A 71,426-nucleotide genomic window follows, 5' to 3' on the forward strand; every position below is an offset into this window, starting at 1 on the left:
GAGAGCCAGAAATCAGCTTCTGCCTCGGGAAGGCAGAGCAGCACTAGCTGGGGCTGGTGGGCCTGTCAGGAGATGCTCAGGAATAATATTGGTGCCATGGCAGCAGCACCCTTTGGGGTGGTGTCAGGCCAGGGAAGCACGAGTAGAGAAAGGGACACATCCTCCAGAATGCATATAAGGCAGGGAAAGTACCGGCTGCTTATGCCCAGCTGTGTGATTTTTGAAGGGATGCTCAGAGATGGAAGCCCATTGAATGTGGGGATGTGCCTGCAGCTGCGAGGTTCCATGGCTCTCGGGTCAGCGTGGGAACCGAGCTACCCTTGAGGACATGGTCCCTCCAATCCTCCTCCATTCTGCAGGAAAATCTGTGCCCAGAAGCAACAGGGCACTGCAGGAAGGTGTCCTACAAGGGTTGCTGGGGACTGGGAGCCCTGCTTACGTGGCAGCTAACAAAATGACCCTAAAAGTTGCAGCTGGAGCAAGTGAACATTTCTTTCCTCCTGTTTTGCTGCTGGCTGCACATGAAAAGCCCCTGACTTCTCTGTAGCCTCTGCTATTTGCCAGGTAGCATGATAGCTAGCCAGATGTGGAGTTTTTTATTAACCTGTTTACATCTGCAAGTTATGAGGCATCTCATCTGCTGCAAGAGGTGATGGTGCCAGAGCCTCAAATGAACAAACAGGTCAGAAAAAAAGGAGCAAAGAGTGAATCTGCTGCTTGGTGCGGGTGGAAAGGAGTCGTCTGATTCCTGGAAGGATTAAAATGACTCGTAAAATAGCCCCATTCAGACAGCAGCATTTGCGAGCGCTGACATCTTAGCTTAACAAGGTTCTTTACCAGCCGTCTGAGAAAGCAATTTTACATGCTGCTCTCAAGAGGTTATGTTGCCATAATTCATGTTCATACCTCTAACCATGAAAGGATGAAGAAAAGGTTTACTGCAGTTATGTGCTGCAATAATCTCCTCACAGCTCTTTTCTCCAGATTGCTTTAAAGCTTTAGGAACTTTAGAAAGATACTTGGACACATCCTGGGATGTCTGGAGGCAGTGAGGTTGTGTGTACTCTTGGCAAATAAGGCTCACAGTTTATCCAGTCCCAAAACCCAGGGCTGACCCCAGAGCTCAGTAAATCCAGATACAAAGTCTGGGAGATGGAAAAAAAATCCATCCTGTTAGCTTGCTGGAGGCCTGCAAAGGTTAGACAAGCCTCTTTAATGTGGATGGGTAGGTGCTTGGGTCTGCATGTAGCTGGCACACAAGTGTCTGAGCTATAAATGGCTTTGGAAATGTCCTTAGAAAGTGGTGATGAGAGATGCTGAGTTTTTGTGGTTCATGGTCACACTAAAAAGTGGAGGTATGGCACTGTGGAAACCTGCATACAGTTATGCAGCAGTTCAAGGCTGTCTCTATTCCTTGGTAAAAGAGATATCAAATTCCCCTGATATCTCCGCATGCAGGTCCCACCAGAGGACCGGTCCCCAGGCTGTGAGGACCTGCAGCATGGATGCTGCCTAAAGCCCCGTGCTCACTGGCAGCCAGAGAACAGGCTGCTGACAGACGCAGAGCACAACCACTGCCTTGAACATCTTTATGTATTAGGGCACTCCAGGCCCTCCAATGTTTTAAATTGGGATGATTAATTGTCTAATCATGAATTCTGTTGGAAATGTGTCATTTTGATTCTTTCGTTGTTTGGAGACCAAATTCTTCCCCTGACAATTGCTTCTGAAAAGCTGTAACGTTGTCACTGCCACCCTGCCCCAAGTCACCGGGGAGAACAGCTGGGGACTGAGAGGAGGAATTAAGGAGCTTCTGATCTGAAGTTTGGGCAAAGAACCAGCCCTCGAGACCACGCACTGCCACATAGGAGACTCCAGATTCCTCTGTTGTCATCCTGTGAAACACTTGGGAGGCTCAGCACCCTCTTTCATCTGTCTTTTTTTCTCCTCCTTGGTTTCTTTGACCTGTCCTCCTCCTGCTCTGCTCCACAAGACCTGCAGGATTGGTACGTACAGAGACTGCCTTGCTGTTGCCCAGCTCCTCTCTAGCCTTGTCCCACAGCCCCATTCCCACCGAGCCTGGAGATATTGCAACCCATTACCCATCTGCATCAGCAAGCTTCGTGGAGAGGCCCTGCAACCTGCTCTGATGCACTTCATGTTTTGATTTCCCCTGGTTATTCTGCCTGCATTCGACCTCTCCCCCAGGTAGCCCCAGCACGTCCCCACGAGCTGACATCCACAAGAGCACGGCAACTTTCTGCTCTCACCATCCAGGTGCAGTCCCTTGCTCTGGCACCACTTGATGAATAGCATAAAAAAGAAGAGTGGGAAGAGGAGTACTTTTCATTCTTTATTTGTAGGAACAATTTGTTCGGTGAGAAGAACAGAGCTCTTACAACCACAATGGTGCTCCAGCCGAGTGCTGTACACAAAGACTCCCCAAGCAAGCGCTCCACGTGTGCTGAGCCTGCTGAGCCCCCGTGCTGCTCGCGGGGCGCGGGGCTCCCTCCGTGCGGAGCTGCGGCTCTGGCTCATGGATACGATTTCCAGGCAGGACAGACCACAGCTCCCTGCCACAGTACAGACCTCTGCCCCCCACCAATCCCCGGTACGGCTGCAGGGGCAATACTGGAGCATCACCCACCTCCGTTGCTCAGCTTGGGCTTTGCTGAGATGGAGACTTTGTTGTGTAACGTGCCTAGCAGGCATTCACTCCCCGCAGGGTATGAGTGCTCACTGCCAACGCCGGTCCGCTTTCAGACAAATGTCTGTGTCTGCCCCTTTCCTGCACCCCATGTGCTTTGCAATGAGGGAGAGAGCAGCTCCACAGCCGCCGGGGAGAGCAGGCATTGCCAGAGGTCCTGGCTACTCTGCTGGTGGGTACGGATCCCTGACAAACTCTGCACGGCTGAATTAACAAACAGGCTCATTCTGTGCTGAACTACGGGAAGGACGGGGAATGGCAGTGATCAGGGAGCCAGAGAGGTTCTTGGAGGAGGGAAGAGGAGCACAGGTCAAGTGGTAGAGCCTGACCAGGACATAATGAGCAGCAGGTATTTGAAGAACATCACTAGGAATAATGGAATGAAGTTTTCAGGAGGAAATGCAGGTGGAATACTAATAGCAGCTCCTGACTTGGACTACAGAGCAATCTCCCAAAGGACAGCACAATAACCCTGGTGTCAGGGCATTTAAAAATAGACCCAGCACACCACTGGTAAATGTAACACATGGAACAAGCCTGAAGGGTCATAGGCAGATGGATTTGTAATACATTGCTTCTATCTCCAACTCTTACAACTCTGCAAGGAAGCAATCAGCAGTAAGCAGGTCACTGCTTTTGGGCCATGCTGGCACATTATCAGAGCAAGTGTATCCATTTCACTTACTGCAACCTGCTCTTGCACATGAGAGGATTTGTGAGAAAAAGAACTACAATGATCCCATGCTTGTCTCTAACCTGAAAACTAATCCCAAGGGCAGTGTTTCCAGTACATAATAAGTGACTAGAGCCAGCCAGGAATCTTCTGAGGAACAGGTTTTGGTTGGGAAATATTTCCATTCAGCAGCCACACAGGTTTGGACAAAGCCTTGGTGGGGCATCTCAGAGGGAAGGGTATGGGAGAAGCCAGGCTCCCCTGGAGCAGCCAGGAGCCCTGCCAAGAGATGCCTGGGTGCCCCGGATCCCTCCTGAGTGTGGGAGCTGTGGGAGAGCGGCAGGGCACAGGAGAGCCGTTCTCTAAACGGTTCCCCTCTGCACTGGAACACACAGGCTTTCCATAAAATGGGATACCTGACCATGAGCGGATGCTGCTGGTGTGCCAGGTTTTTTAGCAAAATGGGTAGGAACAGCCAAGGCTGAGCATGAACCATTACAGCACAGCTACAGCATTGTCTAGAGAGGCTCATGTCTGCCAGTCTCCAACTGGCTGTGTTAAATAGGTCTGTACATGGTTATCTCTTCTGGACCGAGCAGAAAAGACTGCCGGGTATTAAACCTCTGTGAGCACGCTGGTGGAAACCTGCCCTGGCTGGGTGTACGGCCCCCTGCCAGTGTCCAAAGCCAGGATGTACGCATAGTAAGTTTGCTTCATTGCAGCTGAGAGCGCTGGCAGGACAGGGTCTGGGCAAGCAACTTGCAGAGAGATACATACCCTGGGCAAGCACAGCTGCACAGAGAAAATCTGTCTAGAGGGGCTCTGCAGAGCTTATGCAGCCTACAGCTGTCCTGCTCCCCTTCCCAACAAGGGTTTGCCCAGCCTGTTCTTAATTCTCAAAAGATCAAAATTGCATGCTCACCCCAGGGAAAGTATTTCTGGGTTAACTGCAGCCTTTTCTTCCTGCCTCATAGGCACACCCCATGTGCGTGCCCAGATCCGGCCGGCTCAAGGCATTCACCTGCCCCTTCACCTGCTCCCATCACGCAGACACAGCACGCGCTCCCTCTCTCCGTCCTCTCTCGGCTGCGGATGTTTGTGGGGAGGGTGCTCTGTTAGCAGCTTTGCATCAAGCAGCAAGAAAATAAATAAATAAATACAATTGCACATGAGGGAAGGATTTTTGTAGCTGGAAGCCCGAGAGAGAAGTTCTGAGATGGGGCTCCCGGCACAGTTCGGTACCGGCACGTTTCGCCCAGGCCTCCGGGAGCAGCTCGGTGAAGAGGGAGCTGCAGCCCCCCAGCTGGGCATGACAGTCTGCAGCTGGGACACCACCTGCAATTAAAAGGTGCACATTTTCCTCTAGTTTTGAATGAGTTTTTCCTACAATTTCCTGTCTAAGCCTCCGTCACTCCCTCCATCTCCGTCTCTTTCTCTGCTGAATGAGATTTTTAAAATCCATGATGCAGGAGCTGAGCGTGCAGCCTGCCAGCATGCTCATTTCCACAGCTACAGGAGAGGAACGGATGCTCTATAATGTTTTGGGGCTCGGGTGTTAAAACTCAGCTCCCAAGTGTGGCTTGTTGAGCTAGCATGTGACTGCTTGCAAGTAAAAGAATTGCCAGGCTCAAGCCTTTCTGCCATCTGAAATCCAGGCATTGCAGTTGCAGATTTGTTGGCATAAGGAGCAAACGAAGGCCACATTTACATCTGCACTGTGCAAAGTCAGCCCCGTCTAGCAACAGCACTGCACTGGGCAGCATAGCCGTGGACTGGGCAGGGTTTGCCCTGTACTAATACTTCTGGTTGTTTGTGAGGGTCTGTGCCCCACACGCAGTACCCATAGGCCTAGAGAGAAAAAGAGGTAGACAGAGAAGACACCAGAAGGAGAAACAAGCACAGAATAAATCAAAGCAATCTTCCACACTCCTTCTCTCTCAGTCTTGGTCAGATTCCTGTTTCATCTGGAGCCCCGGCCAGCACGTGGACAGGCAGCTGTGGGCACGTCCTGCCGGTCTTCTGACCCGACCGTAAGGCAGTGACCTTGCTGTGCCTCTTCCAGACCAGCCACTGGAGACGGCCACGTGGTCCTGATACCCCCTTCCCTTTTTCAAAGTGCTTTCCAAGGATGCTGTGCCAGGGAAACCCCTCAGCACCTTTTGTGGTGGTTTGGATGTTCACCTCCTTCAGTTCACAGGGCTCCTGTAGCTTCTTTCCAGAGCCAGTTTCCTATGCAGTGACTCCTGCAAAGTGCCTCTCTTAGTGCCGGTCCCCCATCTGTGTCCTCCAATGCTTGAAGTGCTAGTAGAGCCTTTCCTGGTCCTCTGGTTATGCTTCATCAGCTTCTCCTTCATGCAATACATGATGGGCTATGGGTTGGGATGAAGACGTTTGCCAAGGCAATCACTTCCCACAGCATCCCCAGGCTCAGAGAAGCAATGCCATGTTCCCACTCAATCTCTTCAGAGCCCTCATGAGCTCAGGATGGTGAGGAAGAGAGGTCAGCCCATTCAGCTCTCAACCATTCCTGGACACCCAGGGATCTCTGTGGGACAGAGTAAGAAAGAAAAGAAAAAAAAAAAGCATCAGTTTAGCACGGTAGAGGTTGGGGTACAGGAGGGATTCAGACGCTGAAGCCAGGAGAGAGATTACATTTCCCCAGGACTCGTTGGTCCTGCCTGGTGTACACCGTGTCCACTGGCTCTATTTTCGCCTTCAGGCACCCTCCCCAGCTGCTGTTGAACACCCCCTCGAAGGCATCAGTGGATGAATGAGCACCAGGAGCAGCCCACTCTCTCCATGCCGGGTGGGCAGAGCTGGGCTCTGGCTCTTCCCTGCCCATAACTGCCACCGTGCGCTGATGCTGCACCTCCTGGAGGTGGGTAGCTTCAGCCCCCATGGTTTGCAGTAATGTTTCTACAGTGCTGTTGCACTCCTGAGCTGTGTGAGATGATCGACCAAGCCATTTGGCAGGGGTTGCACCTGGGTGCTTTAGTAGCAGTAGCTACAAAAAAGGAAAGCTTCTTTGCATGAAATAATCTAAATAAACAGATGCATCTCTACATATACACTCAGGTCAGCTGCCCAGGAGATGAGAACACATTTTCTTCTGGTTTTAATGTCTGAATCTACAAAAGGGAAGAAACAGGGCTTTTTCTTGATTGTGGAGATACTCAAATGACAGACATGTTAGATGGAAAAATGGGAAATTAATCTTGAGATAGAGAAAGGAACAAGTACTGGATATGATTGTACTTCTATTTATTTGAAAGTGATATTTTAAGAAGTACATGTCAAAGATTATGGTTTGTGCATGTGTGGGGAGAAAGCAGCATTTAAAACCAGAATGGATCTGCAGAAAGGAAAAAGCCGTATCTGTTCTTTGGGAACACAATGCCTCTCAGAAGAATTCTGGGTATCCAAAATGAAGTTGTATTTCTTGTGCAAATCAAAGATGAAGTTCCAACATGAGAGAGATGATTTGCAACAGTGTCAGTTGCCAGCATCTCTTTAAAAACACTACTCACACTCCATCTGCCCTGCAAAGTGTGTCTGTCCCTCCACCCTCCCTCCCTCCCTCCCTCCCTTCCTTCCTTCCTCCCTCTTTCCCTCTTTCCTTTCCTTCCTTCCTTCTTTCCTTCCTCCCTCCTTCCTTTCCTTCCTTCCTTCCTTCCTTCCTTTGGAAACACACACAGCCCAAGTCTGTACCACACCTTATTGCCAAGAAGGATTCTACTTTGCACAAAAGAAGGAAGAAAAGTCTTTCACCTTTTGTGTTTCCTCCTCCTAAAAAAAAAAACCCCTGCGGACTGCAGTTACTTCTGCTGGTGCAGCCTGTGCAGTGAAGTGTGGGCTGGGGCTGGCAATCATTAAACACCAAGCTAAGGAGAAACTGATTTGCTAAATCAGCTGGATTTAGATGATTTGGACATGTTAATCACTACTGTTTAGTTTTCTACATGGGGCAGTGTGGGCTATCAGAACCTAAAGGCACCACAACTGTAGCCCAGAAATCTTGTAGATCAGGAGCTCTTTAGAAAATCCCTGAGATTTCCCATGTGGAATAATAGCAGCTCCATAACTCCAGCAGTTTCCACAGGCAAGAGCCCCACAGTCATGCAGCATGGGACGGAAGACTGACAGTTTAAACAGGGAGGAAAACTATACCCAAATATGAAGTAACGACAATGAAATCAGTGACTTTCTGCAATGCGGTATGCTAAGCATGCTGGAGTTGTTCCAGAACAAAACTGGAATCTCTGAGTGAAGCTTCTCTGCCCTTTTTCATCAGCTTGAAGCCAAAGGGCTCTTCTTCGGCTATCCTATAGATGGAGCTTGTAAGCTTACAAGGAAACTTGAACCGTGCTGTAAGCTCCTAGAGCAAAGCCACTGTCACAGAGAGTTCAAATGGGAAGGAGGAGGGAATTCTCTAAACAAATTGCACGTATGCATTCAGGAAAGAGAGCCATGAAGCAGAGCAAGGTTATGTTTCTGACTCTGCATCCCTCAGCCACTGTGATTTAATTGCCTTCTTTCCTAATTGGAAAAAGCTTTGCTCTTTGCAGTGGTGCTAACCACCCTCATCCCTCACAGGCCAGTCCCCGAGGTCCTGACTTAGTTCTTCCTAGGAACCCAAAAGAAGTCAATGTTTCTTGATATCTGGATATTTTATGACATGGTTATTATAATAGTGACTTTCTGGTATTCCAAATCCAAGCCACACACATGAGTTTTGATAGGAGACAGCAGTCCAATGTCCTCTTCCTGCTGCCCCATTGGATGAGCTTCACATTCAAGCTCCAGTTTCTATGGCAATAATCACAGTTTTGTTTCATGACTGGTAAACTCTGCTGCTCCCTGCCAGCGAACGCACCAGCTGAGTTATTCATCACTAGTGAGAACAAAACGGGTGGGAAAACTTGGGACCATGCTTCCTTAGCTCTCATTTCATCTCCACGGGGCCACCTTCCAGCTGAGCGTGTGGAGAAGGTGATGAGTGTGAGCGAGGTACCTCCAAGCTGCTGTGGGTCACAGGTTCAGCCTGGGCTGCCAAAACCCACGTCTGGGGCTTGGAGCAGCCATCCGTCCCCATGGCTGTACAGCATGGATGTGGGAACCATTTTGTACACCCAGCTGGGGTACCTTGGGGCCGGAACATGGAGAACGGTTTTATTTCTCCTGTCTGTCAATGATAGTTGTGGCTGGACCCTTGGATAAGGAGTGGAAAAGGAAGGACTGCAGTTCTCCTCTGATTTCTGAGGTTCTCCTGCTGCCTCCCACCTCTGCCAGCATGGGGGAGGCTGAGATAGGTAAAGCATGGCCTCAGCTTTTTTAAAAAAAGAAAGAAGGTGAGGGCTTAGTTCCCTGGGACACCCATGGCCTCGTTTTTCTCCGTGGCACCTCCAGGCTACCTGGTGGTTCACAGGGACCCCGTTTCAACTCACTGGCTTTAAAGCAATTATGCTACACATGGCTGCATTTCATTGTCTGCAAACCGAGCCACTCAGAGCAAACGTGTGCTATTAAAAAAGAAAGTCACTTAGGAACAATTAAGAGATTGGCCAGACGCCAACAGAAGAGGAGTGTCAATCAGCTTGTCTACACTGGCTTTAATGGAGCAAGGCTGATGGACTCTGAGGCAATCACTGGGCTCTCTAACTTCCTAAAGAGCGGCCACCAGAAGTCCAGGCCCTCCTTGCCATAGTCTCTTTAAACAGCAAGGTTGTTTGGGAAGCCTTACAGCTTCAAGAAGAAATACCCACTTCTCATCTCCTTCTGCTTAAATCCACAGTCTGGAGGCTGAAGCCACAGCAGAGCAGAGAGAGGGGCCAGCACCCCTTTTACAGCCAAGCTTTCACTTCTAGCCCTTTAGAGACAAGGTGGGAAAATCTAGAGAAACAAGTGAGTAAGGATTAACACCCTGAATGCTGCCAGCACAGAATGCCTACAACAACTGCTTGTGTCCTCTCAGAGGAGAAAAGTGCAGCCAGCATTCCCACTCCTCCAGACTAGCTCAGCACCAGTTACAAGGGCAGTTCCCCCATGTGCCCCTCTGTCTTCAGCTAGGACCACCAGTTCGTCCACGGACCCCTGCCTGGTGTTCCTCAGGGTATGAGGGTACCACTGCCTTGCTCTCCATCATCATCATCATCACAACACAAACCAAATGGTCAGATTCATCCCTATATGACTCTCCTGGAATAGTGATAGGCAATGGGACTAATCACTTTACACACGACCATTGGTTTATCCTTCCTTTTCATTAATGACCTACCACATGGAGCTCTTTGAGACCCAAACTGTGGTGAAGGTACAACTCATTTCCGTCAACTTAATGCCAGCAAAATCCATGGAGTTGCTCTCCATCATCACCACTGTATCCCAGAGCAAACCCTGGCCTGCTGTTCAGTAACACAGTGCTAGGACATGCTGAGCCCAACTACTTTTGCTCTTGTTCTGGTGTAAATCAGCAGCGATGTTCTGAAGTTAAGGGAGTCTAACTGTCCTTTACACTGCTGTTACGGCGCTGACGTCAGTGGAGCGATTTCAGATTTATGCTAGTGTTATTGAGAAAGGAATTAGACCTAATTGATTTACACCACTGTAAAACTGATGTGCATGGGGAACTGGGTTTGCAGCACACAGCCTTGTCCAGGCACTGATAGAAGACAGGGCTAGCTACCCAAATAACGGCATAATCTGAAGAATTCTTCTTTATGGTCTCCGAATGTGTGTGCGCACGTAGGAAGGAGGTTTGGAAGATGGCAATTAAAATAAACAGCAGATCACTTATCCTAAACATCTGCCTCGTAAAAGCAGAAAATCAGATGTTGTCCTGGAACGCATGCTATTTGCTGCTCCGAGTAACTCAGAGGGAGCACAGCTCGCCTGACCTCTTCCAACATTTCCTCTGCCCTGAGATCTGAATTCCTCAGGGTTCACAAGTCAAAATATAATATTCAAAACAGAAGTCGGCTGAAGAAACCTTGCAGCCTCTCTTCTTGACCATGCCTGTTCACCTGTGGGAAGCTTGGATTTGCTCAGCAGACAAACACGATGAAAGGGATGGACCACCCACATCCCACAAAGCAAGAGATGTGTGGAGACAGGCCACATGCATCCATCTTGCTAACTACGTAGCCAGCTGGATATTACTAATTTACATTCCCTTATTTTGTTTCAGTACAGCCCTAGAAGAGGTGGAAGACTAATGATGAACTCACTTTTGGTCATTAGTCATAATACATCCCAGGCTCAAGGGCAGCCATTCTGCAGGGTGAAGATCTGATGAGAAAGTAAAAATGCCCTTTTCAATCAATGGGAATCAGCTATTGCCCAAACAGTCACAGTCGGACTTTGAAATGCCCCTCAAGGGACATTTCCCAAGGGCTCAAGGAAAGGATGAAGAGGGAAAAAATTCCCTCCCTGGCCCTCAGCTGTAGATTGGCAGTAGATTGTCTTAGAGGTTTGCTAAATTGTTTTGCAAATCTTAGAAGATTTGCTTCACTTAATTTGAGACATGTACACTGTGGAAATCTCCGTCTGAGCTAGTCGTCCAGAGAAATGGGCTCCTAGAGGAGCCTCAGACTAATGTAGCTGTCTCTAAGGCAGCTGAGCAGCTCTTCCCCTAAGCACCAGCTGGATTCAGGGTGAAGTGAGGGCAGAGCAAAACAGGGTTTCACTCTATAGCCTTCCTGCACTCCAGGCGAACAAGACAGTCTGTCAGCCTTGCATTACACAGTCTCTGCATCTAAATGGGGGTCTTCCAACCTAGTAAAGATTGGCACAGATTGTCTACAAATTCTCCCGTCTTTCCTTTCCTGCCTCTTCAATCTCTCATTGGAAACTCTTGCTATTTTATCATGTTTCAACAACCTGTCATCTACCATTTGCCAACAATTCTTCCTATAACCTTTAAATAGCATATGTTAAAAGTGCAGGGTGTAAAAAGAATCCTAGGGTACAACAACATGAAATGAACCATCAGTTGCTTCTTTACAGACCAAGGTAAAAGAAGAACCAGTTAATGCATGATAAGAAGCCAAGATGTAACATAAGGGCACAAGGAACACCAGAGCGTACCAATCCCAGAATTAGGCTACTTTATGACCATAGTTACTTAAGAAAGGAAAAAATTACATCTCAGTCCTTTTAGTTTGCTGTAACCCAAACCTGTGCTTGAGGGCATGTCCATACTTGGCTGTACGAGGTGATGTTCTGGGTGACACGTGGTGGTGCTACTTGTTTTGTTGTAGGGCTCTGACACAGCATCTTTACTCCAGAGAGTTCATCCATGACTCCTAGGTACAAGTCACAGCTTCAGGAATGCCTGGCAGTGCCTCTGAACACTTTATAATGCATCCATCAGCTCAGGGGTAGTATTTCTTCCCCGTCATTCTCCCCTGCACCAGTCTGTGCTTATTTTACACTCCTTCCCCATGAGCTCTCCTATTGGACAGGGATCCAGCAGCCAATGCAACAAAGCCAAACTTTGACACTACTTCCCAGTTAATATCAGTTCTTAGCACATGTCCAGCTTGCTCCCCACTAGCCAGGCACCGATTTAACTTCACATCTCCACTTGTTGGTTGTGGTATCAAACTTCTCAGAAGACCTAAGTCCTCTGTCCTTTATCACCAGTTGAAGAACACAGATCTCCCACCACCAGGATATCACTCGAATCTGCCAGGGTCTTGGTGAAGATCACCACCTCTTAAATGGATGGCAGTCCCATCACTAAATCCCAAACCTGGATCTTCATTTACTTTGCTGAGAAATAATGTCCTCATCAAATTCTAGGTTTGAAGGACTTCTTTTTTTCCTGGCAGAGGATCATCAAAGTAACACTGGAAAGTAGCCAGAATGTGAACAGCTGCAAAGCAACAGGCTTTTAAAAGCTGTGTTATCTTATTTCTCTCTCGTTTGCTTGCCCCAGCTTTTCTGAGGGGGTTGTTTGTTTCTTTTTTTGAATTTTGGGGAAGTGGGAAGGACATTGTTTGCTTTGCTTTTTTTTAGTCATTGAACAGATTGAAGGTGCCTCCCAACCGAGCAACAATTCTCTTTGAAACTATTAAATCAAACTGTAAAATCCTGCAATCCCCCAGCAGGAGCTCTTGACTGTCGGAGAGTTGGGAGCCTTGTGTAATGCTTTTCTGCAGTTTTATGTTTTTTCACAAATAATGATTTTCCTCCCTGTGTGCGGTGGAGGGAGTCTTTGCTACTTGCGGGATTGTCGAAACTAATCACAACAGCGAGGACCCTTCAGTTAAGTGTCACTGGCATTTGAGTGGCAAGGTATTGGCGACGTGAGCACTACCAGCTCAAGTAGACACCCACCACTGACTCATTTACAACTGTGTTTTTCCCCATTAATTCAGAAGTTCTCCATTTTCCTGCTACACTGTGATTTGTTGCTGTGTAGGCTACTTGCAAATAAACAGTCAAAAGAAGCAACCTTTGATGGAAGCTGCTAAGCTGAAGAAAGCTGATGCTCTGATGAGAGAGCACAGCAGGGCTGTTTCTCAGGTTTGATGAGGTGGGATCCCACTTAGGGTCAAGTTGCTCCTCAAGGCTCTGCCGGTTTCCTTCTGGCCCAGGAGAATTTGAAGTGACAGGCTGCCAGCCTGAGGAGACAGAGGTGGACCACCATGGAAAGAACCAAATTCAAGGGCCATTATGACACAGATTAAGCCCAGGTGCCTTCCCGCCCTGCTTTTAGATGCAAATCCATATATAAGAATAGCAAATGATGGTCCGCTGGATGAGAAAGGGCCAGGGATCTGACAAACATGACAGAAGTGGCATATCAGCAGGTCATTCAGTGCTTGCCTCTGAATGCCTGGAGGGGCTTCACACTAAAAATGTTTTAAGAAACATTTGTGGACATTTGGCTTCAAGCAATGAAAATCCTTCTCCAGATTTAGCGTCATCGCTTGTGGAATTCAGGTCTGAACTCATTTCCTCCAACTGCTTCAAATGCTCCAAGGATTTCTGGGAAACCTTGTAAATGGATTTTGGGTGGTCTGTTTATTGTTTTATGCAAAATAACCTGGGGTCAGGGGAAAATGCAAAATAATTATTTTAGAAAGTCCAATAGTGTCACGGGGCAGCTCTCTGGTAATGCACCAAGCACTCAGCCACAGTTTTGTTTTCTACCAGAAAAAGCAGGGATATCCTCTCCATACTGCCTTGTGACATGGGGAGACACTTACACGAGAGGATCCTTCTCAGCTCTGTTGAGGGACTCCATGAGTTGGCAGCAGCCACCACAATGCTCCAGTGCTAGATCGTTCTTAAAGGTCTGATTTGAAAGAGCAAACACATGGAATTAGGAGTAAAGGTGTCACGGCCAGGTGGCTTAACAGAAGCCATCACAAAGCCATCACCGTGTCCCTCAAGGCTACCTCCATGCTCTATTCGTGCAAAGGTCCAACAGATAACAAGCAGAAGCAAATCTGCTCCTTTTCACTGTAAAAGGCTTCCTTTTTACTGAATAAAGTGGGAAGAGTGAGCTTTTTCCATGCCTAGTATGTCATTGCTAGTAAAGAGTGACTGAGCCAGATTGAGACCCAATCCACAACCGGCGAGCTAGCTGGAGATAAGGGAATGGGGAAGAAGGTCCAGATCTCTGCTTCCGATTCATTGGTAAACATCCAAACCAGCTGTCCTGTGGCTGGTCAGAGCAAGAATCTCTCTTTTTAGAGAAATTTGGTGCATTTCCTACATGCATACACCCATAACTGATGGTCACAGCTACCCAGATTGTTCTAACCTAAATTCTGCCTCCTTGAACAGGGCATTTCCAGGATGGCTGTCAGCCTTGAACAAGGGACGGGGACATAGGTGGAATTCAGGCCAGGTGAAATTGGGCATTAACATCTCCCCCTTCAGAAACACAGAGAGTTAACATCCCCATTTGTGCTTTGCTGTGAGCTTTTGTGATGCAGCTGTGGGTCCCTCGAGACTCCTCCTGGGGGAAGAGGCAGCAAGAGAGTGCGAGACGCAGAGAACGTCCTTCCTCCGTCTCTCACGGGCAGCTCTGCGGCTGTCTCTCTCGCAGGCGCCGTTCCCATGCAAGGCTCCAGTGCGGATGATCTCTGATCCCAAGGGCATGAGTGGAACGGCCTCAGATGTGGGAAATGGTTTACAACCAAGTCCCTTATCCTCAGGCAGCCTACGAACCCCACGCTAGCCCCAGGGGCTAGGCAGGGTGCAGGAAGGCTGAACGAGCCACTTCCACCACACTTGCTAATTGCCGTGCCCTGCTGAGCCGCCAGCCCACTCCGTACGCCCACTCCGTACGCCGGGAGCTGATGGCTGCTGGGGTTTCCTTTCCTGCTGGGGAGGAGCGGACCCTGACGGAGCCTCGCTGAGAAGGACACGGGTGGTTCGTGTCTGTCCACCTCCAGTGCTCCTGCCGCTCAGCCCGCCTCCGCACCGCTGTCCTCCTTCCTCGACTAAAGCCAGAGTGTGACGTGCATCAGGTGCTGACCCCATGTGATGCCAGAAAGGGTCTGAAGCAAGGCCAGACAGAGGATATAGCTCTTGTAACCCTCCCCGCGAAGGAAGAAGGTGCTCCTGCCTGCAGCCTGCGATGCCGTGGTGTGCGACCAGCAGCTGGCGTTGGAATGTGGTCCCACCAGCAGCCGGGAGGAAGGAGGAAGGGAAGGCATTTGTCTGTTTACATCAACACAAAAGTATTTCCCTCGTTTTCAAAATGGTGCATTTCATCTGCTAATCTTGAAGCAGTTGGGAAAGAAGCGTTATCTCTCCCACCCAGCAGATAAGGGGTTAGGATCTGACCAAGGATCGCTTAGCAAACCAGAGCCACTAGTGATATAAGTCTGGTTTCCAAATCTCCAATCTTCAGCTAACTGTCTGTGTAGCTCTGACATCCCCTGATGAATGTGTGAGCTAACACTAATGCTAGCTTATGACTAACATAACTAATGAGGTAATGCGGATACGAGTTTAGACTCAGAGACACAGCAGATGCCATTTCACCCACAAATAAAATTCTTTCTTCAAATAAATCCCTTCGTTTCCCTTAGAAGAACTTATTCTCCAAAACTGTGTATTATCCACCTGCTTGACTTCTTGGGATTGGGACGTGGCAAAGAGGACAAGGGACAGGGCAGCAGCTGCCCGCGAGAGGTGATTATGGGAGAAACTCACCTCTTGCGATTTGAAATCACTCCATGATGTTACACAAATTTGTATTTGGCGAGAGGATCCAGGCCATGGGACAGCTCAAAAGCAGCTGTTCCTAAATATGACTCTAGTGATGTATTTTTAAGCATCACCACTTGGGAAGGAAGGAGGAAGAAGTCACCACTGTCGGTTCTGCTCCCGTGCTGCTGGAGGGGGACCGCACACAGAGATGTGGAAATATTTCAGGGGCTGCCCAGGACAGATCAGGTTTGTTCAGGGGCTCAGGCTGCCTTTTAGCCAGGCTGTGGCAGATGCACAGGGTGAAAGGGAAGCTTATCTGATGAATGGGAATCAAAGTAGAAAGAGAAACTGGTGAAATGTTAATGCTGCAGCAGGGCAGGAAGAGCTCTCTCTTCTCAGGAGTGGTTACAGGGCTCGTAAAGGTCAGGGTTTCTTTTTTAGAGCCTTAAATTTTGACAACATTTGACCTGGCAAGGTATTGCTGCTGCACTGGGAAGTAAGAGATATGCTGGTGCCCCTTGGGATAGTCGATGGCAGCTCGAAAACTTGTCACTGGCATGAATGTTAACGGCTCAGAAGGGAGCAGGCAAAGAGAACAGGCAAAAGCAAACAAAAGAGGGAGAAGAAAGAAAAGCCACAGGTTTTTGAAGTTTTCTTAAGGCAGACTTTGGGGGCCTGTACAGTTTGCTATCACTTGAGGAAAGGCAGTTACGTAAGTGTAAGTGATTCAGCACAAAGAAACCATCTGGAGACGGCGAGTCCTTCCCCTCCAGTGGCAGCAGCGACTCTGACTAACAGAGTACGTAAGTAACACAAAAGGAGTATAAACAGCACGGCCATCCCCGTCACAGCCCTTTCTCCACAGCCATGCTGCGCAGTGACTGTCCCGCAGGACACTGGTGGCTCCGGAGAAGGTGGAGGTGGCATTAACCCTCTCTTGGCTGGCAGCCTCCCTGTGCACATCCCTAACCCGCATGGGGCACAGCATAAAGCATCTCTCGCGCGTGCTGGGGGCTCTCAGCCTGTTTTCTCCACAACAGCAGTTTCTCACCTCTGTTTCCTAAAGCTCAAGAAAGGCTGAAGACTCCTGAGCAGCAATGCAAGTGGCCTGCTCTCGTCCAGCCAGGGAGCAGTCAGGCATCAGAAAAGGATGCTGAATGCGGCAGAGCTGTGCAGAACTGCAGAGCACAGCGCTGAAACCATACCTGAGGCAGGTGGGTCCCTGCATGATGCTGTCTCCCACCTAAGAACAAGCAGAAAGTCTTATCTCAAAGACTGAGCAGCATGTTAAGTCCCTCAGACATTCTCCCCACAGGCTATTTCTGAACTGCCTACATGCATAGCTTCAGTGTACAGCACGTATTGGCACTCCTTCCCATCCCATCCTCAGAGTACTTAATCTAATAAAGAACAAACCTATTTTTCACCTCACACGAGCAACCTAAGAGCAAACACTTTCATTTCACCCTGTGTATGCGGGAGTCACACAAACAACTTGAAGGAGAGTCTAAGTGGCAATTATCTGCAATCATGGTTATATCATTAGTGTTTGGAGGACACTGCTCTTGGGAAGTCCCACGGCTCTATCATCCCATTAAATTGGTGACAACCATATTAGAAATACATAACTGTATGGGCAGGGAAAGAGATGGAGCCCTGGCAATCCTTTATTTCTACCTTGTGCAACAGATTTGCAGTAACTTTTTCTAAAGCAGCTCTGGAGCTTAAGTCCCATTTTCAAAATTGCCTTGGGTAATCATTCACTCGTAGATGAGTAGATGTTACTTGATGAGAGTAAGTCTGATTCTTTTTCCCTTACCCTGCTCACCCACATCAAAGGGTGGAGCACAGAGGTTTGTGCCAGGGCTGATAAACGCTCCCAGGGTTTACAGGGCTGAACCTGTGCAGAAAATGCTCAGCCTCACCACGGCCCAGTTCACACTACGCCTTGGTTTCCTTCAAAAAAGCAAAGCGACAGCCACCTGAGCAGTGGCTCACCAAGAAGCTGCACACAGCTGATGGTATCGCAGGTAGACACAACACAGCCCTGCAGCGGGCAGCGACCCAGTTCTGCAGCGCAAACAGCATGAAGGCAACGGCTAGGAATCCATGGGTGGAGTGGGCATCGCACCTGGGTAAATACAACCACAGCAAGAAGGCCTGTTTTCCCAGAGCCCGGCTTCGAGCTGCTGATTGCACCACAGCAGCCCTCAGGGGCTTTTCTGCTTCGCTCTCTGGCAAGCACCTTCTTCAGTGAGTGAGCAACTGGTTGGCATCTGCCGCGGAGATATAAAAAGACTTCCCTGCGAGGTGGAGCTCGGCTTGATGATCTCATGGTTTCAGTCATGGTGACCTGCTGCACTTGATGGATGCACCCCTTTCTCCACTGCCCCTGCCCTTGCCATCCTTCAGCAGCAGCTACTTCTGTCTTCAGCTGAATTTTCAGCCAGGGAGGCTGGGATCGCCTAAGCCATCCTTTCCAGTGCAAATCTCAGTTGCACACAACACAACAGTGAGACCTGTCCTCCTGGCCCCCGGAAAGGGAGCTGGAAGTGAGACAACCCTTGCAGAAGTTAACCAAGGGAGAGGAAAAGCCCAGCAAAACCTCTCCAGGAACATGCAGGAATGGCAGGGGCAGAATGTTAAAGGGACACAGGGTTCTCATTTCAGCGATTTATTTACTGTAATTTCCCTGCATTTTAGGAAGGGCCAAATCTTACCTCGCAGCATCATGACCCTGCAGCAATCGCAGGCTGTGCTGTGAAGCCCAGCTGTAACCTGAAACCCCATTTAAAAATGGATGGTCCATCTGCAGGAATGACAGCCCTGGTATTTACGAGGGGTTCAAGCAGCTCATCTACAGCCCTCTGATGGTCTGATATGGAAGGGCTTTCAAGTTTATTATATTTTAAACCAGTTGCATAGTTATGATGGCATTGAAATCTGAAGGCCTCCAACTTCTTATTGAGAGTGACCAGCAGCTACGTAACGTCGTCTGATTCCTCCACATTTGACCCTGCGATGCAAGGGCTCACTGCGATGGCAAGAGGACAGAGCAGTGTTCAGGATCACACAAGTTTCCAACAGTGTGATAAAATGGCCAAAAAAGAACCCGTGATGTGCAATGAAAGAGTGGTTTCTGTAGTATGGAAATCCATCCTGAGGGAGTCTGTGTGGAAACTGTAACTGAGCTTTTCATAAATTACTGGAAGTCAAATGTTAACAACTTCCATGTAAGGAAGATATAAGCCGGAGCGGGTGAGATGCACACGTATATTCCGCTCTATTATCCTCGCCTCGAAAACCAGTCCAGCCAGCCCTTTAATCACTCAGCAGCTCATCTCTAAATTGTCTCTATTATTAACAACAAAGTACTTGTTATTTGCATCACCATCCTTTGTAGGAGCTGTGGATGGGGATGAGGATGCCTGCGGTGAGAGGCGAGGCACAGCACGGCACAGGCACAGGACAAGCAGTGCAGGCAGGGCCCTGGCATGCCTCTGCTGCCCTCCTTGAACAGAGAGCTCAGGAGGAAGGATCAAAACAGAATAACTGTAAGCAAAGGGGTAAAACAGAGGGGACAGAGGCATAGCAAATGGTGTGCCTCTGGGGTGTCCCAGACTCTTCTGTCCAGGGAAGCGGTGGGCACCCCATCACTCTGCACAGGGCAAACACAGCACAAAAAACTTTCGGGTGACTTCTAGGCACAATATACCCATCCTATGTTTACACTATAGCGGAGGAATCCTCCAGAAATGCACAAGATAACCTAACGGGTCTAGTTTCTATTAGTCATTTACTTGTAACAAACAGTAATTGGGACTCCTGGCTAAAATCACTGGGGATTTCTTCAGGCAAAGCCATAGCTTGGACCTGGCTTTGCTGATGCTATAATTAGCATGTGTACAGAAAAGCAGCCATTAGCATCCTCCGACTTCTCTGGCCCGATTTGCATTGATGTTCATTATGCAATTGCCTCCTTAGCCTGGCTTCTTGTATGACTGGACAGAGGAATGCGGCATCCCTGAATGAATCATGCAAGAAGCAGGGGGGAAGGAAGAAAGTTCTCTGCAAACACAACCGTTTTTGTCATCAGCTGAAGGAAGGAAATTTAACGCGTGCTTAGGGTTAATGAAAACAGGAAGCTTTTGTGGGGGATGCAGTCACTTTTAGATTAGACAGGCTGACTCAAGACTAATAACACAGAATGGCTTTCTACTTCTACTAGGCAAGGGTTGAGCCTTATCCTTTGGTGATCTAGCCCGTCTTTCACCTTCTTCATCTAGCCCCAGTCTTTCACCTTCTTCGTGGTGAAGCGTAATGTCCTAGCGGCAGTTGTCTCACAGACAACCTCACAGTACTCTGGGTAAGCTCTGGCAAAGTAACAAAAGGGTTTAATTGTTAAGTGAAACTGGACCAGGCTGAGGTTCAGATTCCTGCTGTGGAAGCCAAGAAATTACAATATCTGGCAATTGTGAAGCATCTTCTCTCCAAATCCCAGACACCACTTGCAGAGACACTGCCCTTCCAGGCACTGCACGCCAGGCAGGCTCCATTTTGCAGGCAAACGTGAGGCACGAGGATGTGAGATGAGTCACCGCAGCAGAGCGCAGACCTCAGCGCTCTAGATTTCTAATCTGGGTCCTGCATTGTAGATGTTTGTCACTGTGGAACAGGGTGATATTTTCATGCTGTATTTCTTCCTGCAACTCAACAAGTCCCTCACATAAAAGCTTTTGTGCTTCAGAGAGGATTGAGGTCTTGAGGAATTAGGTACAAAGCCTGAACCAACATTTTGGCACTACCGAATCACATGTGTTTCAGTAACAGCATAATCTCTACCCAGTGGCAATATAACCCAGACTGCTTTTCAGGGACGGCTGTGGACACTGGAGACTGGGGGTATCTCCATGTTGCTCTGAGGGTGCCTTGCACAGTGGGACAACTCCAGTCCAGATCTGGACCGTGGATAGGTTTACACCCCTAATACAGCCAGGGTGCTGCCCAGGTCCCGGTCCTCCTGGGCTCCCACCTCCCCGCAGGAGGGCTGACCTTCCCTGAGGCATGGTGCAGCTGCGAGCCCCTCCGCACGTCCTCCGGAGCTGCTCATGGCAAAACCATCTCAGCAAAGCGGCGCTGACGCTAGCCACACGGCATGCACTCGTGTTACCACAGGCACTGGAAATAGCATGGCCACAGCCAGGCAGGCCCATTTTGCCACGCTGAGAAGCGTGCACGATGGACTTACCAGGAGAGATGAGCTACGCTGACCTGACCTTCCCAAACCACGGCTGCTGGTTGGCACATCTTGCATTGTGAAGACACCCCAAGATAATAAATAAAAAGCAAACTAAGAGCAGCAGAACTTCTGGGAGCGATGCTGATGCCAAAGCCCAAGCAGCATCCCTGGTGCCACTCAGATACCCAACCCCTTCCCACGGCTCTCCTCCCGGGAAAATCCCATCTCCCCACTTGCACCTTGCAGCTGCATCTCCTGCTTATCACCAAGGCCATCACCGCGCTGGGGCAGGGAGACGGCTGTCCTGATTTGTCTCCATACCTGTCAGACACCCTCACTGCAAAGGCACGTGTGCCTGCAGAATGACAGAAATGCCTGCCCAACACCCTCCCTAATCGTGCCTTGGCAGGCAGCAAAGCAGCCTCCGACAATGAAGCGAGCTTGCTGTTCATTTTAGAGGAAATCATCGCTCTACACAAAGCTTCAACAACTCGGGAAGGAACCTGGGGGCTGAGAGGAAATCATGAATTATTACTTTATATAATCCTGCCCTGCGCCAAGGATTTGGAGGGGACTTCCCAAATGCATGGGCTCGTCTTGGTGTCTTCTACAAGGAAGAGGAAGAAAAAGATGCTTCAGAAAAGAACCTGGTTGCAGAATGCAAATGCCCCAGCTCTAGAAGGGGAGGGATGGAAAATAAGGGAAATAAAGATGTACGTTAAGGGATGGACATCAGGCAGTTTTCATCTGTTGTTGTCCATCCTGGTTTTCTCTGGGCACCTCTATCTACAGGTGGAGGCTCCTAACAGAAAACACATTAAAATATGCTTTTTTTAAGTCACCTTCTAATTCTTTCATCAGTCATGGACATCGGAAGTTAAAAACATCCAGAGAACAAGCAGGCACTACCCAAGCATGTCTGCCCCAATTTCCAAATCAAGATGCTTCTCTCCCCAGCTATGGCTTTTATTCAAAGTGCAATGCATTTGGCAGGGACTCTTTTCATGGCCGTTTGATATGTGGTGCTTTGGGGGATACTCACAAGCATTTAATCCCATCCATAGGAGCTCTTTCTTAAAAAAATGCAAGGAGAGATTGCCACATTTTTCATGTGACTCCAGCAGAAGTCTGCTGGGAAATTCTAATTTCACCATGAAATAACTCAGCCCTGGGCTCCTAGGTGCCGGATGAAACTCTATGAGCTTCGCTTCATTGCTACACAGCCTACAGGGTTGTGTGGGTGCCGTGGTGCCTGACTGAAACCTCCAGAGGCTTTTTGTCCCTGCAACCCTGAGCAGAGCTAAAGAGCTGCAGCAGGCTGCTGGAGACAGCTCTTTGCCCTGCCTGCATGGCTAAAACTGAGTCTGTCCCCTTTCCACCATCAGAGCACCTACTTGGATTGAAGAAACACCTTCCTGACACATTAGAGTTTTGAGAGGCATTTCACCAACAGCAAAGACTGCTTCTGTGCTCAGAGGTTTTACACTTGGATGTAGTGGGCAAAGCTCATTGCCAGTACAGGAAAGGCAGCGTATTCTGCTCCACCAGCCACGCAGGCTCCCATGTAGGCATTGTGTTGGCAAAACACAGCACCTATGCTAAGATTTCCCTCTGTGGCCGCTGTTTGGACCAGCAGCTGCCAGCTCATGGCTCCTCACCTCCAGCTCCACGTGAGCTCCTGTGCTGATGCCAGCGGAGTGAGTGTGATATGCACCTCTCTGCTCCCAGTCGGGGCAGCTCTGCCAGCACAGGTCCTTGGGGGCCTCCCCTCCTCCAAGGAGATGGAGGGGAAAGTCTTGGTGGAGGCCAGAGGCAGCTCAGGACAGAGGAGAGGAGGGGATGAAAGGTCTCCCCTTTCTGAGCTGCAATGGCAGGAAGGGAAGGGCTGGTGGGTATGCTGGAGGGGACACAGACAGGGATGCCAGAGGTGCAAGTCCTATGCAATAGGAGGGTAAGATACAGGCACAAAAGCACAAACAGAAGAAAGCAGCTGGGAGCAGCGGGGGGCTCAGGGACGATGCTGAGCACCAGCATCATGGCTTAGCTCTGGAGCTGGGAAATCCTGCAGGCTGCAGGGCAGAGCCGGAGTGCAGAGCCACAGCCTCTGCCTTTGCACCTCGCCACCACTCCCAAGGAGACACAAGGCAAGGCAGTGCCTACATGAGATGATTTCATGTCAACCTTCTTCATTTGCTCGTTTGTTTAAAACCAAACCACAGAATTTTGTGCTGTTTGTGAGCTGTGACAGCGTACCCACTACAGTGATTCCCATGAAACCCATTGCAGTTAAAATGACAGTGAGGTCCTGAATGCATCTGCAGCTATTTGGCTTATACAGTCATCTTCCTCTCTATCACACCCACCCACACCAACACACACAGCTTGTCCCAGTGCTCTAGCAGGGTTAGGTAACCCAAGGTCAGCTTTAGGCCACCTCGTGACTATCATTGCATTTGCACTGGCTGGAAGGGGAGACAGTAGAGAGAAATATTGGAATCAAGACTGTAATATGCAGTACAGAGAAGGGATACCTCCATCCAAAACCATGGCACAGGACAGTCTGATCCTGCGGGTGATGCTGGAGTGAGGAATACAACACCAGGGACATCCCTGCTCCTGCTCTGCTCTCACTGCAAGGGATCACCAACCACCATGGTGTGGGACTGCTCTGCAGTGCCCCGTCAGTTGAGATATGGCACTTTTCCTACACTGAAGGAAAATAAACACTAAAGACAGAAACAATCCAGCTGTTTATGGAGCATCTCAGGTTTGCAGTAGGAGTTTCCTCCCATGACAAAATCCCTGGCTTTTCTTCCCACTCTAGCAGTGTGAAGGACCCATAAAATTGCTGTAATGAGCCTGCTGAAAGTTTTGGCTGGCAGGGGAGAATACCTGAGCAGCACAGCACGGGTGTGACATGCTCTGTGCCTTCTCCAGTGTCGGGGCTAGGACGGGACGTGACTAGGGACTGGCTTGATACTGCTGTCTTGTGACCCGTGGCCCTGAGACTGGCAGAGTGAAAAGGTGACGCCCGGGCTGGACACCCGGAGCCAGGATTTGTTGGATATTTATTGGACAGGAGGATCAGTTGTCTCTTTTTTACTTGTCTCCAGTGGAAACACCCTCCACATCCCTTCATTAGGTCTGAGTGTTCTGTCCCAGCTGATTTACTCAGTCATCAGTAGGGACAGGGCTCTGCTCGCTCGCATAATTTGAACACCTAACTCGGGCCACCTAAACCCTTACTTGCAGTTTGCAGATGTAGAGAGCTTTTCCTTCCACACCAGTTGCTTGCAATGAGCCAGCTCTTCTTCAGCATCTCCCATCCCCAGGAGAAACCAAACCCTGCACAAGGCATTGGCAACAAGGGAAAGGAGAGTCCGCTGAGCAGCCTGCCTTCCTGCTGAAATGCTCAGCTGAGGTGGTGCTCAAACACCACCTCCCTTTATCTCTCACTAGCCCTCTTGGTGAATCTGGTACTTGTTCTGCCTTGGGTGGAAAAATTCCGGTTCCCCAGTGCTGTCCCGCTGCATGGCCAAATGGGTCAGCCCGGTGAGGTCTGAAGCTACTTGGCACAGTGTGCTCTCACTATGCTCATCACTCGGGTGATTTGGGTTTAAACATAGCCCCACTGCCCTGTGCCAAGACCTGCCCCACTGCCTGCCTGCTCCCTGCCCAGGTCATCTTCCCGAGGTGCTAGCTTGCAAGGCCAGGCCTTCCAGCACTGGCTTTGTCAGGCGGGAGGGAAGAGTAATGACTTGAGACAAAAATATTTGATGCCATTTACGGGTAAAAGCAGAATGTTTTAGTTTGGTTGGGCTTGTTTTTACCCTGCTCTTCCTGAAACTGGAACCCCACTGCAGGAGGTAGCATGGTGCAAGGAAGAGGAGACAGTCTTTAAAAATAAAGCAACACTCACCTTCCTTGCTCTGGGAGCGTACATTAGGCTGGCCACTTGCCTTGGACAACTCCCCCGACTCTGGGAACAAACTGTGCATGCATTGCCTCTCTAATGGCCATGCTCTTTCACCCACGGTTCCCCAGCATTTCTGTATCACTGAGAAACCGTCCCCTCTCCCTTTGTCCCGCTGCCTTCCTCCTGCCAGATCTGCTAAATCAAACTCATACTGGCTGAAAGCAGACAAGGAACTACTAACGTAGGAGGGAAGAGGCACCAGTCAGGCTGCCTGTGCTGAAATACAGAACCTGCTGTCATGGCATTTTCGAGCCCTGTTTCTTCTCCTTCTGCAATCCCTTTCCACCCTCTCCCTCCTTTTCCACATGGGATCCAGCCTCTTGTTTTCCACCTTGAGTTTCCTGCTGGTGCTTGAGTCATTGTCCTTCCTAGGGTCCTTTTCTCATTTCCATTTGTTTCTTTGTCATCTTTTTACACTCCCCTGGGGCTATATTTCATTTTGCCTCTGTTCTTCAGTTGCCTCCGTCTGTCCCTTCAACCATTCTCCTTTGAGTCCTTCTCTTTCTGTTTTTCATCACCAGTCTGTACTGGATTTATGACTTTATTGGCAGAGTTGACAGAAGCCTCCTTACAGACACAGTCACTCAGCAAGCTGCATTGTCCAAACCTATGCTAAAAAAGTTGGCCCTGTCCAAACAGTTTTATCATCTTTTTTCCCCTCCTGAGTTTTGCGTGTTAAAGGGAATTCTTAGGCAGAGAAAGAAAATACCTCTGAAATCACTCCGACTTCGTTATAAGCCTTTGGCTTGGTATATCGTATCAGAAAGGAAAATCCCCAAAGCTCTGCCATCTAACTGTAGCAAACTGAAATCCTATCCTGCAGCCAAACAAGTGAGTCCAAGTGTGCTGCTCAGCAGTTGCTTGCCCCCGGCATGGAGGACTGGACTGAGTCGGCCCAGCCTGAGACCAAACCCGAGCAGATGCAATGCCAGCACCCCCTCCTGGGGTCCTAAGGACCAGGGGGGCATTGCAGACTGGTAGGGAGAGCTCATCATGCCCCTAGCCAGCACTTCTGCAGAGCCCCACGCTTCACTTCAGACCATCAACCCTTTCCCCCCTCTCCAGTTCATTTCCGTGTCTCCTGGCCAACATCCACAAGTCATGCCTAGAAATCACAGCCCTCCCGGCCCCGGCCCTACTGCCACCGGCTCTGGCTCGGAGGCAAATCGCACCACGGCTCTGTGCCCTGACCTTTTCTTTCTGGGAACAGCACGCACCCCTCGCCTCTCATCACTTGACTCTCCCCCACCGCCAAGCAAGGGGCAGCCCAGCTGGAGCAGCCCGGCACCCTGCCCCTCTCCCTGCCTCCTCCTGCCTCTGCCAGCCCGGCAGGGCGGCAGCCGGTGTGTCATCACCTCCCGCGCCAGGGAGAGATGCCTGCAACTGTCCCTTACAGTCTGCTAGCAAATGTCAGCTGGGCCCCTGCGAAGGAGGGGCTGGGACTGCAGGAGGAACAGCCTGTACATCACTCTGCTGCCGGGGACGGGGAGATGTTCATTCAAGGCTGGATGACTCTCCTGGAGGGGTTTCCATGCTATAAATAGGTACCCTGAGGATCCCCTTTTAAGAAGGGTCTTTCTCTGCAGCAGAGAGCCCTGGAGAGGCGGGGAACCACACAGCCAGCTTTTAAATGAGCTGAACAAATCATGCTACGCTGTTACTAAGGAATGACCTCCTTGTTCTGAGTCACAAAATGTCTTTCCGTGGTTCTGCTCTTCCTTTTTCCTCCCATGGGTCTCCCCCCTATGGCTCCCCTTTGTCTCAGCTGCTGTGCTGAAGTGATATGAATCAGCTCCAATAGCTGTGGATTCTGCCCCCAGCTTAGTGCCTTCCCCGCTTCTATATCTCTAACTGTATACACTTGTGCTGTGTATGTCTATATTTGTATCTCAGCTGGAGACAGCAGGACCTCCAGGTTTGGGTGGGACTTGCCTTCATTGCTTCTCCGCCACCACCACCACCACTGACATTTCTCAGGGCTCCATCTCCCATGGCAGGGAGTGTGCTAACACCTCTGTTGTGCAAAACCCTGGCAAGTTCACAAATGACTCCACTTTCATGAAGCTGAGAAGAAGAAGAGAACAACCTGTGCTTGCCAGGAGAAGACAAGGGGAGGGGTATCTCTAAGCCACAGCCCTTCACATGGCAGGTCCTGATGAAAGGCAGGTCCCTACCAGCACTCATCGCAATGTAAAGCAAAATGCCATTCAGGGTAAGACACTGCTCTGATGTCTGTGCTAGAAAAAATTGTCTTGCTGACTAACACCTAACCCTCTAGCCCAACCATGAAAGCATCTCTCTTCCCCTCCCACCTTCCACGCCAAAGATCTCTGTAATCAGACATGGACCCTGCTACAAGCAGGCTTTCAAGATCATGCAGAGCGTTGACTGACTCCCTGTCACAACTGATTTCACAAGTTACCTTCCAGCTTACACCACTGCATCTGGCACTGCAGTCCAGCTCAACAAGAGCACAGGAACAGAGTAACACACATCCCAATGGAAAATCTGTGACTTGATGGTTTACAGCACAGACGTCTTTCATATACAGCAGGCTGAGTGGAAAGAGGTCCTGCTTGAACTGGGCTAACTTACACAGAGCCTAGCAAGGCACTTGGGAAGGCAAAGGGGCAGGAAAGGCATCGCAGGGCCCAGCACAGCAAATCCCCCTGGGAGACCATCCTAAAACCCAGCCTAGAAAGTCAGAATCTCTCCATATCAAATCACTGGGCTGCTACAGGGTGTTTCTCATCCGAGCGTGAGGGAACTGTTTCTTTCTCCTCTTCTTTAGCTACAAAGCTGTTTGTACAGCCCTTCACACTCAGCAGCTCTCCAGGTTTTGAGCCTAACTTGTCTCTATAAAGAAGGTCCCATGCTCAGCCAGACTCGTGTCGAGGCAGGGTATCACAGTACTATCTGGGTTACAACGAGGTATCACAAAAAAGACCTACAGTCAAGGCCGATACGGACCTATCTCAGCATCATTCTCTTGTGCGAGGCTGGCCACCGTGCCAACACGCTTCCTCTCTGAAACTACCACCAGCAATGTCTTTTTATTTTCATGAGACACAGAACTTAGCCAAGGTCCCAAGCAGAGGGCTGGAACAGAGGGGTGACAGCCTACACCCGATCCCACCCATTCCCAAGCAGGACAGCCAGGTGAGGTGAATGGAGAGTAAGAAAACATCTGAACAGTGAGAACAGATTCCCCAGTGAACAGCTTCTCCACCTGCTCCCCTGCACATAGATATATTGGAGCTTCCACTACCTCTGCTACATGCAGACACACTTCCCTTCTCTACTAGGCATGTATCAGAAAATCGGCGTATCTTCCACTGAGCTGTTTGCTTCCAGGGCTAGACATCAAGAAACTTATCTAGGGCTTCTGCTGCAATTTTTCTCAGGAAAAACTGCCATGCATTTCCAGCCATGAGTCGAATACAACAGGATAGGACTTTCGGGCTTTGGAACAGGGACCCTGCAACCTCATGGATATCTTGCACTATTTTTGAAGGCTTCTTCAAGGCTGCCTAACAAATTTGCTGTCCACATGCTGCAGCCCACGGGACCTCCATCCAACAGCCACTAAGGAGTGTAATGTCCTGACAGGCACCCATCGTGGTAGGCACCATTTGATCTGATGCCAGTGGGCTTGGGAGGCAGGAAGAGCAGTACGGCTTTGGGGGCGATAACTGCTTTCAGCAGTGTGGCTCTTGCTTGGGCTGATGGCTGCAAAATATCAAGATGAGGGCAGTCCCCACCCGGGGATGAACAAGCATTTCCTTCAGCCAGAGAGAAAAAAAGATTAAGGAGGGATTTTTCACACTTGCATACACTTAAGAGGAAAAAATATTTACATGAGAGAGAAAGGACTTGGCATGGGCTTCCCAGAGGCCGTTTGTTGTTTATGCATTTCTCAGGACTGGGCTGAGGCTGTGGAGCTCAGCGGTGGAGTGTGAACCCCCCCGCCAAGCCATCAAGGATGTGGTGCGAGTGGGGAGCTGTGTTCAGACTAGGGCTGGTGAGAGATCCTCTCGTCATTGCTCCTGTTGCCTACGCCTGCAATGAAGTCATGTCTGCGAGACTGCAGGTAGCTCTGGCAGTGGCCACTGTAGTTTCCTAATGCCTTTGGCATCGCTGGAGGACCAGAGCCAGGAGGGGTTGCTGGGAGCCTCAGGGCAACCACCAAATGTGCTGGGAAGCAGGGACTAGGCTCTAAGCACCTCTTAGGACCAAGCACCTTTTCAAGGTGGGATGTGGAGTGTTCTCTGGTCTGAATGTCCTGTTTTAATGGGAATGGGGGGAGCTGAATAGCAGCTGAGGCTCCCTCCGCAGATGCTGAAGGTCTGACTGATTCCTTCTGCAGGACCCCTACAGTCAGCAATGGCTTGTATTTCTAGCTGGGGCTGTCTATCCCTTGAAAGCACAAGGATATAAAACCATAAATCATTATCGTTTGGGCATCTGCTGTGTTTTGGAAGTGCCTGGTGTAATCTCTCCCTGTCCAAGCTGCACAATGACTCCCTGCTGTTGTTTCTGGAAAGGAGCAGCCTTGAAACGTGCAGGGCACACACTGGCCTCTGCTGCCAAGACTTTCATCACGGTCTTAAGTGGCATAAAGAATGCAAAATACTTGTCATTGCAACATGCTGGGCTGCGATCCTACTTTACATTAACCATGCTCTTTCTTCACCCCCACCTGAAGCAATATGAGCACCAGGACAACACAGCTGGCCAACAGGTAACAGAGAACAGACCAGGAGAGTAGGATACTTTTCCAAAGACACCCTCCCAGAAGCTTTTCCAATCCTAATTAGGAGATAAAGCAATCTGGGACAGACAGCAGTGACTTACCACACTGTGCTCCTGTCACCCCCATTCCTGCAGGGCAATTCACACTGTTACCCCTGCTTCCAGCCCAAGCTCCAAACCAGCACAGGTGGAGAAGCTGCAGCACGGTGTTTGCACCGTGCTGAGCCAGGACTAAGAAGCCCTGCCGAGGTGTGTGGTGTTCATCCCAGGCAAGGTAAGACCTTGCTCAGACAGCTGAGAGGGAGCAGAGTCATCATTCACCCCTGCTGCGATGCCAGCACGGGGCCTCGCTTCTGGGCCAGAGAAGAGCAGAGACAGCACCGGGATTTACAGACAAGCCCTGCATACATTTTGCAGTGTTTCGCATTTCCCATCCCAACAGTCTCTGCACTGGACATCTGTGTTTCCTCCCAGTCCCAGGGAACGCTGGCACTGGTGACCAGCAACAGAGGATTAAAGCCCCCAGCTGTACCGGTCCATGCTTCTGCAGCAGCCCTGCTCTGCCAGCGGAGCACAGGAGCCATCCAAGACTGCCACTGTTTCAAGTCCAAACAGGCAGAAAAGCAGGTGGCTTTTAAAAACCACTTTGTCTGCAAACCCTGACTTAAGAGGTGAAAAACAGAGAAGCCCTTTTACAGCGAGGTGCTGAGCACCCGCAACCTCCTCACCGTTTCCAGGGCTCAAAGAGCTGGATAAATTAACGGAACTCTTGTCCACTCAGGGAAGCTGTGTGTGCCTCCCCACCAGCACCAGGCTATTCAGGGGTTGGGGTTTTTTTTAATGAGCCCTGAAGGATTCACTGGAAGAGTCTTGAAGAGTATGGGGGAAATAACAGCCAGCAAAACAGCTTTAAGCAAGGACACTTGACTACAAGCATACCATAAATACTCTTTATTTAAACACAGTGTCAATCAATAGGACCTGCAATAAATACTCAAACTTTTGGACATACAGATCTTCATCTATGTATCTATCTATCTAGCACAACAAAACACCTTTACATTTTCTTGTTTATATACAGATCTCTCTATCGCTGTATATAGATAATGGACATATATATACACACATATACATACATATATCTAAATATATATGCACTTGTGCAAAAATGACCTTACCAAGGGCAGTAAACAAGTAAATATTTCCCAATCCACTCACTGGCACTGGCAATATTGCACAGAAATTCAGTTGTACGCTCCTGCCATTGCGAGGGTGAGAAAACAGGAGAAAAACTGAAATTGCATGCATGGAGAAGCAGCAAATCCACTTTTTTCATGACGAAGAAAGTTTGTAGAGGCTTAATGCCTCCTAAAATACTCTGCTTGATTCAGCACCCTTACACACAGCAATTCTCGTAAATACCCGCTGCCAAATCCAGGGGAATCAGGATTGTGTCCTGCTCTTACAACACCTACCAGGAGAGATAACCTCCTTCCAAGTTCTGTGTAAACTCCAGTCTCCAGCATGCACTGCTCTGTCCAGACCCAGGCTGTGTCACTAAGACCCCAGGGAAGCGTCTGTGCTCCCGACTGAGCTGGCTGTACTTTGTTCTGCAGCAGGCAAACATGAGCCTCAGTCCTTTGGCTAAGGGTGGAAGAGGGAGCGGTTTTGCCACGTTGTCTGCCCATGCCACCAGCTGCAGCTTGGGCCCTTGAGGAACAGCTGTAGTGCATCTCCCAAGAGGCACTGCTGGGTGAAATATTGCTGCCCTGCTCTGTAATACGACAAAAAGCACCCACAGGTTCCCATGGGTGCCCCGTGCAGCTGGTCACCCCACAGGAATGTCTCTGATAAGAGGGTGTAGCTACCCCAGCTGCCAAATGACAGTGTCCTCACAGCCCAGGATGTCTGTTCATTGCAAAATGTTCTCTTTGCCCCCAGGAAGAAAGGTTAGGACTAATGCTCGCTTTCAAAACAGGTCCAATAATAAAAGAATAACAAGGAGAAGAAATGCTCAGGCTGCTGGGTTCAAGTCTCAGAAAGAGCCAAGCTTTCACATTGAAAGAGACTTCATTGCACAGGAAGGAGATGCCAAAGAGTGGCTGCGGTCCTACTTGTGGACCTGAGAAACCAAGAACAAGTGTAAAAACAGTGATAAAAGGAACCTTAATCCTTGCAAAATACTAATCTCAGGGAGCCTGGGGTCACACCACCTCTCTGCTGTGAACAACATCCAAGGCCAGGGTGGCTTTTCAAAACAGCCCTTGCTCATCTGAACCTGAAGAACTACCCTGGGTACCGTGCACACTACGAACCTGAAGTGAAGGCACCGATACTGCTCTTACAAGTTAGGAAAAGGTGCGGGTCAGCCAAGGTAAGAGGTGCTTCAGCAGGGCTGGATGCTTCTGCAGAGGCAGGTGGGGGGGGGGACAAGACTGGTTGTGACGCTGGTGAGCAGACCAGCAGGCACCATCCCCAGCTCGCTCTTCCATCCTCATAGCCCAGGGACACAGCCAGGCACTGCCACGGTCGGCCAGGAAACCTTTGCTTCCCTGCTGCTTTTAGCAGGACGGCACTTTCTATCTGCTGACATAGAGCAGAGAAGGGAACAGGCAAGACAGGCCATCCTCCCTCCTGCCAGAGGAATGAATGTGCTCATAAACCCATCTCCTTGGGAAATGGATTCATCATAGCAGTGAAAACAAACACTGGGAGGCAGAGGACTGGCAAAGGGAGGGGACAAAAGCCCTTTCCTTAGCCAGTGTGGGTGTTTGAGACTCCTGGCAGCAGAACCATTGTAATTAAAGGCACAGGAGCAGGCTGTCCCCATGTGCCGAAAGACGAGCCGGCGGGGAAGAAGACCAGCCTGCCTGAACAGAGAGCTTTGGCTGGAACTCAGGAAAAAAAGGAGTTTATGACCTTTGGAAGAAGGGGCAGGCAACTCAGGAGGACTACCAAGACATCATGAGGTTATGCAGGGAAAAAATTAGAAGGGCCAGAGCCCAACTAGAAATTAAACTGGCTACTGCTGTAAAAGACAATAAAAAATGCTTCTATAAATACGTTAACAACAAAAGGAGGGCGAAGGAGAATCTCCATCCATTATTGGATGCAGGCAGAAACATAGTGACAAAGGATGAGGAAAAGGCTGAGGTACTTAATGCCTTCTTTGCTTCAGTCTTTAATAGTAAGACCAGTTGTTCTTGGGGTACCCAGCCCCCTAAGCTGGAAGAAAGGGGCAGGGAGCAGAATGAAGCCCTCATAACCCAAGGGGAAATGGTTAACGATCTGCTACACCACTTAGGCACACACAAGCCTATGGGGCCAGATGGGATCCACTCAAGGGTACTGAGGGAGCTGGTGGAAGCGCTCACCAAGCCACCTTCAACCGTTTATCAGCAGTCCTGGCTAACTGGGAAGGTCCCAGTTGACTGGAGGTTAGCACATGTGATGTCCATTTACTAGAAGGGCTGGAAGGAGGATCCGGGGAACTGCAGGCCTGTCAGTCTGTCCTCGGTGCTGGGGAAGTTATGGAGCAGATCGTCTTGAGTGCCATCGCGAGGCATGTACAGGACAACCAGGCGATCAGGCCCAGTCTGCATGGGTTTATGAAAGGCTTGACTAACCTGATCTCCTTCTATGACAAGGTGACCCACTTAGTGGATGAGGGAAAGGCTGTGGATATTGTTTACCTGGACTTCAGCAAAGCCTTTGACACCGTTTCTGACAGCATTCTCCTGGAGAAACTGGCTGCTCATGGCTTGGACGGCTGTACTCTTCACTGGGTAAAAAACTGTCTGGATGGCCGGGCCCAAACAGTGGTGGTGAATGGAGTTAAATCCAGTTGGTGGCCGGTCACAAGTGGTGTTCCCCAGGGCTCCGTATTGGGGCCAGTTCTGTTTAGTATCTTTATTGATGATCTGGACGAGGGGATCGAGTGCACCCTCAGTAATTTGCAGACAACACCAAGTTGGGTGGGAGTGTTGATCTGCTCGAGGGTAGGAAGGCTCTACAGAGGGATCTGGACAGGCTGGATCGATGGGCCGAGGCCAATTGTATGAGGTTCAACAAGGCCAAGTGCCGGGTCCTGCACTTGGGTTACAACAACCCCATGCAATGCTACAGGCTTGGGGAAGAGTGGCTGGAAAGCTGCCCAGAGGAAAAGGACCTGGGGGTGTTGGTCGACAGCCGGCCAAGTATGAGCCGGCAGTGTGCCCAGGTGGCCAAGAAGGCCAACGGCATCCTGGCTTGTATCAGAAATAGTGTGGCCAGCAGGAGCAGGGAGGTGGTTGTTCCCCTGTACTCGGCACTGGTGAGGCCGCACCTCGAGTCCTGTGTTCAGTTTTCAGCCCCTCACTTCAAGAAAGACATTGAGGTGCTGGAGCGTGCCCAAAGAAGAGCAACGAAGCTGGTGAAAGGTCTAGAGCACAAGTCTTATGAGGAGCGGCTGAGGGAACTGGGGTTGTTTAGCCTGGAGAAAAGGAGGCTGAGGGGAGACCTTATTGCTCTCTACAAACAACTACCTGAAAGGAGGTTGTAGCGAGGTGGGTGTTGGTCTCTTCTCCCCAGTAACAAGTGATAGGATGAGAGAAAATGGCCTCAAGTTGTGCCAGGGGAGGTTTAGATTGGATATTAGGAAAAATTTCTTCACCAAAAGGGTTGTCAAGCATTGGAACAGGCTGCCTAGGGAAGTGGTTGAGTCACCATCCCTGGAGGTACTTAAAAGAGGTGTAGATGTGGCACTTAGGAACATGGTTTAGTGGTGGACTTGGCAGTGTTAGGTTTATGGTTGGACTTGATGATTTTAAATGTCTTTTCCAACCTAAATAATTCTATGATTCTGTGATTCTATACCAGAAGGGCAAGAGATGCTAGGAGATAGATTGCAGCCTGCTGTTTATACTCCTAGCCAGCCCTGTCAATACCTTCCCCTCTACGGCAAAAACATGTCCCTTATAGTAAATAAATACATAAATAAGCCCTTTGAAAAGCCCAGCGGCTGTGACGTGGGAGAGCTGAAGAGCACGTTGTGTGCCTGCTCACACATCCGCTCTCCCTCCGGAGAAGCTGGGCTCTCCTTTCTACACTACTAATCTCTGGCCTATTTTCAAACATAAGTGGGCATTTGATAACTTAGGTCTCTTCCCTCCCTCTCTGCTCTACCCACTGCCTCGGCAGTGTCCTTAGGCAGGGGTCTCACCTTCACCCGAACCACAGGGGAGGCTGCAAGGTGTGGATCCGGCTCCACAGTTGAGGCTGGGGCAGACACAGCCAAGGCTCCACACGCACACCCTGACACCCCACGGCAATGCGATATGCAGTGATGGGCAATGCTGCGCATTAGGAATTGCTGAACAATTTGGGATATGAGGCACTTTGGGAACGGCTGGTCCTCAAGAGATGCTCGAGTCACACTCCCAGGTGGGGATCTGCACCCAGACCCCGTCCCCTCTGCCAGCTCCCCTTGCACTTCCACACCTCCCCAGTGCTGGAGCAAGCATCAGGTTATATTTCAAGGCCTGGCTTCCCAGAAAGCAAAAGCTCTCCAGGAATGCTCCCAAGAGGCAAAGGACTGACATAACTCAGCAGCTCTCGATGCTCTGCCTGTTTTGGAGGACAAAGCAAAGACAGCCCCTAATGTGGAAACTACAGCTGCCGGAATCACAAGCAGGACCTACAGCGAGGACAGTATTTTTTAACAACACAAAAGTTCCATTTGTGACGCTCATCTTGACTAAGACTTTAAAACCAGTAACAATGTTTGGCCAAAGTAGCTAAAAGCAGTGAATGTACCACAAAGCTCCAGTTAGCTGTACCCACTGACACCTGGGGGGTGGACAGTATCCGACCTGTGCTCTATCCACCTTTGTAGCAGTGGCATAAGGTAAAAACCAGCAGCACAGAAGGTAGCCTGCTCTGTTTGCAATAAGAATTTGGTATTTTGTCACAGTGATTTTCCTCAAATGAACTCACTGGTGTGTGTTTTATCAGATGTATTTAACCTGAGCCAACTCCCTGCTAGTGTAAAATCCTAAGTACCCTAAAATCAATTTAAGCAGCTAGTCCCAACTTCAATGCTCCATTTTTTAATGCCTAGCCTGTATCTATAAAACTATCTTTATTATAAAATATTTGAACAGGCCAAAGGATTTCTTTACACAGCTTTTCTTTTTCAACCATGGAACAGGAAAGGTTTCTTGGTTTGGCTTTGGTGATGCCACAATATTTTCTCCTCCAATGTTTCTCCAATCCAGCTGCCCCCAGAACCATACAGTTCATATTTCACCAGTTTTACTAATGTTGCCTTAGAGAAAAGAAATCAGTTCTTCACTACTCAGACTTCCCTGCAAGTCTGAGGTTTCCTAACACTGTAGCTGAGCATTGCAGTACCAAGGTCAACTGCCCAGTGCAAGCAGCCCAACGTCCCCTGTCCCTTCCACACCCATGTACTCTGGATAATGTGGTTGTTCTGCAATTAGCCACTTGCTCATCTCTCAGCTTTGGCTATGTACAGCCACAACATCTGAAGTATGAACATAGCCAGCCAAACAAATAGAGCAATTATTTGGACAAGAAAGTCCTGGTCCACAACATATGCTACTGAAATGCAAATAATTAATAATAAAAATACAGACAGCAACTGAAATGTGGACACTGGATTTCTTTGTGCCAGAGGTTCCTGCCCCAAAGCCAGGGGGAGTTTGAGTGCTGAGCCTGCTGTAGGCTGGCCTGGCCCCCAGTCGGGAGTTGGCTATCGGTGTGGGACACCTCCTCGCTCTGTGCCCTTGCTACCTGCTAACCTATGCTGCCCCTGGGCGTTGCAAAACACAGCAAGGGACTGGCAAGATTAAAAATGCAGGAGATTTAACAACACCGGAGATATCGATTGCTACAATCAAGAGGTTAATTTTCACTTCCCCCTGAGTGCTACATAATAATCACGGCCCGCACGGAGCGTGTGTGTGTACAACGACTCCACAGCACGCCAGCCTCTGACATTTCAGTCCTTGTGCAGTATGAAGCAAACACCACCTGACTGCCGGTCCCGGTCCTGCACTGGGTCTCCCCCTGCTCGGACAGCCTGTTAATGTTTATCTGAGGAACAAATGCTTTTGGCTACCTGCGGCCTCACACACCGCACCATGCCATCACACCCCTCCTTTGCCCAAGTGGCTCACACTCAAAGGACTTGGGGCACTGCTGACAACCCCAGCAAGGCAGCGGGTGAGGACAGTGACAGGCGCAGGCATCAAAGCAGACAGCGAGAGGCAGGAGGGAAGGGCTCTCGGGCACGTTCCCTGCCTCTGCTGTAGCGCTGAGCTAGAAAGGCTGCAAGCGGAGCTGAGCCAGCACCCGTCACAGGGCTAGAGGAGGAGGAGAGGGCTCTTACAGCTGTTCCTCCTTCCCAGCACCCTTTCCAAGCAGGATCAGGACTGCTTTGGGAAAGAAAGAAGGGAGCACTAGGAGTTTCCAGACCCCAGACCCACAAAAGCCAGGTGGGGTTTTACCACGAGGGGTGTGAGAGCTCGAGGACTTTGTCGCTGCCCTGCACCTTGCAGCAGCCGTAGCAGCGACCGGCAGCAATCCCCCTTGCACTGCTCTTCCAGGTTCCAGGGGGGATTGATTCCCCTCCAGCCCTCCCTGGGGCTGCCCCTTTCGATACCGGCCCTTGAGGAAAGTCCTTCTCAGAGCAGCCAAGAGAGCCAGGGCCACACGGCGACTGCAAAGAGGCATCGGCAGCCAGAAACCCTGCTCCGTTCCCCCTCCCCTGCTTCCTTCCAGTGCTGCCCCAATCCCCCTCTTGCAGCAGGGGGTAACAGCCCGAGGGGCCTCAGCTCCGGGTCACCCCGGGTAGCTGGTCACCCCACTGATCTGCAAAGCCAGCTCGGCCGGGGACCCACCGATCCCCAAACTGACCACGACATGTCCCCCGGCAGCAGCGCAAGCCAAACCCCCGAGGTGCGGGGCAGGTGTGTGGAACTGCGGGGAGTGGGGGGGAGAAGAGCCCGCACACACACCGTGCCCGAGCAACCCCCCGCGGGACACCGCGGCCCCACGGAACGCCGATAGGTCCCGTGAGCACCGTTTCCTCCCTCCTCTCCCGAGCGTATCTGAAAAGACCCCGCACTTGCGCATCCTCCCGGCCCTCGGGGCCAGCCGCGGGTGCAGGCAATGGGGGGGGTCCCGTGTGTCGTCCCCCCGCCCTGATCACTGCTTCCCTCCAGCTAGGGACATTGAGAGAGCAAGCCCTCGGCAGCAGTGCCGTCCCCGTCCCCGTCCCCGTCCCGTGGCGTCCCGCAGCCCACACCTGCCCGCCCGTGTCTGCCGCCCCCCCTGACAGCCCTGCGCGCCCGCCGCCAACTCTTGCAACCCGGGAACAAAATGCAAAGCCTGCCGCAAGGGGGGGGACAAAAAAAAAAAAAAAACCAAAAACAAAACTCTTCACAAGCAAACCAACCAACCTACAGCCGTCCCGCGCCCAGAGCTGTGCTTCCAGTCTGCCACTGAAAATAAAAAACCTCCTCCCATCCCACCTCCTCGGGCTCACTGTCATTTGAGACTTGTAGTTAAACAAACCGGGCAGTTTAAAAGCTTTGGTTGGAGGCTCAACGAAAGGACCGTCTGTGGTTGTAGCAGCATTTCACCCGACTTCCCGGTACCCCATTCCGGAGCCCCACAGTCACAGTCTCGCATTCTGGGCAAACAGTCCATTTATTTCTCATACTAGTATTTCAGCAGAAAGTCCTCTAGGACTTGGCAAAAATAGCGTTCGTTTTTTCTGGGCGTTGTTTAAACTGTCCCACTGACGGCAATAGCCGCGGATCCGACACAGCCCTACCGAGCCGCGCTCAGCCCCGCTCCTGCCATCCCTTCCCCGGGGATTTTGTCGCAGGATGCCGCCTCCGCACAGTCCCCTGGGCTGGACCACACTGGTACCACCGCCCGGGGCTGCCCTCCCGGCCGGGGAGGGGTCCCGCGGCCACCGGCTCGGTTACGAGAAGGGAACCGGGAGGAGTCCCGCGGGGCGCCCGGCTCCGCAGACGGGGCTGCCGCCGGGGCGGGCGGCTGCAGCCCCAGCCCCGCTCCCGCCGCCCCGCACGGAGCTCCCGCGGCAGCCGCCGGCTCCTAAAAGTAAGGACATGAGGTAGTTCAACACCGGCCACGGCCAGGAAGTTCCTCCGGGGGCGAGCTTTCTGCACAGCCCTAAATTTCCCGCCCACCCCCCTATGCTCAGGGGACCCACGGTCGCGCCCCTAAACAGGCAGACTGCAAGCAGCCTGCCCGACCCTGCCCGGGACAACCCCCCACCTGTTTGCGGAAGGTTTGCCGAGTTTGGGGGTTCTTGCAGCCATTAGGTTTTAGGTGCGCTCTAGAAGAGGACCATTATTATTATTAACGGGGGGTTTGGTTTTTCCTTAGAGAGAAAGGCTCCTCTTTGTAACCGCTGTGTGCCACGCCAGAGCCCATCGCGTCTCGAAGCTACCCGCTAGGCACAGTACCTTTGCAGTGCAAAAAGTCCTCGGGGTGAGGGAAGGAACCCTCTTCGCAGAGCAAGTCGCAGGTTTTATCCGATGCCAGGGGGTAGCCGTTGTCCTCCTCGTTGTAGTCGCTCTTGCCGTTGCTGTTTGAGTAGCCGTTGGCGTACATCTTCAGGGCGGACCTGCGGAGGCAGAGGAGCTCCTGGAAGGCATACCTGAAGTCCGGGCTCCGGCAGTAGATCAAAGGGTTGAAGGCAGAGTTGACATAGCCCAGCCAGTTCAAGAGGATGTACACGTACTTCGGTATGATGTCGTCCTGGATGACGTGCACGATGTTGACGATGAAGAAGGGCAGCCAGCACAGCGTGAAGGTGCCCATGATGATGCCCAGGGTCTTGAGGGCCTTGTGCTCCTTCAAGAAGAACTTGGAGGAACGGCGGTGCCCAGGTCCCCCTTTCTGCTCCTGCTCCTTGTTCTGGGTGTGAAACCTCCCCTCGCTCCTGTCTATCTTCTGCAACTGCTTCTTGGCCACCTGGAAGACCCTGGCGTACACGAATACCATGACCACGAGCGGCAGGTAGAAGGAGATGATGGAGGAGGCGATGGCATACGCTTGATTGGTGAAGAAGTCGCAACACGTGTCCTTCTCGTAGCACAGGATGGCCTCGACACGGTCTGCCCGATACCAGTGCATTTGGATGGGCAAGAAGGAGGTGAGGGCTGAGACCACCCACACCACGAGGATGACCACGCGCGCCTTGCTCTTGGTCAGCAGGCTCTGGTACTTGAAAGGGGAGGTGATGGCGAAGTACCGGTCCACGGCAATGACGCAGAGGGTCTCGATGCTGGCAGTGACGCAGAGCACGTCCAAGGAGGTCCAGAACTCACACCAGAAGTTCCCAAACTTCCACATCTCCATGATGATGTGGCTGGCGCCGAAGGGCACCACGGCCAGCCCCATCACCAGGTCAGCGCAGGCCAGCGAGGTGATGAAGTAGTTGGTGACAGTCTGCAGGCGCTGGAACCGGGCGATGGCAGTGATCACCAGCACGTTCCCGAAGACGATGGCCAGCACGATCACCGACATGAGGATCCCCATGCCCACCATCCACACGTCCCGCGACAGCGTGGGGTCGGCGGCGCTCTGGTTGGCGCTGACGTTGCCACCGGGCAGCTCGGTGCCTGCCACCCCCATGGCCCCCCCCCCAGCAGCCCCCCCCCCGGGCAGGCGGCGGGGGCTCGGCTTTGCCTAGGGCTCCTCCGCGGCAGCGCTGCGCCGGGAGCCGCGCATACGGGACGGCAGGTGCGGGGCGGGCTGGGCGCGGGGTGCTCCCGCTGTGCGTGCCCGGGACCGCTCCGCTCGTCACGTCACGTCACGTCACGTCACGTCACCGCACCCGTCCCCGCACCGTCTCCGTCTCCGTCTCCGTCCCCGTCCCCTCCCGCGCGCGGCGGCCGCGCGCCCGCCCGACTCCCCCGGCCCGTTAGGCGCCGCCGAGCTTATAGCGACACCCGCCGTGACATCAGCTCGCCACAGCCAATGGCAGCCCGCGCCGCGCCCCGCGCGCACCTCGCACCCCCCCCGCGCCCCGGCCCGCCCGCCTAGCCCCACGCGTGTCCCCGCCCCGCGCGCTCCCCCCGACCACGCGTGCTACATCCCCGCCGGCGTCCTCGCGCCTGCTCCCCGCCCCGTGCTCTCCCCCTGCCCCACGCGTGCTCCACCCCACCGCGGTATCCCCACGCCAGCCCCCCCCCCCCGCCCACGCGTGCTCCCCGCCCCAGGGCGTCCCTGTGCTTTCCAGCCGTGTCCCCATGCCTTCCACCTACGGGTGCCACACACGCGCTCCCTGCCTCAGGGGTGTCCCCGCACCCCCTGCCCCACACGTGCCTCCGCACCCCACCTCCCACCCCACCCACGCACCCTGCGTGCTCCCTGCCCCGGGGGTGTCTCCAGGACACGTGGCACCAGGTGCTCGCAGGGACTTCATCCCTGCCGGGGCGCCGGGGTTTGGCTTTCCCGAGAGCCCCCATCCTCACCGGTGACGCTTTGTGCCAGGATGTCACCCAGGTGTCCGTCCCTGCCGGCCCCCAGCCCAGCATCCCAGTGGGCACCCAGGGCGGTGGGGTGCATCCAAGCGCTGGAGCCGCAGCCCAGCCCCAGAAACCCCGGAGCTGGTCAAGGGCACAGACACCCCTCGGCTGTCCCGGGAGCGCCGGCCAGGCAGGGAGGCTGCGCGACCGCTGCGCGCTGCCGCGCTGCAGCCAGGCATGTGGTTAGCCCCAGACGCTGTCACGAGTATTTCCCTCCAAAGCAAACAAATTTGCTAAATAAGGACTAAGGAATGCTGCAAACTTCCTTTTAGCCTAACAGGAGATAACGCTGCCGCCGGAGTTTCATTTCTGCCCATTGCTCTGTACCGACACTGTCCAGCCTCGTGCCGCTCTCCCGCAGAGATACATCGCGCTGCCTGCAGGCCCCGGCGGGCTTGAGGAAGTGACAGCGAAGCTTGAAGGCTGGGCTTATAAAATTGCCCTGAGGCACAGAAAGGGAGAACAGAAAGAGTTGATTTTGCCCAGATTTGCCCCCATGCCACCAGCTGCACCAAAAGTAGCTGCAGGTCAGTGTCTCGTTGGGTGCTGCACCGCGGCCCTCCCACGGCAGAGGCAGTGGAGGACTCCTGTCTTCGTTAGCAATTAAACTGTTACTCATGTTAAATCTTATTTGAAACACATCAGCTGCCGGAGCCTGACGGGGCTTCACCATTCTGCCTCGTTTTTCCCGGATGGCAAGGCCGTACCGTGGTGCCGAGGGCCGGGTGCTGGCCGGGCTGCGGGGGGCAGCAGCCTTGGCCCCCCCCGGCCCCGCGCCGTGGCCTGCTAGGTGGCCGTGTCACACCCCGCCTGCACCCGGGCTATTTATAGAGAAGAGCCGGGGTGTACGGAGAGGAAGCTTTGTGGTTTAAAACAGAGGGGCAAACGAGGTGCTGGAATCAGGAAATGAGATAAAAGGCAGTTTCAGCAGTATGAGGTTTCTGTCTAGGCACGGATCTTCCTTAGTGGCTTCCCCGCACTGTTTCCACACTCCACTTCTGCATCCGCACACTTCAGAGGTTTTAAAGACGAAGAGACGCGAGCAGAAGATCCACAGGGCACCCCTTCCCACTGCAGACACGCGCAGCCTTTGGAAATCAGGAGCATTTGGAGGACCCAGGTATGCAGTGCTAATGACCTTAGTTAATTAGCAGGAGTTTCCCCTGCCCGCAGTTGAGATAAATGGGGCCGTACGTTTCCCACACATACCGACAGGTACAACTGTAACCAGCCGGTGTGAGTCTGTAGCACTCCATTGGCTTTCACAGACTTCACACCAGCTGAGGGTCTGGCCCGTACGCAGACGCGGGCCCAGTTAGCACTTGCTGGGTGCGATATCCGTTCCCCAGCTTCCGTGCACACAGGCCCCCCCACACCCTCTCTGCCTGGGGGCCAGCGCCACTCACCTTGCAGGGGAGGCATGGCAAGAAGCTGCTGGAAAAGCAGAGGTACAGATGAGATGCAATAGTGGGAGAGCGAAGCAGAATGGGGAGGCAAAAGCAGAAGGTGTGGGAACTACATGTCAACCTCAGCTCGCTGTTCCCCCTTCTTTTTTAAGGGCTGATGAGAAAGCTCTCGAAAGTACTCAAGGTAAGTTTCTGGTAATAACCTGGCGAGTTTGCTGTGCTGTTTCCTGTGGGTTAGGCTAACATCTGGGAATACTCTGACACCAGATCAAAGCGTTCCAAAAGCATTAGGTCCCCTATCCTCATAGACGTAGAAATGTTCATCCTTGCACGAGGCACTGAGTCTTGAAAGGAGGAGAAGCAGGCTTGGGGACTTGGTGGGAAACACCAGCTCTGGGAGAGTCAGAGCTAAATTCTCTGCTTCGTAACAACTGCTTTATCAAAGGCACCTGTATGTCCTGCATATCCCTGGTAAGAGTCCTACATCCCTCTCCAGAGCCTGCTGCAGGACTCTGGAAGTCTCTGTGGCCCAGGGTGCAGAAATCAGCCAGCCCAGCTTACATCTAAATATTTTGTCTTTGTTGTACTATATTCAAAGAAGCCTGAACCTCTCCTTTGGTTAACAGGGTGTGGTGGAGGAAGCAGAGAAAGGCTGATTTTTCTTCCTTGATTCTGCAGTTCTTGCTTGTGTTGGTAATATTTGTTCACCTATGTAAGGTGTGTCGGGGTGGGCCCATGGCTTGAGCTGATTTGCGCCCTTGGCTATGCAGCCATGACCCACACCAAGTGGGACTAGTGACCACAGGTTCAAAATAACGCAGGAATTTGCCCCACATAAAAATAAATTTCGTCACCAAAAGTCCAAGTTGCTTTTGAGATTTGCATGCCTTTATCCGTGCTTTTGAGTAGTTATTAGCTTTCTAGCATGTTCAAGGCTTCTTATTTAAACAAATGTAATACTAAACCTCAGAGGAGAGGTTAGGAAGCTTCTTACGCTGCCTGAAGTGCTGGAGAGAGCCTCAGCCCACCCCAAAATGCCTCCTTCTGCGTTTCTCGGGCTTGGAGGGTGTCAAAACCAGACAGGTCTCATTTGTTCCGTGCAGCACATCTGCACCACTGACCCCGCTGCTTTGTCATCACGGTAATCTTTTCTCTTTTTATAATTGGATGTGTGCTCCCTCCTTGCTGGGTGACATTTGAAGAACTGCCTGTGGGATCAATGAGAAAGGCAGGGTTGGTAGAAAGAGGTAATCACTTTTATTAGCCCAACTGACATAATTGGAAAAAACAGCCAGGCTTTTGGGCATGCAAGACCTTCCTCAGGACTGTGACTAGCTGGGATGCTGGTCTGAACCCTGCCTGCCCAGATGCACAGGCTGGAAAGCACGAAGCACTCTGATATTAAGCAGCTGGCCAGATCAGGCCCTTGGCAAGCGCTTGGAAGTGACAGTCTTCAACACAGTGTTTGGCGGGAGAGGAATCTGTAAAATTCTCTTCCTGCAGAGAACTGATAAGTAACAGTATTTGTCTGGTATGTCACTGCGAGGAGGCTGTAGAGCAGGAGAAGCAGCATGCAGACAGCATGGAAGCGTTCCTCTTCCTCTGGCTGCTGATTAGCACCACCCCTGCTGCAGGTGAGCAGCCCACCCTGGCCAGAGCCACACCAGGCACCCTTCGGACAATCTGGCAGTGCCTGCTCGGAGGGGCTTCATTCTGCTTTTCCCCTTTTTTTCTGCTGCATTTGTTTGCGTGTGCCTGGCTTTGGCCATCAGCGGGCACTCGGCAGTGCTGCAGCAGTGCTGCGCTGGGGCGGCTCACCAGCCCACGGGAAGAGGGATGGCGACACTTTCTGTGGGTCACCTCTGCCTTCCTCTGGGGGCTTTTGGCTTCCTCCTCCTCCTGCTTCAAAGCAGCGTGGCAGGGGTCAGGGAGCTTTCGGCAGGTTAGCTGTGGTAGCAGCTCCTGGCTCTTGATTTCTCTTCCTCTCTTGCTTTATAAGCCATGAGGGGGAGCCACCCGTGACTCACAGCTCCCCGTTAATCTCTCGTTTATGCTTGTTTGGAACAGCAGTGCAATTAGAAATTAGGGTTAGAGTGATGAAGTGGGGGGTTTTTGTTTGCTTGTTTCTCTCTTGGAGCTCCCTGCATGGTCTGGTGAGAGCCCTGGGGTGTCTCCTTGCTCCAGGAGCCCGCAGCAGTAAGGAGAAGCCCGGGGCTCCCTTTGGCACCCACCTGCAGCAGGGAGGACAGCAGAAGGGACAGAAACACTCCCGCTTCTTTTCCACGGGGGAGATGCTGCCACGTCCACCCTCGGGCAGCCGTCCTCAGCCCCAGCGCCTCCGAGGACCGTGGCCACCCTGTGCTCCGCAGGGGGACGGGGCGGCAGGGGGGCTCTCCTCCGCTCTGGGCGCTGCAGGATGGCACGAAGTGCCTGAGACAGCACCCATCTCACACAGGAGCATGCCTAATGCTTCCACGGGTGCCACCACTGTTAAAGCGTGCCTGTCCCCACATCCTCCCATGTGAAGGTGCCGTGGCAGTGTGAAGGGAAATTGGGGGGGGGGGGGTGTGGAATTAATGAATTAATCATCTTGCACCAAGGCAGGCAGGATCCTCTGGTCCTCTCAGTGCATGTCCCAGGGCATCTGCTGAGTGTGGGAGATCATGGCCATTAACCTCTGGAGTACCGGCTTTTGTAGGGAGGCAGTTATTGTCCTTTTTTTTTTTTTTTTTTTTTTTTTCAGACTAGACCGAGGAAAAAGGAAACTGCTGAATATGAGCAATGACCCCAGTGAAAACTGAGGTGCTTTATATGGAACATGACACTGGCTGCAACAGCTGAACACCAGAGATTCATTGTCTCTGGGCCAAATACTGAACTGCTTGCCTGTAAATCAATACTGATGGTGAATACAGGTTACAAAATGACACAACATGAGGGCAGCAGAGGAAACAGAAGAGAGCATCAGAATAATAGTTAGAGATAAAAGATTGTTATCACGACTTTTTCTTCTTCTCATTACTGTTTTTCCCATAACTGAACATCGCTTTCATAAGCAGAGGAGATCACTGTCTCTAACCCGACTTGTCCCTGGCAATGACCTCTGAGCCCATGTGGCCAGCAATCTTTTCTTGTCCACTCCCTGGTATCTTGTTTCCCCGCATGGTGCAAAGCCATGGTGTGAGGCTGCAGCAGGGTAGTTTGCCACACAGTCAAAGTTGTTTGAGTGCAAAATGCACCCCATTCTCCAGGCATCATCAGCACCGAGGTGACTTCTGCTCCATTACCCCCACCCAGCAGATCAGAGGAGACACCACTCAGGTGCAATGGGCACCCGGGGCTACAGAGCAGATGAGGCTACATAAATGTAGCCATAATTTCACAGGAGCCTGGGCTGGAGCCACACTGAACTGCACATAGTGTGAGGCAGACAAGTCTGATTCAAACACAAATGCACTGAGTTGTGGCCACACTGAGGTGCCTTGCTTCTCACTTCCAGCCTCCTTCCTGCCCTTGCTCTTGCAAGGCGGTCTGACCTCAGGTAATGCCCAGTATCATTAGGCAGGAGGCAAATTGTATGGCACCTACGCTGACCCAGTGTAAACCTCTGACTCACATAAATAATGGGCATGTATGTAGGAGGCACACCAGGGAAGCAACACAGAAAGCACATGGCCCTCTGCCGTCTTCATCTCTCCACCATCAGTGAGGGTCTACTGTACCCCTAAGGTGAATTCTGGTCTGGTGATAGAGGTCCTTGCTTGCAGTGGGGCCAGAGCTTCACCTCTCATTCCTAATTTTAGAAGACTACTTCATGAGCTTTAGGAAAGGGAACTCTGTGTGCCGGAATATGTGCCCAGTTCTACTGAGTCCAAGAGGAAATTTGTTTTTTCCTGAGAGCTTTCTTATCAAATCTGCTGCATATCAAACCCAAAATAGCTTGTGTGGCTGCTGGTCACACCAAGCTTTCCCTCAGCTCTGAGGGATGGTTCAAGAGCTAGAGGAAGATTTGCTAATGCACTGCTGTGGGGTGGCATGGCCATGGTGGGTGCTGTGTGCACACTCTTCATCTGGTGCAAACCCGAGGGATTTTAATTTAGTTTAATCACCTTTAGCAGTGTGAGCAAGGCCCTTGGCATGGTCTGAAGGCAGGTGCACCAACATGTGCTGGGGCCAAGCCAACAGCTAATGCCAGGGTGCTCTGTGCCTGGCAGGACAGAGCCAGCTGGGGAGCTGAGACGTTCAAAAGGAGAAGATGGCCAGGTGGAGATGGGGCTGAGCTCTAACCATAGCTCTGCACTGTATGCCTGGCCAGGACGTCCGACAGCAGCAGTAAGGGTCCAGGAAGAAGGGCTTCATCAATGCCAAGATCTTGGAAAAATTTGAACAGCCCATGCTGGAGATTATGGCACCCTGGCTAGCTAGAGTATGGGTAGGTCAAGTCTGCCATGCCCACACTGCCAGCAGATGCCTGGCCATCCTGTGGGCATCTTTCAAAAGCTATGCAATCCCTGCGGAGCTACAATGTCTTCTGAGCCCTTGGGCAAGTGCTTAGCGTTTGCATAGGTGGCTCCAGACCTGGAGTGTCAATACACACAAGGAGAAAAGACTATAGTCCTTGGCATTTGGTTCCTAGATCACATAGACCTTTTCAGTCTTGTGCTTTTAATTTTGTGTTTCCCACAGTGAGGCAGAATTAATGTCCTCCAGGCGTCCAAAGAGGACATCCACTAATGTCTGTCAGGTCTTTGGGAGCAGACTTCACAAGGTAGTGCTAAAAAGATTGTTTTCCTCTGTGGTTACAACATATATGGTCCCATCCTTTCCCTAAATACCTTGCTGGGAAAAGGAAATCACAATTCAGAAGTGGCTTAGGATAAGCTCATGTTGTCTGATTTCTTTGTAATGCCTCAGTCTGGCCGTAGCCATCAGTCTTCCTGTTTTACACAGAGATTGGACATTTGCAGTGGGAACTGTCATGGAGATTTTGCTCTTAGCATGGAAGTGAATCGATGCCCTAAAAGAAAGGCAGTAGTTGTGTTATGCAAGATTTGGGGGATAGAATGATCCTTTAGAAGCGAATGTGTTTAAGGAAAATGACCACACCGAGAGTCCTGGACGCAAACACCTACGCAAAGATACTTGCTTTACTGGTTACCATCAACAAATTTGCCTAATTGGGAACCATGTCTAGTAGCAAGAAGGGTGGTAAGCACTAAGGTATCAAGGTGATGTGTACAACAGAAGAAGATAGGCAGAATTCAGTCTCCATAGCTCACACATGGCTTGCCCCCTCTCAGCCTGGTCATGACATCTGATGTGAACCCTGTTTAACTTATTCCCTAGCTCTGGGAGAAATCTGCAGCACATTTACAGCTCATATCCCATATTCCACCTACTATACATCAGCGACTCCTCATTTTCTCTGCTCATCAATGAACTCGGGCTAAATTCAGAGCAGCACATGAAAGTGAAAGGCACCGTGTCTCATGACCACCCAGACTCTTTACCCACTCCAGCCCACTCTGGAATGTCAGAACAAACACTGTGTGTAACTCCTTAAACAATGTAAGTAATCGCTTTTAGATGGGCTATTGTGTGTGGCATTCATCTAGGAGATGGTATCTGTGAATGGTGTTTTGTGTGTTAGTGTATTTTAATAGCACGTGAGATTACATCTCTGGCTAGTGTTTTTATTTGCTATAGTATGGTAATTGGGTGATTTTAATCTGTGGTTGATTTTTTTTTTAATGTAGCCCTGAGGGAATGGTGTAAGGCTGTCTCTTACTAAAATTAGCCTTGGCAAACTCAAATTCGCCCCTTCCGCCAGCTCACGGCAGAACGCTTGGGATAAAAAATGGTTGCAAGTCCGACTAGCTAAATAGATAGAGAACCTGCAAGCCTGGGTTTTCTCTCCTACTCAGGCTATTAACCTCTTCGATGGAGGCACAGACTCGACATTTTGAGAACTCTGTATCCTCCAGAATTCCTCCCTGTTCCCCAGAGAACAGGCATGCTCTTCCTCAGTTCACCAGGAAAGTATCAAAGGCTCAGCATTTTGCATCAAAAAAAAAGTTGTGCGTGATGCCTCAGGACTTTTTTGATTGCATCCGTGGAGATACTGCTGCAGCGACGGTCCAGCCCTGGCAGTCAGCACAGAAAGCAGAGTAGCTCTCCAGAAACCTGACCTCTGTGCCTGCACTCCTATCATGCAGTCATCTGTGTCCAGCTCTTTGAGTCCATGAGGACCTCCGTGCCACTAGACGCCCCCAGGAGTTTTCTGCACTTACGTTTCCAGTTCTAGAAACATTTTTCCTGGGAAATGTCTCTGACTTCCGCACTGCAGCTGAGCTGCTCCCCAGGGCACGGCAGAAGGCCAGGGCAGGTAAACCAAGAGTCATAATGAAGATCTTAATGTATGAATCGAGTATAACACGTGCTGGCTCCTTGCCTTCTCCCTGGAATGAAAGAAATTAATACAATGTTCCTGATGTGCCTGTAAATATTTCTGCAGTGAATTGAGCCCTGCCCAGCCATTGATTTCCCACTTCAAAGGTCAAAGCCATTTGGTTTCATAATCGTTTGTGTAACCCTCTGATGGAAGTGGAAAGTAGGAAGAGGTGTCCCAGAGACCTGGAGGAGCAGGTGGCGCAACGAAGGACATCCTGCATTTCCAAAATGCAGAGCTAGATGTAAACATAGATCCGGGTTGAGGATTAGGGAGGGAAGAAGGCAGAAATGCCATCACCTTCTTGTGGGGCAGAAGTTCTCCCTCCAGGCCACTGTGGTTTCATCCATGGTGTTTCTAGCAGCCCACCTGGCTCCTCTGCTGAGATGCTCATTACCCTGAAAATCATACTGAGCTCTTCTCGCTGCTGCTGCCAGGTCCCTCTGAGTCAGGGTTTGAAGGCTCTTGCCAAAAGGTCATGCCTGTGCCTGGCAGCTCTGCTAGGCAGCCAAACAGGAGCAGCGTGCATGAAGCTCGTGGAGTTGTACATTTTTGGGGGGATGCTATAAATGCAGATGCAGTCAAACAAATTGACTTCATCCTTAAAATAGAACAGTCTTGGGGATCCAGCACATAGAAGGGCCTGTGCGCTTTCCTCCAGCGTACCCCAATGCCGACAGAGAGCTGGTGTGCTCTGTTGTCCTTGTCCCGCCTTCTTTGCACAGAAGGAGCCCATGTGTTTCCCAGCAGGAGCACAAGGGGCTTTTATTCCAGTTTTTTAACCTCTCTGTAAGGCACCACTGCTCCCCACTCTCCTTGTTGTCCCTGTCATTGATGAATTCATTAGTCATCACTGTTTCATTTGTAAAGTAACCACAGGCAACCAGCTGGATGCATGTGCACTGTGGGTAAAACACTCACAGGGAGAGACCTGTGTGCATCCCTGTCAGTGCCAGCAGCTCCCTCTGCGCAGGATTAGCCAGAAGGGTGGCGGGGCAGGACCGCGTGAACTTCCCGGATCCCTGACGGTGCGCGGTCTCTGCCTGCTTAGGGCACACGGGGAAAGTGGCTGTCCCTTTACCAGCACAGCAGCTGCTTTTGCTTCTCAAGACTGAAGTGTGGTACAGGAGCAGCGTTCACATCCCTGAGCTGACAACACAGGGCTGTGCACATCAGGGTGGAGGTATGTTAGTCCAGAAACAAGAACTTTTGCCTGCCACCTGTTTACAAAACCCTTGTTTCTCACCAGATATTTGCAACGGATCCTTAGTTTCATCTCCTAAACTACTCTTACGCAGCTGAAAGAAACAGACTGAGGAGATCACAGCAACCTAAGCACAATGTCCCCATTAGGACTGGGGGCACAGCTCTTGTGGATGGCTTTGACATTCAGCTGCAGACTAAGGTGGGTCAGGAGCTGTCACCACCACCATCTGAATGTAGCATGGGGCTTTCTCCCACAACACGCAATGGGTGATTGAGGTGAAGGCTTCCTTTTGAAAGGAACTCACTCCTTTAAACAGTTTTTGTAACAACTTAAATAGCTTCCAAAGAGACTATGTAAAGTTAAAAGACTACAGGTGATTTTACAGGCAAAGCAGAGGTGTGGAGGAGACCTGGTGGTTTGCTGTGTCTGATGTCGATGGTGCCCGCTGTAACTGCCCCGTACAGCGTACCCCAGACTTTTCATCTGGAAAAAAGCCTTGTCCCTTTCCAGACTTAGAGTTCTAGGGTGACTGTAGTTGATAGACCCTGATAAGACAGAAACATTTTATAGGAAGGTATGCATTCCCTTTCCTTGTAAATCTCAGTTCATTCCTATTGCATGAGTTAAGGCAGCTGTTCAGTCCGAGTGGGTGCAGTTTTAAAAGGGAAAATCCTGCTTGAAATCCAAAATAAATAATAACTAACATAGCCATGTGAAAAGTAATTATAAGGCTTTAAATAAACTAAACTAAAATAAACAGCACCCCCATCCTTCACCTGCTAGCAACTTGACTTCAGCAGTTGTATTTCCCAGCCAAGGTGGATGTGGATGGTTTATTGAAGCAGGTAAAGCAGTCCAGAGCATACAGAACGGCTGCTTTTCACTGCTCTCTGGTGCCAAGAGTAACAACCTTCTCCTTCAGACCGAGTGTGGGACCAGGAGGTCATGGGTCCTGGCTCCATCACTCACTTCGCCAGCCAAGTCACCAAACCTTTCTTTTCCCCCAAGAATTTGAAGCTCATTAACTAAACACAGTCTGTGTTGTTATTATTATCATTATGAATGAAGTCAGCAGCTTTTGTGGGAGATGTGGGAGACCTCGGTTCACAGGAGCTTCGCTGTGGGGGGAGGAACAAAGGCATCTGGCCCAGCCCCATGAGACCCAGCTCTTGGCTCTTTCATGCCTGGTCACTGCTTCTCTGAAGCTAAAATCTTTCAAAGGGGAGCCCACATCAGGAAGCAGATGCCTCATATTGAACCCATAAAAGGCAAAATGGGAGGTAAAAGTGCAGCTGAGCACGGAGTCTGAAACCCCCTCCGCCGTGTCCCTTACGTGGTTGTACCGCCTCATTCATAGCCACTTCTCACGCCCCTCCCCTGCACATTCAAGTCCATTATCACAAATACAGCAGAGTCCTACTGAGGTCTGGATTTCTTCAAATACAGACCTTTTCCTGCAGTGTTGTTTCAAATCGCACTTTCCATTGATGACCTTAGATTAGACCCAAGAATATAATGCTACCATGTGACTTCCAAACCACCTTCAAACAATCTTCACCCCATGTGCGGTGTCTTCTGTATCCTACAAAGGCAAAATCTTCATTTTACTCACCTACTTCCCACTGACATATTTACTTGGCAAAATAAAAAGTACATTATAACTGTTTAGCACTGGCTAAATGAAAAACAAGCTTGTTGCTTAACTATTCATTATGTAAATACAAATTAAAATTAAATAGTCCAACCCTTTAAGAAAAAAAAGTAGCTGAGCAGTGAGGGTGGCCATGCAGTGTGTCTGGGTGAGCCTTGGCCCAGGGGAGCAGGATGGCTGGGACGGGTCCACGTGGATGTGCTAGGACCCAGGACTGGCTCAGAGTCAGGAGAGGCTGTGACGCAGAGCAGATCCTGCATGCTGAGCCCAGAAACCACCCAGGGCTTGGAGCTGGGGGACTCAACACACTGTCTGTGCCCAGGATGAAGAAGGGCAGCCACAAGGGAGGGCAAGAAACAAAATACTTCTGACAGAAGACCTCTGTCAGACAGCTGTCATAACCAGTGCTGGGAAACAGAATAGGACAGGAACTTGGTTATAAGCCCTTCAACAACCACAGGGGAAACACCTCATTAGTAGCTCTGGCTTGCAGGAGGGCTATCCGATCTATGCAATGTGCACGTGATTATCCCCTTCACAAGAAATGTTCCTGTTAATCCCCAGCTTCCTGCTCCTGTGCCAGTGATGGGGACTTCAAAGACAGTATCAGTGCATAGGCTAACACACAAACCAGGGTGCTGGGAGAGCCATGGAGCAGGGGCAGAAAGAAGGACTGAAAGGCACCACTGCCATCAATTATGCAGCAGAAAAACAGGAAAAATCCCGGTGGTCTCAAAAGCTGCCTTCTAGTCAGGGGGTTCCCTGTATGTCCTGGACTTTCCCCAAACTCTCGCTGAACTGATTTTCAGCAAGGCTGGAGAAGGAAAGATCATCTTCACCTTCTCCCAGGAAAGCCCTGGAGACCAGGCACCTCTGCCTGGCAGTGGTATCAAGCAAGGGGGGCACCAGCCCCTCAGCCCTGGGGAGATATTATCAGCCCGGTAGCACAGCAGCAGCCATGGTCTTGCACCTTCCCACCTATGTCCCATAACTCCTTGGGACGTAAGGCTCTGGTGGAGCTGCAGGATGTGAGGATGCAAATGACAGTGTCTGGCTGCCAGCAATGCAGCTGAACAAGACTGAGGAGCAATGGGCTTGTCCTGCAACAGGCCACATGCAACCATTTAAAATAAAAATGCCTCTGACTTCAGCAATCACGGTGCCATTGCAGGTGATTGAGGCCAAGGCTCAATAATCCCAACTCGTTATTGCTCTGAGCAGCTGTAACACCTGGTAACCATCTGCCATGACCAACGGTGCACTGGGACCCGTGATCTTGCTTAGAAACCCACACCCCCCAAGACTGGAAAGAAATAGTACATACTTAATGCATCTGTTATAGTTCCCTCCATCCTGCTGGTGGAAGCACTACTGAATTTCTTACCTGGGTTGTCAGTGGAGCCAAATCATCTGTTCTTCATCTATAAAGGGTCTGTTCATCTCTGGAGCCTCCTGTCCCTGCTATTACTGGATAATTGATAGTAGGTATCCACTCCTGCTTCTAGGATGGTGGCTAGGGAAGGGGATGCTTTATATGGTTATTATAGTTAATAGCACAGCACAAATATGGCTAGCCATCTGCCACGTAATGTATTGATTTGGAATAAGGAATGCAGGAGCCTTATGGTATTTTTTTTACCACTGCGTCCATCACTGTTTTCTTATTCACATTTATATATATACCCACTGAAAAAGCTCAAAGGATTTAACTGGATGCAAATGTACTTCATCTGGGAATAGGACAAAGCACTTCACAGAAGAGAGCTTTGCGTCAGTCAATTTTGGACCACTCCCCAACAAATGTTTCTGCTGATAAGGACGCAGTACTGTTTGCTTTGGATCCTTCACCCAAGGGGGGAAAAAATGAGTGTGTAGCTCCTGTTGCAAATTATAAATCATGGGTTTCTTAAAGGTCTATTGGCAGCCAGGGTTCCTCAATGGTCTGAGATGTTGCTGACAGCTCCCATTTGCACAGTTGCTCAACGAAGAGTGGTTGCTTGTTCCGCTCCATCAAGGGGGCTCTCCTGGGAAAACAAGAGAAGAACAGGATCTAGCCCCGGGACTGCAGAACTGAATCATCAATAGTTCAGCCCATTGCTGCTGTGGAAGGTAATGAGTCTGATTTCTTTTCTCAAAGACTGCTTTCACACGGCGGGATGGCCTTTAGTTTCAGTGAGACTCCTCTGACACACAGTGAGGAGACTCTTAAGAGCCAGTCATGAGGAGAAGGGCATGCCGGCAGTGTCCTTTATCTCTGCACAGCAGAAGATCTAATAGCACCCAAAGAAACCTCAGCTTTGGACACCTCCCTCAAGCTCACTTTCACCTGGCACAGCAGTTTGTAAAGCCAGGGGAGGAGTTAAAGCCCTTTTAGTGCCACTGTGACCAGTGCTTGTCAGCTCATGGCCCAAAGAGTGGAGATAACAACCATGCAAGGTACCATCTCTGCAGGGGTGACACTCAGGGACCATCCCCAGGCTCCTGGCAGGCCATGGCAAAGCACAGCCCCAGGTCTCGGAGCACTTCACGGTGCAAAACAGATGGGGTTCTAATCATCATGCTGGTGGCTAGGAGAAAAATAGGATGCATGGAGATGTCTAAGGACTTACTCATGCATTAAAGCACATTTGTAAATTCTGCCTAAACCGAAGGATTAGGGAGGGATTTTTTAATCTGTTTTTTTCAAAGATTGCTTTTAGTTGTGGTTTGGCACAACAGCATTGTAGGTCTTTCAAGGGTTAAATTGAATAGGTCAGTGTCCTCCATAAATATGCCATCATGAACTGGGACTAAGGTCTGGAACAGCAGGGAAAGGACAGAGACAAAGGGCAAAGACATGAGAATGTGACAGCTATTTTTTTCTTGTGCTGAAGCCTCTTCAGCATGGGGTTTGCCTGGATCAGGAAGAGATGAAAACAGATGGTTTTGGTGAAGGCTACTATGAATCTGTAGTACTGCTGGAGGGATTTCCTGAATTCTTTTTCCCCAGGAAGAAATGTTTTCTTCTGTGCTCCTTCCATCTGCTGCTTGTCTACCACCTTGGGAGGAACATGTGGTGGGGGTGCTGTTCACTCACTCACACAAACAGGTTTCATTATCAGATTATGAAGGAAAAACCCCTATAAAAAAGGAAGGGCGGCAGGAAGGGGGAGAGCCCCAGGCCAGCAACTGGGGCTCTCTCCCAGTTCACTCATCCACTTCTTCAAGTCTCAATGCCTTAATGTAAGCAAATACGTAATTGCCTGCACCCAAATTAACATGTGGCACCTTAGTGTCTGGTTGCTGCTCCCTGCATCTCTTTTTGCACAGTGCTTAGCATAGCTGGGAGATATTGATTAAAACCCCTTTTGCTCTTACAGTTCAGGATAGCAGAGGAGAACTAAATAGGGCAGTCAGTTGCCCTAAAGAGCCTTTATTGGAAGTAAGGGCTTTCAGAGTAGCCAGGATCTGGAATGTAAAGAGACAGCATTTAGGAAAATGAGGAATCCACCCAAGGGTGAGCACTAGTTTTGTTAATGTAGAGTGCCAGTAATTTGATCTGAAGAGGCAAATCAAATGATTGAGGGTGTTAAGCACCACAGCCTGGGTGGCAGGACTGGAGTAGCTGCTGTGTACGTTAATGAACCTCCTCTCTTCAACAAGGAAAGCCTCTGTGCATGGAGATGACTCAGAACTGCTGATGTGAAGTAAACTTGTAATGCGGTGTTTCTAGTAGCAGGGTAGGGAGGAAAGATCTTTTATTATCCCTGCAGTGCTTCAGGAGAGAAGGGAAGCGCTTGTAAAATTGGCCATAGCATGGACCAGAGACCCTCTACTGAGACCCTTCTAGAGTCTTGCTGACATGCTGTCAATGGGCTATTGAATATTGTAATTAACTTTAAAGCATGCTAGTGGAGTAGACAAAGAAAGAGGAAAGAAACTAAATAGCTGCTGAAGAAATGTTTTCACCTAATTCCAAGATAGGAGCACCTCTTTCTTTATTTTTGGGGGGCAGTTTCTTCCCCTCAGATTGAAGGTTCATTTCTTTTCCTCCACACTGTCACAGGCTCCATCATTTGTCTCTCTCTCTAAATGCACACGAATCAGAGCAGGAACCTAGTGTATTGAAGACACATGTCACCATGGAGAACGCATATAGCACAGCATAGATGCAAGCCAAAACTTTGGGAGCTCACAAATCACACACTGGTGTTTACCAAGCAGGCTCTGGACATGCTGGAGGGCTGTGCACGTGCCTGTGCATAATCTGGAAGCCACAATGTGAAAATATAGTTGTGCTTGATGACTTGTTTTAAAAATGATGTTTGTTTGCCTACGGCTTCTCTCCCTAGTGCTCTGTGACTGACATAAACTTCTCTGGAAGAGGTTGCTTGGTGCAGAGCTACCACATAAACGATGCAAACAAACTGCAGTCCCACGTGTTTGGGCATGTCCAAGTTGCAGGGGGCTGTCACAGTGGCAGCAGGGCCTCCGTGCTGGGAACAAGCAGGTCCTTTGCTGGTGCCCTCATCTCAGTTTTGATTTGATTCTTCTTCAGTGCTTGAAGCCAAAGCAGATGCAGGCAGAGGAAAAGGTGGAATGACAGGAAAGAAGCAATGTGCAATTAGAGGGAATGTTTGCAATGTTGACAAGCCAGGGTTGTCTAATAAGTAGATTAATTTGTTAGTGCCAAGTCAACACCTAAAATTATAAGCCATTCAAGCTTCTATTTGCCTGTTCCACACCTCATGTTCCTGGTATTACATACAGATGAACCTTGTGTTCTCTCTGCCTCAGTAAAGGTTATCCATGTTGGATCCTATTACAGCTTCTTGTCATACAGTATGAAAAGATGTCTTTCTAGTTAGTCTCCTAGGGATATTCATAAAAACCCACACCACAGTGGAGCTCAAATTGGCTCTATACTCGGTATAATTCAGAGCTGGATTTGAAACTCCTGACATCCTTAGGGTAGAGGGACTGAAATTCAACTCATCCTTTCGGATTTCCATACTGTACTCCATCTTCAAGGGATGGAATACACTGCAACAGAGGAATGATTAGGACATTAGCTGGCAGTGCTCCTAGTAGTGAATTGTCTTCATATCTGACCATATAGGGTATTAAGGTCCACAGCCCAAAACTGTTTTAATAAGAAAACAACATGAAATCCATATTCTGCATCCAGTGAAGCTTTGTATTTGCAAGCACTGTAATGAGCCTGTGGCTGTGCAGTGTACTAAGAAATTGCTCCTTGCATTTAAATCTTAGAAATTTTCAAAGTTGTAGGTTGAAGTAACACATGGAAATGCTAACTGGGCTCTGTGGTTACAGGTAATGAGGACAGCTGTGTATTGCAAAATGCAAGGAAAGGACTTTTCAGATACATCCCTACTGTTCCTGAAGAAGACAAAATACTTAACACAAAAGAAAAAACCTCAGTTCCAGTAGGGATGATATCACTTCTTGTTTGCAGCAAGAAAAGCAAAACTGAATGGGTTTCTAAGTGCCAGGAGCAATATTTCATAATCTGAAAGGTAAATCCATAAAAATTGGGTACTTCCTACTTTAGACACAAACCAGAGAAAGGTTAAAACTGGAACACTAAGATAAGGTCTATTCTATATGGCAAGAATAGGTTTGTTTTCCATGTAAAGGCAAGATTAAGAAAGTATGACTGATGCCTGGTTATGATAAGCTGTATCTGACTGACATGTAGATGAAGATTATTAGTGCTGACCTCCTCTGTCCAAAGCCCATATTAAAGGAGAAGGAAACAGCTTTGTGAACAAAGCACAGAAACAGCATTGTTTCCTTCGTTTCAGGTATGCAGTGCACATGAAATAAGTTTTCATACTGTCTGTGGAGCTAAACGTTTGTTCAACTATATGAATGCCTCCTTGACATCCTTCTTCAAGTGCCTCCAGAGAATATTCTTTCTGCTGAGAGGTGCTTTCTGGATTTTTTATTTTTTTTTTTTTTAACTGAAGGCAAATTAGAAGAATAATGAGATAAGACTTTGTAACTATTCAGATTATAAGAAAATAAATTGAAGTGTCAGTTCAGTGTCAAGGACCTTTATACATCACATTTCTGCTTTTCCCCTTCCAGACTAAGGAAAGGTGAGAACAGGGATCAGTGGTTATGACAGCAGCTGCAACAGAGTTATTAAGACTGAAACCACAGAAACAAACAAGGAGCTTCCGCAGGTTTTCTCTTCTGCTATTTGGTGGTGACATCTGGGAATACACGATGAACTCCTCCTTGTGCAGAATGGATGTTCCACTGATGTTGTAGGACATCATCCCTAGTATAGTGCTTGTTTCCATGTCTCCTAGATTTTGAACATATTAAACTAGTCTGGATACGGTTTGAACGTGCAGAAAACTCCAGGGTTTGTACAGTACATTTGGCCAGGACACTGGACAATATTAGCCTCATCCCGGGATTTTGTTGCAAGCTTCCCAGCCTGGTGCAGAAAGTCTGGAGATTCTTTAAAGTTTGTGTATGCTGACGTAAACAGAGCCCCTTGCTGCAGAAATAAAACTAAAGAGAATTTCTGGCACAATTCAGAACGATACATAATTTTGTGGTGACCTCTCCATAGCAAATGCAAAGCTCTATCTCTTCGCTTGGCACTATGTAAAATGTTTGACGTGAATTTGAATTGATGTCTACCTACAGGACTTAAAAGGCCCCGCAGGCCAAAGCATACGAGCCACCTCTTAAGGTCCTTGTCCTCACTGCTCCCTGCAGAAGCAGAGAGTACCAATACTCTTTTTTTAATCCAAGAGAAGATGAACTATGGAAAGGTTAAGTGAGTTGCTCAAGGACAGGCAGGAAATCAGTAGCAGAGCAGAGCCTCCAAGTCGCATTTCCCAGCTGCTCTGTGTGTGCTCTTAAAGAAGGTTTTCTCCCACTGTCGAGGTGGTGGTGGGCTGCACCAGCCACACAGCCCGGAGCACCCATTGGTAGTGGGGAAGCTACACCTCACTCCAGCCCCACATCGAATCTGCATCTCTTCCAACTGCAGGGCTGCCCTGTTGTTTCAGTTTGTTTCCCAGACTGGAGAAGAAAGAAAACACTGCAATTTAGCAGCAGTCTGACAGCAGTTGACCTTTACATGACAAGCAGTATTCCTCAGCAGCGTGCATCAGAAGTTTGCTTTGGTTTACATTTATTTTGTTCAACTTCATCTCTCGTAGGCATACAAAGTGAAGCCAATTGGATTAGACAGGCAGGATCTGTTAGCATCTTGAAGTAATCTGTAAGGAACCAGCAGCATGATAGTCATTAGGCAGTGGTTGCTGCAAACAGCTTCGGGGAATTTGTCTCCACTAAAGAGAGTTCTGGTGTCAGAGGGAGGATTGGGAAAGCCTCGGCAAGCAGGGTTTTGTTTGTCTTGGAAGAACTCCGGGGAATCACAGGGGAAGTTGGAAGTGACTGGTGGAAATGACCCCATCCAGCTTTTTACACGAGCCCCTTGGAAGCTGTTGCCCTTCCAGCTTCCTTGTATCTCTTTTAACTAACCCTTTGCTAAAAAGCAAAGTCATAGCTCCATCCCTGCTACATTTATCACAGCACAAAGCATGTTTCTTGCCATAAAAATGATGAAATTCCACCAAAATCAGAGCACAATTTAGGCACAGGGATACAACTCAAAAGCTTTACCAGGGTGTTTGCACACGTATACTGACTTGTTCAGACAGGGACCACTAAATTCTCCTTAAAAGTCCTTAAAGGTGAATAAGCCAGGTAGCAGACCTTCGTATGCTGCTTACCACATTTCACTTTGGGAGTAGGATTTTGCAGGCAGCTTTAGCCTTACTCTGCTGGCACTGAAGCCAGTGGCAAAGCCAAGTCTATTCAGGAATCAGTGTTTAGCAGTCTTCCTGACTCTGCGATGGTCCCAGCACCTCCCCGGAGGATGGCAGCTTTGCAAACTGCAGCAGTGCCACACACCAACAGCTCAGCAAGAGTAGGCTGCAGGGATTACTCAGGATTTGAGACCTGCTGGGCAGGCTTGAAATAAAACTGTTCTACAGCTAGAGCTTGGCAAGGACGATTAATTTTGAGAGTTAAAAAAAAAAAAACAGGAAAAAAAGAGCAAATTACAATCTCTTAATTTTCAGAGTTTCTTTGCATTGGCAAGGAATGGAAGCACACTGCAGAGCCCAGCTGAGGTTATTCTGACTTTTTATTGCACAGGTGGTCAGTCAGAGCCTGTGGGCATCTTGGCCTTCAGAAGCAGCTGAGAGGAGGCAGTGATGGGTCAGGCTGCTGCTTAGTCTGGTCTATTCTCTGTGAAAAACCCAATAAATACCATCTTAGCTGCTCCTGAATGCCCCATGAGTTCAGTTCAAATGTGTCTGTCAGCGAGGAAAACATGCCACAGACAGGCCCAGGACTAGGAATGAAAAATTAATTCCCAAAACCAGGCACCAAAACAATCACAGAAGGTTGTCCTGGCCCAGAGTGTTTCCCCAGTGTTTGGGTTAAAAATCCAAGACTGGATCCAAGTCTAGGATGTACTTCCAAATTTTGCCCATCCCTGAAAGGAAGCTTCCATTCCCATACACCTATATTACCGCAGCTTGCTCTTTGCTTGATAGAGGTCCTGGCTCCATGCTCCACTGTTGCTGAATTGCTGCAGGGTGCCTGTGCAGTGCCTGTGCTCCCGCAAAACCTGCATGTGTGGCACTTGGTTCCTCTGACAGGACCCCCAGGGGCATGCTCAGAGCAGGCTTGGGCTTTCACAGTTTCAGAGGGTCAGAAATGTGCGTCAGACCTAGTCTTGAAGCATGAAACATCATGGAGCGACTTGAGGAACTTTGGAAAGCTTTGGGATATGGGGCTTGGAACATCCTCGCCCCCGTCCACTGTATGAGGTCTGTTCTTCAACTGGTCCCTGTTGGCATGACCTTTTCTACAGACATTTTCCCAAAAAGAGCCAATACGTATAGAAGCATGTTTGTACAGAGCAGGAACGAGAGCCAAAGCTCCAGCCCTGACTCACGCCCAGATGGGCTCCTAGTGACAGTGCCCTGGAGAGATCTGCACTCCCAGGCAGATACAGAGAGGCACTAACATTGCACTGAGTCTTGGCCCAGCCTTATCAGCTTCTTCACCAAGATGGCTCAAAGGAAACACCAGCAGGCTTTGAAGCTGCTGAACCAGGCAGCGAAGTCCTGTCAGCTTGGCACCGTTCCAGTCCCAGCAGGAAAAGAGCAAGAGCACTCCATCATACCCAGGGTAACATGCTCTTCCAGGCATTAGCCTTTGCATTTGTTTTCACTTGCTGCTGTCAGAGCAGGACAGCAGGATCTGGCCATTTGTCAGAGAAGTTGGCCGTGTTTTATGAGATTGCAGGCTTTTTCACAGCCTCCTGACCTCAGGAATCTGTCATGCAATGATTTGGTTCCACAGGGGAACCTCCGAAGAGAGTCAATTCATCATCACAGTCTCCTGGCTTATCAACACACTGTCCAGGTGGGAGAACTGGATCAGGAGAACAGATTTGAGTGGATTGCTGAAGAGTAGTGTCACTGCTGGGAACAGGACCAGAACACTTCATTGCCACGTTACCACTTGTATGTCTGGTGCAAGAGTGAATAATGTACTCTGGAAATGTCAGGAAGACATTCTTTCACGTCTTAAAAGCGGAAACTTGTGTAGATCCTGGAGACCCAATAATGCAGTGATGAAACAGAAAAATCTTTGTATTTTTTTAATTTCAAATGGGTTGGGCAGTATCCAGTAGTTTTTGGCATTAAAAGGAGAACGAGCAGAGAGACCATGCAAACAAAATTTGGCTTGGCAGGGTTTTTTGTTTAGATCTGAATTAGAACTCACTAATTAGAATCAGAATATGACTCTGTGTTGGCATTAAATGATACCAAGGCAATGTCAGCATGCCTATGCTGTCAGCAATAGGTAGACATGCAGTCAGGTTTATATTCATGACCATATCACCTAGATAGCCACACCAGAAACGTCTGTATTCACACCCCAGTCTAGCCTAAGCCTGCAAGTTCCGATAATTTGCTGGGTGTTTTCCTACGTCAGCCACTATCCACAAGATCAGCATCACCAGTATTGCAACACACCTGTAAACTGGAGGTCTGGAGTACAAGTAGTCCCACTACTCTCTTCCCCTACACTGTAACACCACTTCCCCCAGCTCATAAGCCTTCCAGTCTCTCTGGCCATCACCTCCCATGCGATGTTACTTCCCTCCTTGCAGTTTTCCCCAATCTGGCAGTACAGTTCATATTGATCTCCACTGGCTGTCAGTCCATCCCCTTGAATTTCTGCTTGTGTTCCCACTATGAAACAATTCAGCACGTAAGCACTCAGCTGCCTTTGACCTGATGAAGCTGAACTGCTCTGAACCCGAAAGCGTATGAAGCAGCTCCGGAAAAGGGCAAACCAGTTTTTACTACGTGAAACAGGATGCAGTACTTAAAGAGTTTCAGGCAATAAAGCCGTCATCTCCCCTGCCCTGCTCCCACAACAAGGTACTTGCTTTCCAAGAAGAAGAGGAACAGTGGGCAGTGGCAGGGCGGACACAGAGGACGGGGACGGGTAGGCCATTTCAGGCTGTGGAGTAAGCAAGCGTCCACCGAACTGCCCCTCGAGATGTCCCATTGAGCTGTGACCCCACAGTCTTCCCACCGCAGAAGATACCAAGGGCTGACCACCAACTTTCCACAGATATGTAGAGCAGGATAAAGGTCACGCCTGGAGTTCAGTAATTGCAATTCTGGATTATTGTTTGCTTCCCTCTGAGCTCAGTTGGCTTCCCTTTATCTGCAACCCTCCCAAGGGATTTGTACTGGGGGGCTCTCAGTGTTCCTCCCACCTCGTTCCTAACCGGACACTTTCCAACACAGAAATGAAAGGCTAAAGACAACATGCTAAGTGAGAGAGGTCTCAGCATGTCTGTTGTCTTGGAAGCCACCATAATATGCGGACATACTTCCCACTGAGCAGGTTTGACACCAGTAGAAGTGAATCCTTGATTGCTGACACACTGTATGGCGAATCCCAGAGGTTTTTGTCCACCCTGCCCTGTGCAGGGCACTCAGCAGTGGGAGGGTGGCTGGGTCACAGGCCCTCTGCAAACAATCTGTTGCTTCTGCAGCCTATTCATGGTCTTCTTGATCCTTCTCCACCCCTAAAGTGAAACTTGCCAGTTCTCAGAGTGGGAATTCAAGAGGGCTGGACAAGTGTGTCGGTGGGGAAAACTTTACTGAAGCTCAGCATTAGTTGATAAAATAGTTACAGTTGGGCAAGCCATCAGACCTTTGAGAAGTTCCTCACATCTTTCAGAAATGGACCTCTCATCCTTCAGGTGCCTTCTGCTTCCTCACTGCCTAGCTGCATGGTCTCCCCTTGTCCTTAACACATTGCCTATCCCAAAAGAAAAACCCAGGCTCTGCCTTGTCAAACAGCCTCCGTATGGTCTCACTAAGAGATAAATTTTCTCCTGTGGGAAATTAAACATCTCTTAGGAAAACACAAGAAAAACTGAACTGCTGAGAGCAAAAGTCCAGCTTGACCAGTATTCTGCCTCCAGCTGTGACCAAGTGAGGATGATCGGGAGAGATAATAAGCAGCAGAACAAAACTTGCACAAACCCTTCCCTCAGAGGCACTCCCAGTTCTGGCAATCAGCAGCTGAAGGTCTTCCCAAGCCAGAGGTTGCATCCAAATCACAGACATGAGCAGAGGGGACACACCAGAAATAATAAGATCTCCAAACTTATAACGTAGGATCATTGCAGAGAAGAACTAGCTGTTCTCAAAGGAAACAAAGACAGACCTCTCTGGACAGCCCATCAGAGGGACAGTAAGGCCCCTGCTGTTTGGTCTCTCCCTATGTGAGCTGTGGATCAGTGAGGCACTTGCTAATCTGTGTCTAGAAGGAGGAGATGCATTCACACGAGCTCTGTGCTATTGTGTGTTCTGCTCTGCATTTCAGCTTACTTCGGTTTCATGTCATTCAGGTCTGCTGCTGGCAGAAAAAACCTGACCGTGCTCCTGCCATATGTTTTGCAGATTTAATGAAGGTTCCGTTTTGTTGAACTGGTTATTACTGCTCATGTGATTACAAAGCCATGGCAGAGGACTTTATCAGAATGTGAGTAGCTAACAAGTGATGTATTCACCATCAGCCATAAAGTACTGTACAGCCAATATACCACCTTTGCATAACTAGCCCCCTCTTGATCCAGGGGCACAAAGGAAAATATAACTGGCACTGCCAACACTGTAACAGGCTAGAAATTGTAGCATGCAACTGTGCAGGCACTTAGTTATTGCAGTGCCATGAGTGTCAGTACATACAACAAATCCACATTTCCCTACTATTCACTGACCTCCTGCCCCTGCTACATATTTCATCAGGCAGTTACAGAGTCCATCAGTACCAAAGTTCATCTCCATGCAAAACCTCCATCCCTGAAGACAGCAGGAGCCTCATGTAGCCTTGTAGGTGTAATGTGAAAGGCATGAGGAATGTCAGCACCTCCATGAGTTTGTAAGCAGCACCATCTTGTTTTCAGCTCTTCAGTGCTGAGTGAGCTAGAAAAAACCTATCACATGCTCTTTGTTCCCAGGGCAGACTCTTGTTTTTATTAGAACATCTTGGACAGAATCTTGTCTCAGTTACATTGATAAAAATCCGGTTATGCTACTACAGACAACGAAAGTATTTCAGACATATCCTGGTGTGGCTCAGAGCAGTGTGTGTCCCTGTACTCACAAGGGACTCCTCGGGGAAGTTGATAAACAGCATCTGGAAGCACAGGAATCCACACTTTGGATAAAATCTTGCGCACAAGTATCATATGTCAAGCCATTCACATCGCACAGTTAACACATGATGACAAGATTAGGTAGACCTCTTCCAGTTCATGTTTGCCTTTATCTTGCTGTTGAAATGCAGTGTTTTGGCTGGGGAACCATGATAGAAAATGATAGGGGATTCTAAGCCGAAAATAACTGAGCAGCCACATATTCAGGCTCTGGCCAGAGTCCAGCACTGGTAAAGTAGGTTTGTCACTGTGACTTTAATTCATTTTTAGAGGAAGGAACAGAGGCAAAGCAGCTAAACATTCATGTAGTTCCCAGGCTGGACTGCTGAAGCTCAGAAAACTATAGCATGAGTGCTGCTAGCACCACTTTTATCTTTTCCTGAGAGAAACAGACTGTAGCTCAATGGCTGCAGCCTTCACCTAAACTTCATTGCAAGGTCTGGGAGGCTGAAACACTTGGGAATTCAGAGGCCACCTGCACCCCATCCAGTACTTGGACCCTTGTCTCTGTGAGCTGTAGGAGGCAGGAACAGGGAGGGGGGATACCCTGAGCTGCTCTTGCTGCCACTGTGTCATGCAATCATGGCTTAGCTGAGACACGGTGACTGCTAGCTTCGCAAGATACTGTCAAAGAGATCAGTGAGAGCCCAAAGGTAACTTCTAGATATGGCTCAGCTTTGCTAACACGACACCACAGATTCAAGAGCTAAATGCAGTTTTAGGGTGCTCGACCATGTTTGAGACCCTATAGCCTCAAACTGCAGATCCCTGAACCAGCACAGATTCACGCTGCCAACCTAAGTTAGTTCCCAATGCTGAGAAACAGGGGTATGTTTATCCTGGTAAACAATCATCTGCTCTATCAGTTGTCATCTGTCCTCCCTCAGCTGGCACAAACAGCGTGTCTCGCACTCTGGTAGTTCAGCAGCAGCACGCTCGGACACAGCCTGGTCCCGCTCCAAGCTCGGCGTCGCGCCGAGGTGGTGGCTAATGACCGCACAACCGTGGGCTGCCCGGAGCAAGACTCCTAGGGATCCCTCTCTCTGCTTTCCTGAGGATCATGCACACTGGGTACTGAGTCTCAGCTGTGAAAGTGAAGAATTGTCATGTTGCTGACGACACAGTACACAGAGATTGAACTAAAACATAAAAAGTATTTGAAGGCAAAAACAGTAGACTGCAAATTTAGCATTTATTTTTCTTTTCATGACTGAGTGCCAGCAGATAGGGCCATGTGATTTTTGAACAGATACACACAATTATGGTAACAGAGCAGCTGGACAGATAGTCCAGCCAGCAGTTTCTCTGGTACTGGTGCCCACATGAGACCTGAAAATCAGTCCCTTGACGACTCCAGTGAGACCTTTCCAGGAACACTGCTCCAGTTGCAGATACAATACTAGGAAGGTTGCAGCTGGGGGAGAAAGGAGGGGAGAAGGAATTTGAAATAACTGTGGTGTTTCAGAGCTAGGAAGTGAGGATTTCTAAGGCAAGGTCAAAGACGTGTCCTTGCAGAGACTGGCTCTGTGCAGGGGGGCACATGTGCCAGCACCTGCAGCTCCCTTGGGCTGTCCCTCTGCTGAACAGCTTCTCCTGCTACAAACAAAACGTCAATACCAAGCTCCAGTTGAGGTGGTAACTGAAGCAAGAGCTTCACAGAAGTCCTGTGTCAGTGGTGTACAAAGCAGAAAGAGGGGCAAGCCGGCACTGTCTCACAGCCTTGGCCGTGGTCAGGGAGGTCTTCCTCTCCCAGGGGACTGCTGCGGGGCACACAGCCCTTCTCTCCAGATTCCCCTACACTGAAGAATCAATGGATCCAGTTATACCTCTATATTAGCTGAATTTGGGACAAGAGGAAGGAGCAGCCCACAAGTCACTGCCTGGGAGCCCTGGTTGGAAGCACTGTTTCTGTGGCACTGCGAGGTAGAGGCGGACTATCCTTGGCCAAATCACCATGGCTGCTCCCAAGGGGAAGCCCGAAGAGTTGACTGGTTTAGGCAGAAGGGCCTGTTGAAAGATCAGTTGAGCACATAACCTACTTCCTGCTGAAGAGCTGTTTGCTCTGCTCTGCACGTGTGTTTGTGAAGGGCTTTAGGTTTATTCGTGGCTATCAAGATGGGACGCACTACAGATTTCAAGAGGACAGAAAGTTCAAGGCCACCTAAGCATAACAACCTGTCATTTATTATGAGCTCAGCTCTTGGGTGAGCTCAGCATAGCCCTCATCCACCATAGTGAAAAACCATGCCCAGACGGGGGGTGACATGGCACAGAGGCATGGGCAGAGGTGGGTCAAGTGCTGAGCACTGGCGTTGAGTGCCAAGAATATTTTTAGCACCCAGGGCACAAGATGTTGAACAGACATCTGTCACGTGCCTTTCACTAGCAATTTGCCACAGGCAGAGGCTCATTTGTGAATGGGTGATCCAAGAAACAGAAATCTTTCGCAGTGAAGTGGGTGGCAATGATGTGCAGTGTTGTGCCATTGCTGTTGCTGAGTGAGTAGTATCTAATATAGCCCTGTGCAGTCTCCACATGGCTGGTCTCTTAACACAGCTGCATTCTGAAATGACTTGGGATTTAGAAGTACAAAAAGATCTGAAGAAAGGCCAGAGCTTTTCCCCTTTTTTTTTAAATGCTCTGTTTTCTACTAATGTAAATTACTTTCACCTAAAGTCTTTGTAGCTGTCTATCTGTGCTATAGAGTTAGTAGCATGCAAAAAAGGATGTCATTGTCACATCCTCCCAATCTCAGACAAGATCTCTTGCTCCATCAGTGTAACATTTCTTATTCGTAACTTATGAGATCTGTGACTCATTTATACCCCCAAATTATGCTTTTTCTATTCAAAACTTGATTTAAATTTTACAACGTTATGCCATAAATCAGTGACATCAGAAGCAACAAATTTAAACTCTGAGTTTATAAGAAAGTTACTCTGCATTAAAAATGTGAATAATAACAGAAAAGCAGTGTGAGGGACCTGGCAGGAACTACAGCTGAAGGTCAGCAGAAGGTCTATGTCCACCATTGGGTTAGTGATCTTTTTCTGTTTCTGCCCTGGCTGATTGGAAACCTTTAACCTTTCCGAAGAAGTTATGCAGCTACCAAATGAGTCAACAACATCTAATCTGGGAAAAACAGCCAAATGTTAAGTAACGTTAATTGCCTCTTTCTATGATATGTGGTGAACAGAGCAAAGTTCACCAGAGTGTGGTGGGAATTATCCCTGGGTAATTGTCAAAGCACCCTGTGTGTGCCTGTGCTCACACACCTTCCCAAGAGAGCCTCTCTTGTCACTGCTGATTTATATCTCCACTTTGGCAGCATTGGGAAATTCACGGTGCTTTGTAAATCAGTCCTACAAACAGTGACACCTCTGTATGTGCCTCTCTGACACATCTCAGTCAACCTTTACCACTGCTCCAAAGTCACCATAGGAATTTAAACATCCCATAGACAGCTGTATTCAGCAGGCCAGGAGGGAATTTCCATTCAGGGAAACAGTCCATCTTCTCCTTGCTGTACAGCAAGGAAAGCAAGGACCAGGATGGGCTGAATTTTCAGAGAAGTTTCCTGCCAGTGTGATCTGCTAGACTGAGGAGACCAGTGGAAACTATTGGCAAGCTTTAGAAACCAGCCAAGACTTGCAGAGCAGTCCTGTGTTTGCCAGGGCCTGGAAAGGAAGACCTAATAGGTGTTTTTAATCTCTTGATATCAAGCATTCAGGTACCACAAGCATCATTACATTTTCTCTAGGTTTTTTTCCTGATCTCGGCCCTTTTGATGCATATATGGAGAAAACTGTGGGAAGAATACTGTCCTTTAACCATCTCCCAGTGCTTCTCTACACCATCCCTTCACCTAACAGTGGTACTGCATGGAGCCAGGCAGGGATGACCACTCTCCTCAAACTGTTTTCCTGAGAGCTGTACCCCTCTTTTCTGCTAAAGTTCAGCCCTTCTCAAGAGGCTGGTGAAAATTCGAGATCAACAGAAACTCCACGTGCTGGGCTGCCTTTGTTTATTACCACTTATGTTACTATCTTCCCCCGGAGCTTAGAATTTCACAATTGCAAGTTTTGTCAAGAGGCCATCTCTCTTCCTGTTCCTATGGCACACTGTGCTCGCCGGGGCTAGGTGGTACTGCTAGCATCACAGGGGACATTGAGATAGGAATGGCAAGCGGAGGTCAGCTCCACAGGGCACCGTCAGAGCTGGAAAATACCAAACCACCCCTCTTAGATGGGCAGTAGCTTCCTTGAAAGGCCATTTAAGAGATCAAGATGGCACTGACCACAGGAGTAAATGAATCGGAAAATGAATGCGCCTTCCAGGGTGGACAATAAAGATAAAATAATGATTTAAAGTTGTTTAGCTTTTTGCTCAACTTCAAGAGAAGGAAAGGTTCAAGGCAAATGCACTCAATCGGTGTTTGAGATCTTTCTGTTGCTGTTTTATGGAACCAAAGGTCTGTGTCTGACCAGGAGTTTCAAGAAATGAAGGATCCCTGTGGCGAGGGCTGAGTGGAAATTTAACTGTGTTTTATAGACATTAACATAATTTTTGCTTTTAAAACTGTGACAAGACCAGAGGCTCAGGTGCAACCGGCTCAGGAGCTGGTCTATTGCCAGGTCAATGGCGGATTCGGACCTTGAGTGTTGGATTCAGATTTGAACAGCTCAGGAAATCACATTTCCATTCTTCTTATGAGCTTGTTCCACAGCCCCACGCAGATCACAGTTAGGAATTATTCCCTGAAATTCATCTTACACTTTCCTTCAATCAGTCATTCTATTTCTCTTAACTATACCCCTAATGTTCTCCTAATTGCTTTCCTTTTCTTGGTGGTGTGTACACCCTTCTTGTGTTTGCAGATGGTTACAGTGTCCTATTAGTCACTGGTTAATTTGTACCGCTTCCATTTTCCTTCATATGTCAACAGCTCAATGCTTTCCATTTATTGTGTTTCTCTGGCTTTCTTCTCACTGGAGAAAGCAGGCATGCTCCCTGGCACAGAGCAGTTACACCACCTCAGAAGACAGCTGGGCAAAAAGCACTAACATCTCTGTCTGAGTTTAAGGAGATGTCCATCTCACGTCAGCTGATAACCTCCCCATTGCTTCACTTGTGATGCTGCTCTCCATGCTGGCAAGGGGCGTGAGAGGCACTGCCATCTCCCTTTCAGCAAAGCTGGCGATGTTATTTGCTCATGAAATACTTGAGAGTAAAGGGACAAAAGCTCCACAGCTTTAACATGGTCAGATGACTTGGGTCATCATCAGCTTTCCCTTGGGCTCTGTGGCCCCAGAACAGGACGTGGCAAAGCAAAGCAGCATCCCCAGCCACTGAGGGGTGGTCTGCAAAGGCACTGAGGGGCTGCCTCAGGGCAGGAGGGGGTGATTTGCACTTGCAACATAAAGACTGAGGTCTGCTTCAACACTTGCCCTCAGGATAAGGCCTCATCTCCTGCTGTTCCTTCTGCTGCACCTGACCAGCTTTAACTTGGATGATGCCAGGGTGGGGAGGTTGTGAGGACTCTGTGATCTTAAAGTAATGACTATTAGCAGCAACACAGATAGAGGTGATTCTGCAGTAAGGTTAGAAGTGGATCATAAATCCTCTTGAGGCCTCAAGCAGCTCAATTTACACAGAAATTGCAAATTATCTCCTAGGGAGTCCCCTCTGGGCCAGGGTAATGCTGGCCATGGGTGATAAAGACACGCTAGTGACCCAGCCCAGCAGTGACTGCACTTCACCAACAGTGAAGACATCCATGGTTCGACATCCTCAGGCACTTGGTACATTTGCAGAAAGCCTTCTAGTTCTGGCTGCAAGCACTCTGTCCACAGGGACCTAAAAAGTTTGCCTCCTGCATGTCATTGCACCCAGTATTTGACATTTCAAAGGCAATCCTGAAAGACAGAGCATGCTACCTTCAAGTCCCCAGGCCATAGCCTGTAAAGAACCCATTGGCTGCAGGACTTTCATCTGTTTGATCATGACTATTGGGAAAAAAAGTTAAAATTTAGGCTGACAGGGAGAACAAAGCCTGATGCTGCCTGCAGCGTGCACTTACTGGGTGCTGTTGTTCCCAGGGTAGTGAAAGACGATGGCCACAGCCTGAAACAATGAAAAGCCCTCCTGGATAGGTGAGATACACCTTTAACCAAGCTGAAAATGATCCAAAGCTCAGTAAGCATGACATGTCCAGGAGCAAACAAACGGGGACAGAGAGACCACATGGGTAGAGGAAGAAATAAAGTGTCTCATGAATCACCACTGCATCCTCAGCTCGTTGGCGTAAGAAAAACAGACATCAGACTTCTCACCCCTCTAGTCCTTCTTTAAATAGCTCAGCTGAAAAAAACAATTCTCCAGTTCATGTTGGTTCTTTGGACAGCCTGCTGTTGAAAGGAAATGTTGGGCATACAACCACAAAAGGCCTGAAGGAGGACTTCCAGGGATGCAAGATAAATTACTGCTTCAGCACCCTCAGCGCTGGTCTGTCTCTTATCCCACTGTCAACACAGGGGCAGTGACACCCAGATATGGCACTTCTCAGCCTGCTGTGCTCTCCCACAACCTCCGATAAAGACAGCACAGGTGCTCACAAGACCATTTCCATGCCCTACTTTGGGTAAAAAGTAACAGCAATTGGTCTAGTTGATGCAAACCAGGCATGGTCCCAAGTGGCTGGGGGCTGGCAATGCAGCTGCGATTCACCTCGGCTGGACAATTTTGCTTTCAGCAACTAGCACAGCATTACAGCTGGGCAGGGAAATGAGGTGTGATCATTTCTGAAGGGATGGTGAAGCTGTCTGGCTGAG

The 71,426-nt window shown here is 49.7% G+C and overlaps 1 protein-coding gene across 1 annotated transcript; it reads right to left on the reverse strand.

Moving 5' to 3' along the window:
• Positions 1 to 2,341: 2,341 nt before the first annotated feature.
• On the reverse strand, positions 2,342 to 40,426 carry ADRB2 (adrenoceptor beta 2). Its single transcript, XM_029998261.2, has 2 exons — positions 39,019 to 40,426; positions 2,342 to 5,925 (listed from the first exon to the last, which is right to left on the reverse strand). The coding sequence occupies exons 1-2, from the start codon at positions 40,190 to 40,192 to the stop codon at positions 5,891 to 5,893; spliced, it is 1,209 nt and encodes a 402-aa protein (XP_029854121.1). The 5' UTR covers positions 40,193 to 40,426; the 3' UTR covers positions 2,342 to 5,890.
• Between the last annotated feature and the right edge of the window lie 31,000 nt (positions 40,427 to 71,426).

Source organism: Aquila chrysaetos, chromosome 22 (genome assembly GCF_900496995.4).
Source record: "Aquila chrysaetos chrysaetos chromosome 22, bAquChr1.4, whole genome shotgun sequence".
Classification (NCBI taxonomy): Eukaryota; Metazoa; Chordata; class Aves; order Accipitriformes; family Accipitridae; genus Aquila; species Aquila chrysaetos.

Coding starts and splice junctions, on each gene's coding strand:
- ADRB2 (XM_029998261.2), bottom strand. CDS start 40,192: ATGGGGGTGGCAGGCACCGAGCTGCCCGGTGGCAACGTCAGCGCCAAC. Junction 5,926..39,018: donor GGACTTTTTGCACTGCAAAG/GTACTGTGCCTA, acceptor TCTGTCCCACAG/AGATCCCTGGGTGTCCAGGA.